Consider the following 72,089-nt stretch of genomic DNA (forward strand, 5'->3'; position numbering starts at 1 on the left):
CTTCAACCCACACGCATATAATGCGGAGGTGTTCGCAGAAACACGCGTTCACACTTAAGCCAACGTCTTGGTCCTATTAAGGAGGTGATAGCGGAGCGAGCGAGGCAACCAGACTATAACGCTTTAACACTTTCACTTAGCCATAAGAGTTTGACAGTGGGGCTACTAGATAGCCCCTAGTGGCTCCGCACTCTCCCGATCCCGGGGTGCGTACATGCCTGGCCAGAAGACGGCCCATCGTTAAGGCGGAGGAATTCTTGTCGGGGAACGTAGCATAAATTCAAAATTTTCCTACGTGTCACCAAGATCAATCTATGGAGTCATCTAGCAACGAGGGAGGAGTGGATCTACATACCCTTGTAGATCGCGCGCGGAAGCGTTCAAGAGAACGGGGTTGATGGAGTCGTACTCGTTGTGATCCAAATCACCGATGATCCTAGCGCCGAACGGACGGCACCTCCGCGTTCAACACACGTACGGAGCAGCGACGTCTCCTCCTTCTTGATCCAGCAAGGGGGAGGAGAGGTTGACGGAGATCCAGCAGCACGACGGCGTGGTGGTGGAAGTAGCGGGATTCCAACAGGGCTTCGCCAAGCGCTGCGGGAGGAGGGAGATGTGCCATGGGAGGGAGAGGGAGGCGCCAGGGCTCAGGTTGGTGCTGCCCTCCCTTCCCCCCACTATATATAGGGCCAAGGGAGAGGGGGGGCGCAGCCTTGGCCCTTCCTCCAAGGAAGGGTGCGGCCAGGGAGGAGTCCCTCCTCCCCAAGGCACCTCGGAGATGCCTTCCCCCTTTAGGACTCTTCCTTTTCCTCTTCTCTTGGCGCATGTGCCTCTTGGGGCTGGTGCCCTTGGCCCATATAGGCCAAGGCGCACCCCCTACAGCCCATGTGGCCCCCCGGGGCAGGTGGCCCCACCCGGTGGACCCCCGGGACCCTTCCGGTGGTCCCGGTACAATACCGGTGACCCCGAAACTTGTCCCGATGGCCGAAATAGCACTTCTTATATATAATTATTTACCTCCGGACCATTCCGGAACTCCTCGTGACGTCCGGGATCTCATCCGGGACTCCGAACAACTTTCGGGTTACCGCATACTAATATCTCTATAACCCTAGCGTCACCGAACCTTAAGTGTGTAGACCCTACGGGTTCGGGAGACATGCAGACATGACCGAGATGACTCTCCGGTCAATAACCAACAGCGGGATCTGGATACCCATGTTGGCTCCCACATGTTCCACGATGATCTCATCGGATGAACCACGATGTCAAGGACTTAATCAATCCCGTATACAATTCCCTTTGTCTATCGGTACGATACTTGCCCGAGATTCGATCGTCGGTATCCCGATACCTTGTTCAATCTCGTTACCGGCAAGTCTCTTTACTTGTTCTGTAACACATCATCCCGTGATCAACTCCTTGATCACATTGTGCACATTATGATGATGTCCTACCGAGTGGGCCCAGAGATACCTCTCCGTTTACACGGAGTGACAAATCCCAGTCTCGATTCGTGCCAACCCAACAGACACTTTCGGAGATACCTGTAGTGTACCTTTATAGCCACCTAGTTACGTTGTGACGTTTGGCACACCCAGAGCACTCCTACGGTATCCGGGAGTTGCACAATCTCATGGTCTAAGGAAATGATACTTGACATTAGAAAAGCTTTAGCATACGAACTACACGATCTTGTGCTATGCTTAGGATTGGGTCTTGTCCATCACATCATTCTCCTAATGATGTGATCCCGTTATCAATGACATCCAATGTCCATGGTCAGGAAACCGTAACCATCTATTGATCAACGAGCTAGTCAACTAGAGGCTTACTAGGGACATGGTGTTGTCTATGTATCCACACATGTATTTGAGTTTCCTATCAATACAATTCTAGCATGGATAATAAACGATTATCATGAACAAGGAAATATAATAATAACTAATTTATTATTGCCTCTAGGGCATATTTCCAACAGTCTCCCACTTGCACTAGAGTCAATAATCTAGTTCATATCGTCATGTGATTAACACTCAAGGTCACATCCCTATGTGACTAACACCCAAAGAGTTTACTAGAGTCAATAATCTAGTTCACATTACCATGTGATTAACACTCGATGAGTTCTGGGTTTGATCATGTTATGCTTGTGAGAGATGTTATAGTCAATGGGTCTGAATCTTTCAGATCCGTATGTACTTCGCAAATCTCTATGCCATCTTGTAGATGCAGCTACTACGCTATATTTGGAGCTATTCCAAATAACTGTTCTACTATACGAATCCAGTCTACTACTCAGAATAATCTGGATTAGTGTCAAAGTTTGCATCGGCATAACCCTTTACGACGAACTCTTTTACCACCTCCATAATCGAGAAAATTCCTTAGTCCACTAGTTACTAAGGATAATTTTGACCGCTGTCCTGTGATCCATTCTTGGATCACTCTTGTACCCCTTGACTGACTCATGGTAAGGCACATTTCAGGTGCGGTACACAGCATAGCATACTGTAGAGCCTATGTCTTAAGCATAGGGGACGACCTTCGTCCTTTCTCTCTATTCTGCCGTGGTCGAGCTTTAAGTCTTAACTTCATACCTTACAACTCAGGCAAAAACTCCTTCTTTGACTGATCCATCTTGAACACCTTCAAGATCATGTCAAGGCATGTGCTCATTTGAAAGTACCATTAAGCGTTTTGATCTATTCTTATAGATCTTGATGCTCAATGTTCAAGTAGCTTAATCCAGGCTTTCCATTGAAAAATACTTTCCAAATAACCCTATATGCTTTCCAGAAATTCTACGTCATTTCTGATCAACAATATGTCAACATATATTTATCAGAAATTCTATAGTGCTCCCACTCACTTCTTTGGAAATACAAGTTTCTCATAAACTTTCTATAAACCCAAAATCTTTGATCATCATCAAAGCATACATTCCAACTCCGAGATGCTTACTCCAGTCCTTAGAAGGATTTGCTGGAGCTTTGCATACTTATTAGCATCTTTCGGGATTGACAAAACCTTCCGGTTGTATCACATACAACCTTTCCTCAAGAAAATTGTCGAGGAAACAATGTTTTTGACATCCTATCTGCAAGATTTCATAAATAATGCAGTAATTGCTAATATAATTCCAACAGACTCTTAGCATCGCTACGAGTGAGAAAGTCTCACCGCAGTCAACTCCTTGAACTTGTCGGGAAACTTCTTAACGACAAGTCGAGCTTTCTTAATGGTGACAATTTACCATCATTGCCCGTATTCCTTTTAAAATCCATATGTACCTAACAGCCTTACGACCATCAAGTAGTTCTCCCAAAGTCTACACTTTGTTTTCATATATGGATCCTCTCTCGGATTATATGGCCTCGAGCCATTTTGGAATCCAGGCCCACCATCGCTTCTCCATAGCTCGTAGGTTCATTGTTGTCTAGCAACATGACTTCCAAGACAGGATTACGTACCACTCTGAAGTAGTACGCATCCTTGTCATCCCACGAGGTTTGGTAGTGACTTGATCTGAAGTTTCATGATCACTATCATAAGCTTCCACTTCAATTGGTGTAGGTGCCACAGGAACAACTTCCTGTGCCCTGCCACACACTAGTTGAAGAGACGGTTCAATAACCTCATCAAGTCTCCACCATCCTCCCACTCAATTCTTTCGAGAGAAACTTTTCCTCGAGAAAGGACCCGATTCTAGAAACAATCCTTATTGCTTTCAGATCTGAGACAGGAGGTATACCCAACTGTTTTGGGTGTCCTATGAAGATGCATTTATCCGCTTTGGGTTCGAGCTTATCAGCCTGAAACCTTTTCACATAAGCGTCTCAGCCCCAAACTTTTAAGAAATGACAGCTTAGGTTTCTCTAAACCATAGTTCATACGTGTCATCTCATCGGAATTATGTGGTGCCCTATTTAAAGTGAATGTGGTTGTCTCTAATGCCTAACCCATAAACTATCGTGGTAATTCGATAAGAGACATCATGGTATGCATCATATCCAATAGGGTGCAGTTATGATGTTCGGACACACCATCACACTATGGTGTTCCAGGCTGTATTAGTTGTGAAACAATTTCCACAATGTCTCAATTCTGTGCCAAACTCGTAATTCAGATATTCATCTCTATGATCATATCATAGATATTTTATCCTCTTGTCATGACGATCTTTCAACTTCACCCTGAAATTACTTGAACCTTTCAATAATTCAGACTCGTGATTCATCAAGTAAATATACTCAACATCTACTCAAATCATCTGTGAAGTAAGAACATAACGATATCCACTACATGCCTCAGCACTCATTGGACTGCACACATCAAAATGTATTACTTCCAACAAGTTGCTTTCTAGTTCCATTTTACTGAAAACGAGGCTTTCAGTCATCTTGCCCATGTGGTATGATTTGCATGTCTCAAGTGATTCAAAATCAAGTGAGTCCAAACGGTTCATTTGCATGGAGTTTCTTCATGCATATACACCAATAGACATGGTTCGCATGCCTCAAACTTTTCAAAAACGAGTGAGCCCAAAGATCCATCAACATGGAGCTTCTTCATGCGTTTTATACCGATATGACTTACGTGGCAGTGCCACAAGTAGGTGGTACTATCATTACTATCTTTTGGCATGAACATGTGTATCACTACGATCGAGATTCAATGAACCATTCATTTCAGGTGCAAGACCATTGAAGGTATTATTCAAATAAACAGAGTAACCGTTATTCTCCTTAAATGAATAACCGTATTGCGATAGACATAATCCAATCATGTCTATGCTCAACGCAAACACCAATCTTGATGGTAGAGGGAGCGTGTGATGCTTGATCATATCAACATTGGAAACACTTCCAACACATATCGTCAGCTCACCTTTAGCTAGTCTCCATTTATTCTGTAGCTTTTATTTCGAGTTACTAACACTTAGCAACCGAACCGGTATCTAATACCCTGGTGCTACTAGGAGTACTAGTAAAGTACACATGAACACAATGTATATCCAATATACTTCTATCGACCTTGCCAGCCTTCTCATCTACCAAGTATCTAGGGTAATTCTGCTCCAGTGGCTGTTCCCCTTATTACAGAAGCACTTAGTCTCGGGTTTGGGTTCAACCTTGGGTCTCTTCACTAGAGCAGCAGCTGAATTGCCGTTTCATGAAGTATCCCTTCTTTCCCTTGCCCTTCTTGAAACTAGTGGTTTCACCAACCATCAACAATTGATGCTCCTTCTTGATCTCTACTTTCGCGGTGTCAAACATCGCGAATATCTCAAGGATCGTCATATATGTCCCTGATATATTATAGTTCATCACGAAGCTCTAGCAGCTTGGTGGTAATGACTTCGGAGAAACATCACTTTCTCATCTGGAAGATCAACTCCCACTTGATTCAAATGATTGTTGTACTCAGACAATCTGAGCATAAGCTCAACAATTGAGCTTTCCTACTTAGTTTGCAGGCTAAGAAAATCGTCGGAGGTCTTATACCTCTTGACGTGGGCACGAGCCTGAAATCCCAATTTCAGCCCTCGAAACATCTCATATGTTTCACGACGTTTCAAAACGTCTTCGGTGCCTCAACTCTAAGCCGTTTAACTGAACTATCACGTAGTTATCAAAATGTGTATGTCAGATGTTCGCAACATCCATAGACAACGTTCGAGGTTCAGCACACTGAGCGGTGCATTAAGGACATAAGCCTTCTATGAAGCAATGAGGACAATCCTCAGTTTACGGACCTAGTCCGCATAATTGCTACTATCAACTTTCAACTAAATTTTCTCTAGGAACATAACTAAACAGTAGAACTGAAGCGCGAGCTACGGCATAATTTGCGAAGACCTTTTGACTATGTTTAGGATAATTAAGTTCATCTTATGAACTCCCACTCAGATAGACATCCCTCTAGTCATCTAAGTGATTACATGATCCGAGTCAACTAGGCCGTGTCCGATCATCACGTGAGACGGACTAGCCAACGTCGGTGAACATCTTCATGTTGATCGTATCTGCCATACGACTCATGCTCGACCTTTCGGTCTTCTGTGTTCCGAGGCCATGTCTGTACACATGCTAGGCTCGTCAAGTCAACCTAAGTGTTTCGCGTGTGTAAATCTGTCTTACACCCGTTGTATGTGAACGTTAGAATCTATCACACCCGATCATCACGTGGTGCTTCGAAACAACGAACTGTCGCAATGGTGCATAGTTAGGGGGAACACTTTCTTGAAATTTTAATGAGGGATCATCTTATTTACTACCGTCGTTCTAAGTAAACAAGATGCAAAAACATGATAAACATCACATGCAATCAAATAGTGACATGATATGGCCAATATCATATAGCTCCTTTGATCTCCATCTTGGGGCTCCATGATCATCTTGTCACCGGCATGACACCATGATCTCCATCATCATGATCTCCATCATCGTGTCTCCATGAAGTTGTCTCGCCAACTTATTACTTCCTACTATGGCTACCGGTTAGCAATAAAGTAAAGTAATTACATGGCGTTGTTCAATGACACGCAGGTCATACAATAAATAAAGACAACTCCTATGGCTCCTGCCGGTTGTCATACTCATCGACATGCAAGTCGTGATTTCTATTACAAGAACATGATCAATCTCATACATCACATATATCATTCATCACATCCTTTGGCCATATCACATCACATAGCATACCCTGCAAAAACAAGTTAGACGTCCTCTAATTGTTGTTTGCATGTTTTACGTGGCTGCTATGGGTTTCTAGCAAGAACGTTTCTTACCTACGCAAAAACCACAACGTGATATGCCAATTGCTATTTACCCTTCATAAGGACCCTTTTCATCAAATCCGATCCGACTAAAGTGGGAGAGACAGACACCCGCTAGCCACCTTTATGCAACTAGTGCATGTCAGTCGGTGGAACCAGTCTCACGTAAGAGTACGTGTAAGGTCGGTCCAGGCCGCTTCATCCCACAATGCCACCGAATCAAGATTGGACTAGTAACGGTAAGCATATTGAACAAAATCAACGCCCACAACTACTTTGTGTTCTACTCGTGCATAGAAACTACGCATAGACCTAGCTCATGATGCCACTGTCGGGGAACGTAGCATAAATTCAAAATTTTCCTACGTGTCACCAAGATCAATCTATGGAGTCATCTAGCAACGAGGGAGGAGTGGATCTACATACCCTTGTAGATCGCGTGCGGAAGCGTTCAAGAGAACGGGGTTGATGGAGTCGTACTCGTCGTGATCCAAATCACCGATGATCCTAGCACCGAACGGATGGCACCTACGCGTTCAACACACGTACGGAGCAGCGACGTCTCCTCCTTCTTGATCTAGCAAGGGGGGAGGAGAGGTTGATGGAGATCCAGCAGCACGACGGCGTGGTGGTAGAAGTAGCGGGATTCCAACAGGGCTTCGCCAAGCGCTGCGGGAGGAGGGAGATGTGCCATGGGAGGGAGAGGGAGGCGCCAGGGCTCAGGTTGGTGCTGCCCTCCCTTCCCCCCACTATATATAGGGCCAAGGGAGAGGGGGGGGCGCAGCCTTGGCCCTTCCTCCAAGGAAGGGTGCGGCCAGGGAGGAGTCCCTCCTCCCCAAGGCACCTCGGAGGTGCCTTCCCCCTTTAGGACTCTTCCTTTTCCTCTTCTCTTGGCGCATGTGCCTCTTGGGGCTGGTGCCCTTGGCCCATATAGGCTAAGGCGCACCCCCTACAGCCCATGTGGCCTCCCGGGGCAGGTGGCCCCACCCGGTGGACCCCCGGGACCCTTCCGGTGGTCCCGGTACAATACCGGTGACCCCGAAACTTGTCCCGATGCCGAAATAGCACTTCTTATATATAAATCTTTACCTGGACCATTCCGAACTCCTCGTGACGTCCGGGATCTCATCCGGGACTCCGAACAACTTTGGGTTACCGCATACTAATATCTCTATAACCCTAGCGTCACCGAACCTTAAGTGTGTAGACCCTACGGGTTCGGAGACATGCAGACATGACCGAGATGACTCTCCAGGTCAATAACCAACAGCGGGATCTGGATACCCATGTTGGCTCCACATGTTCACGATGATCTCATCGATGAACCACGATGTCAGGACTAATCAATCCCGTATACAATTCCCTTTGTCTATCGGTACGATACTTGCCCGAGATTCGATCGGGTATCCCGATACCTTGTTCAATCTCGTTACCGGCAAGTCTCTTTACTTCGTTCTGTAACACATCATCCCGTGATCAACTCCTTGATCACATTGTGCACATTATGATGATGTCCTACCGAGTGGGCCCAGAGATACCCTCTCCGTTTACACGGAGTGACAAATCCCAGTCTCGATTCGTGCCAACCCAACAGACACTTTCGGAGATACCTGTAGTGGTACCTTTATAGCCACCAGTTACGTTGTGACGTTTGGCACACCCAGAGCACTCCTACAGTATCCGGGAGTTGCACAATCTCATGGTCTAAGGAAATGATACTTGACATTAGAAAAGCTTTAGCATACGAACTACACGATCTTGTGCTAGCTTAGGATTGGGTCTTTGTCCATCACATCATTCTCCAATGATGTGATCCCGTTATCAATGACATCCAATGTCCATGGTCAGGAAACCGTAACCATCTATTGATCAACGAGCTAGTCAACTAGAGGCTTACTAGGGACATGGTGTTGTCTATGTATCCACACATGTATTCTGAGTTTCCTATCAATACAATTCTAGCATGGATAATAAACGATATCATGAACAAGGAAATTCTAATAATAACTAATTTACTATTGCCTCTAGGGCATATTTCCAACAATTCTAACATTCCCATAGGTCATCGAGTGGTTGACCAGTCTCACGCTATATCATGACGTCAATTTTCGGCTTTCTCTACTGAGGTCCTCATCCGGATGAACCAGGGCACAATCGCAGTAGTTCTCCTGGTGCTACCTTAGCCGGTAAAGCGGAACGTAAGGCACCAAAACACAGGAGCTGGGCAAACCCAACATTTGACCAAAGACAATGATTCGGAGCTGATGCATATAGGGCCAAACTCGCGACGCCGAACACTCCCTAAGGTATTCAGTCTTTGTGGTATAAACCGGGCCTAAATAATGGCCTTTGTAAGAAGCCCCTTGTGTCTAGGTATGTGCATTGTTCTGGCGTGGCCACATGCCAAGACGTCAGCATCCTTCTCAACGGTGGATATGTATCAACAAGAGACAGTAAAAAAGGTTTACGCAGGGTCTTAATATAAAAAGAATCCTTGGAGCGGGTCCCTACTGCATGTCTGCGCCTGTGTCTTTGTTGTGCCGTATCCTGGACGGGTGTAGCACAATGATCGTCTGTAAAAGAGAGGAATTTAGGTGAAAAAGGTTGTCATGCAAAAAGATAGCTTGTTAAAGAAACCATGCATAATTCAAGATGAGGAGAAATTGCCACATGTCTGCGTGCGTTGAGCCCCTTGTATTGACGAGTAGGGGTGTGACCATTTATTCGGTATAAGTAGCGGCGCCGGACTCGATTATTTGTGTCTGAGGTCTTGACGACCTATTGGATGCTTTCGCTTGTCCGGGCGCTTTTAGTGTGCGACTGCCAAGGCCGCCTCACTCTCTTCGGCATGCAGAGATCGCTTGATATTTCCGTGCACTGTAATGATGCCACGTGGACCGGGCATCTTGAGTGTGAGGGAGGCGTAGTGTCGTATTGCATTAAAGCGAGCAAAAGCTTCGCGTCCGAGCAGTGCTTGATAGCCACTTTGAAACGGAGCGATGTGGAAAGTTAAATTCTCGTGACGGAAGTTATCGGGGGAGCCGAATATAACTTGTAGTAGGAGGGAGCCCGTACAACGAGCCCCTGGGCCTGGCGTTACTCCTTTAAAGGTAGTATTGCTATGGCGAATTTGTGTTGGGTCTAACCCCATCCCGCGGATTGTATCCTGATATATTAGGTTTAGGCTACTGCCGCCGTCCATCAAGACTCGTGTGAAGTGATATCCACCAATTACTGGGTCTAGTACCAGGGCAGCCCACCCTGCGTGTCGGATACTTGCAGAGTAATCGTGATGGTCGAAAGTGATCGGTTGAGACGACCAGTGGCAGGACTTCGCGGTGACAGGCACTTGGGTATGTTTTCCTCGGAGTGCCGCGTTGTTTTTTCCCTTGATTACGTGTAGCACGTTTACTGTTTTGACTTCTGGTGGAAATTTCTTTTGTTCCTCCGTGTCTTGCTTGGGAGGCTCGTCCTCGTCTTCACTTGGCGTATCCTCCCCCTTGTGTACGGCGTTGAGCTTGCCGGACTGCTTGAAGACCCAACATTCTCTGTGGGTATGATTAGCAGGTTTACCAGGGGTACTATGGATCTGACATACTTGGTCCAGAATTTTGTTGAGGTTGGACAGTTCATCCCTGGTGCCTTTAGGGGGCGGCTTTTGACATGGCCGAGAGCTTTTGAATCCGGCATTTACTGTCGTGCCCTTCGTGCTATCTTCTTTATTCCGACGTTTGTTATTGTTGTTGCGCCGTGATTTCCCGTTTCCATCTCTAACTTCAGATGTACTGGGGTCGCTGGTGCTGCATCTGGCGAGCCAGCTGTCCTCACCCGCGCAAAAGCGGGTCATGAGGTTTGTTAGTGCGGCCATCGTTCTCGGCTTATTTTGGCCGAGGTGTCTGGCGAGCCATTCGTCACGGACGCTATGCTTGAAAGCCGCTAAGGCTTCGGCGTCCGGATAGTCGACAATCTGGTTCTTTTTAGTAAGAAACATGTTCCAAAGCTTTCGGGCTGACTCTCCGGCTGTTGAGTTATATGACTCAAATCGTCCGCATCCGGAGGTCGAACATAAGTCCCTTGCAAATTTGCTCGAAGGGCGTCTTCGAGCTCTTCCCAACTTCCAATGGAGCTTTTGGGGAGGCCTTTGAGCCAGTGACGAGCTGGCCCTTTGAGCTTGAGGGGTAAGTATTTTATGGCGTGGAGATCATCTCCTCGAGCCATATGGATGTGAAGGATATAGTCCTCAATCCAAACCCCAGGGTATGTTGTTCCATCGTATGCCTCTATATTTACGGGCTTGAATCCCTCTGGAAATTCATGGTCCAGCACCTCATCGGTGAAACATAGGGGGTGTGCGGCACCCCTGTAGCTGGGTGTACCGCGTTGTTCGGATGTTTGTTTTGTTGCATTGTATGCTGGGGCGCGCTTGCGTGGTCCATAGATGGATCTTGTTGCGCCGTCCTTTGGGTGCGAACCCTCGCCTGGGTCGCGTGTTGTATTGTGAGTAGCGTTGTATGCCGCTTTGTGTTGGTAGAGGGGTCGTCTATCCGACCAGGTGGCTGCTTTGATTGGTTGTGGGGGGGTCTGAGGCTTCCTCATCGAATTCGGGTAGCAGCTTCCACTTTGGGTAGCTCTTGGAGGAGCGATTGTCGCCGTACCTTGCTGCAGTGTTGAGTATTTTGCTCCATCTTAATTGGAGTGTGCCTTGCGCGGCTTTGAGCCTTCGCTTCTGCTTTTTAAGGCTCCTCGCGGTGGCAACAAGCCTTTTGCGGGCGTTCTGCTGCTCCGGGTGCCTGTCCGGCGTTATGTCGTCCGGACCATTATCCTTGATAGGATTTGTTTGTTCGGTTTGATTATTCGGATTGCCGTTGTCCGGCAGCCGTTCGCCCTGCTCCAGCGCTGGGTCTGTGTGATCGCTATTTCTGTCGAGACGGGATTTGGGGCGGCGCTTGTGTCGCCGTTTTGATTGCTTTTCGAGGGAACAAGCCTTCGGTGCGCCCTTCCGCTCCTCGTCGTCATCCTTTGGTGCGCCCACCATGTATACGTCGTATGACGAGGTGGCGTTCCAGGGCTTAGTAGGCGCTGGTTCTTCATCGTCTCCTTCATCGGCGTCCATACCGTCGATGTCGTCGGAGTCGAGGTCGGGCATGTCGGTTAAATCGTCGACAGTGGCTACAAAGTGGGTGGTGGGTGGATTTTGAATTTCTTCATCGTTCGAACCCCAACCTTGCTGACCGTAGTCCGGCCAGGGCTCTCCTGATAAAGAGAGAGATTCCAGTGTCTTCAGAATATCACCGAAAGGCGAGTGCTGAAAGATGTCCGCGGCCGTGAACTCCATAATCGGCGCCCAATCGGATTCGATCGACGGGGGCGCGGAGGGTTCGGAGTCCGGAGAGGAGTCCGGCTCCTTGGAATCATGAGTCTCGCGGAGTGCGAGGCTGGTGTTCGGCTCAATCGCCGTTGGGATCGCAGCCCCCGAGGTGGCGTCCAACCGCCCATCCTCGATCGGCGCAGTTGGCTCCGAATTAAGGGTCGAAGCTGATGGGGTTGCGGCCTCCAGGGCACTGTTCGGCGGCAGAGCTAGATCATGCTCGTCGGGACAGTGTGGCGCGCTCGGTAGTGGCTCGAATCCGTCGAAGATCAAGTCCCCGCGGATGTCAGCCGTGTAGTTTAAACTTCCGAATCTGACCTGACGGCCAGGGGCGTAGCTTTCGATCTGCTCCAGATGGCCAAGTGAATTGGCCCGCAGTGCGAAGCCGCCGAAGACGAAGATCTATCCGGGGAGGAAGGTCTCACCCTGGACTGCATCGCTATCGATGATCGTAGGAGCCATCGAGCCTGACGGCGACGACCCAGAGGAACTCTCAATGAAAGCACCAATGTCGGTGTCAAAACCGGCGGATCTCGGGTAGGGGGTCCCGAACTGTGCGTTTAGGCCGGATGGTAACAGGAGGCAAGGGACACGAAGTTTTACCCGGGTTCGGGCCCTCTCGATGGAGGTAAAACCCTACGTCCTGCTTGATTAATATTGATGATATGGGTAATACAAGAGTAGATCTACCAAGAGATCAGAGAGGCTAAACCCTAGAAGCTAGCCTATGGTATGATTGTTGTTGTCTATGTTGTCCTTCGGACTAAAACCCTCTGGTTTATATAGACACCGGAGAGGGTTAGGGTTACACAAAGTCGGTTACAATGGTAGGAGATCTGAATATCCGTATCGCCAAGCTTGCCTTCCACGCCAAGGAAAGTCCCTTTCGGACACGGGACAATCTTGTATCTTTATAGTCCAGGAGTCCGGCTGAAGGTATAGTCCGGCCATCCGGACACCCCCTAATCCAGGACTTCCTCACCACACAACCAAGATCTAGATGTATTCAACCAGTGTTGGCCGACGGTATCAGAAATTCGTCAGCATGACAATGGCAAGCAAAACCCAAAGCACTGGAAAATGGATGAAGATACGCGATCACATGGAGGTGATGGTGAAGGGTAATGATCCACGGCCGACCGCTTGATCGTCTCGTTGGTTAATCTTATGGCTGACATGAAGAAGAAAGAAAGAACTACGATAGGGAACCTTCAGGATTAATAAAGTGGTGTTGATGGAGAACCTTTTGCAGAGAAATAATCTATTGGTGGGAGGGAAAAAATGATGTCAGCAAATGACACGACATCACCAAAACATAGGGAAAATTTAAATTCTATAGTGGGAGGCACATATTTAGAATTTATAAGATGCAGAAATGTAGTTTGGTGCTCGAGCTCCATGGAGCTCATTTAAAAAAAATCAAAGAAAATGTTCCAATGTTTCACAAAAAAATCACTCTAGAAGATGGCTTTCTCCATGATATGTGATCTAAGGATTACGATGGTTGCTGATTTGTGAAACAAATTGCTACCTGCTTTGTGCGATGCCAGCCAGCTTTCTCGCGCAATTGCAATGCGCGCATGTAAAAATCTGCTAGTGACAGTGATGTATACCAGCAAACAGTGGTCGCACGAACTCAAGAAATATCCGTCAATTAGCCGTTGTATCACCTTTTGAAATCGCTCACTAGGAATTATAAAACAAATGGCTAGGCGGTCACGATCACACCACACCGCGGACAAACAAGACTTTCACGATCAGCATAGCTAGGTTGGTCGCCGAACCCCTGACCTTAGTGCTCGTTCAAATCCTACCGGTTACGTACTCCCGCTGCTTATTTTTCACGAGCACCGCTCGCCTTGCGTATCCATTCAAATTCTCGAGCTCTTCTTCCTTTTGGAAGCGGCCGGCGGGGACGGCTGTTGTGTTGCGCGGCGTCGTCCAAGCGTCAATTTATGCCAACCTTTGAATTAACTTTCACGAACTCCTCTTTCCGTTGGGCAACGACTGGAGTACTCAACGTACGAACAACCATATCTGCCGTATAGTACGTTCGATCGGGTGACATGCACCGTAGATGTATGCATGCAACATGCATGCTTCATTTTTGGAATAGTGTCAGTCAACATGGTTACTGTATTTACCCGCAAATAAAAACATGGTTGGTGTATTGATTAGGATCGCACGTGTCCCGGTTAACCCTAAATTAACATGGATTCGTGTCGAGGCTAGGTTAGCTAAATTAAATGCAGTGCTCCAACAGCCCAAATTAAATGCAGTATCCCAGTTCAAATTCAGCTAGCTAGCGGTAGGAGTAACCTTTTTTGGTGTGTGTGTGTGTGTGTGTGAATAGATGAAACGATTTCACAAGATTCCTGTGCTTCTCGCCACCTTCCACGCACAAAAAAGTTGTTTCTTCAAAACAAAGGCACACGAATCTTCTAGCAAAACGTAGCCGGAGCGTGGCACCATAAACAGAGTCACACGAACTCACCGCTAGCTGCCTCCTACATGCATGCATGGCACGAAGCACGTACGCATTATGACGCCAAGTCATGAACACAACTCACAAGAGGAAAAAGAAAAATAAATGGGAAAAATAATATAGAAGTAGTAGTACGTAAAAGCTTGGCATACTGTCTGAAACACATCGCGATACAGTTTGTGTATGGAATGGGAATGCTATGTCGTTTTGAGCGCAATGTCATCAACATATATGTGCATACTCCCGGCTAACCCTAAAGGAGTATCCTACGGGCAGTTTCTCCTTCGTGGATTTGTATCGTGTTACTGATCCACATTAGGCAGCATCATTCTCTTGATTTAGATGAAATTAGTTAGGTCAGTCATTTCTTCTTTTATCTTCTAGGCAAGATGCATTGGCTATGTCATTTGGATTTAATGTTTCATCAATTGTGTTTGTATTTGTGTAGTCATGAAGATGAAAACAATATATACATCTTTTAAATAATTATATGCACATTTGATCTTATTGGCAAAAAAACCAAATTTAAACTAATATAAAATGCAACCTTTTTGCATTGCTTCATTGATTGTGATATCTATCGAAAGCATTCAATATATCTACTATGTTATCTTTCTTTTTCTGGTCGTCGTCTCTTGCCCCATCACACCCTTAAGTTCAAATTCTGGCTCCGCCCCTGGACCCAAGTTGAAGCCAAACATGAAAACATTACATACACTTTCTAGTTGAAGAGTAGAAACAATGTGTTTTTGGAACAAAAAAAATGAGTTTACATTACATTATTTCTCCTTAATTATTTGTGGGAACTAAAGTGTTTCTTGTGAATGATATTCTTTTTGACATGGCATGCACAATTAAAGCCCCTGACACAATCCCGATAGATATTTGTGTTAGATAAGTAAGAACTCATTCAAACAAAAATTCCAACTTGATTTCCTAAAGGATTCTAAAACCCACACTTTAGAGTTAAAAGCAAAAGCCCAAATTATAGACTTTTATGTCAAAATCCAAAGCCGGATATTTTGGATAAAAGCAAAAAGTCCAAATTATACACTTTATAGACTTTTATGTCTAATTCAACTTGAAGGCAAATCTCATTAGTAGAAGATATTTTGGATAAAAAAGTTTTAAATGCCTAGATCACCACAACCTTTTGGTTTGGAAACATTTTTTCCAAGTGATAAGACACTAAGCTCCACTGCAAGTTTTGTTGGTCATCCAGAAAAAGGCCCTACGAATCGTGTCTAGCTCTTTCAGAACTTTTTTAGGAAGATGGAAAACAGACATGGAGTAGATTGATAGGGAGTCTAAGACAAAAGAAAAAAGAGTTAACCTAGTACCTTTGGTAAGTAAGACAACTACCCATTGCAACGGAAATTTGTAAAGGTTTGCACGACGGGGTGAAAGACCGAGGAGGGGAGATTAGTGTGAGAGGGCGGTAAACTAAGGTAGGTTTGAGGAAAGGAGGAAGTAGGGGAACCGATGGCGTCGACAGCGGAAGGGTCTGTATGAAGAGTTAACCTGAGGGCCAGCTCTTTTGGGGCTTATGGGTTAGTGCCACAATAAGCTACCCCTACCCAGCTTATTCTGGTAGGCCAACATAAAAATTTATTCTAGAAGCCTACTAAGTAGGTTACTTCTTGCTCTGAGTATGTAAGAGGCGACTAAGATTTGAAATAGGTTGGTTCTTGTCACGTTGTTGCAAAGAAGAAGGGCATGTTGGCTTCATGTAGAAGGCAAGGATGTTTTTTACCCGGTGGAGGTGTTATCTCAGGACGGTAGATCCCAACACATTTTTCTCCTTTCTGCCAAGTGCCGGTGGAGGTCTTATCTCGGGATGATAGATCCCAACACGTTTTTCTCCTCTCCGCCACGTGTTTCTCACCCCCTTCGCATTTTCCCTCTTGCATCACGACTTCTTCCCTTTCCTTTTCCCCTCGGCATAGTAAAAAGGAACGGGTGGATCACCCCCTGGCTCGCCCCTTCTCTCATGGTTATTGGGTTTAATTACTGCCTTGTTATCACATTAGTATCTCAATGGCACCTATCATCCTTATCACACCAGCACCGCTTGGTTATCATATTCATCATTTCGATGATACCCTTCTCTCATCGCCATACCGTTCAAAGTTCTTCAACTCTAACGCCCATTGGCACTACTCCATAATTTTGTGCTATTGGTGGCATCATCGGCCGAGCATTGTTAGACACAAGTCGAAGCGGATCAAACCATGACATGACCAAACATTTTATTTGACAACCGTGGTTAAAAGAAAACCAGTGGTCTTCAAATGAATACTTGAGCCTATACCTGGCCAAACCTCGGGCCGGGCCTAGCCAAGCCCGAGCCAAAAAACCTGGGCCCGAGCCCGGCCCGGCCCGGCCATCGGGCCTAGTTTTTGGGCCCAAGCCCGGCCTGAACATGCAAAAACCCGCTGGGCCTCGGGCCGAGCCCCTTCAGAAAACGGCAAAAATGACGGGCCCGGGCCCGACCCGGGCCCGGCCCGGCCAGGCCACCGGGCTTAAAATCTAGGCCCGAACCCGGCCCGGGAGCAGCGTCGGGCCGAGCCGGGTCGGGCTTTTTTGGGCCGGGCTGCCTATGGCCAGGTCTACTTGAGCCTACTCTACCAACAGCAATGCAGTGTGATAATAGTAACCTTGTTCCCACTACTACTGGACGATGAGATCTACTGTATTGGTTCTCTTGTACCCTTTGCAATCTCTGCACGTGGCTTTTGGGACAAAGTTTTTGGCACTCACACGCTGTCACGCAGTAGGGGTGTAGGGGGGTCGTCGTCTCTCTCCCAAACAACACTTCCCTTTCACGCCATGGCCCCCCATCTTTAAAGAAAACCTCCACTCCACTCCACTCCACTCCCGAGAGAGGAAATTCCCTCACCCTCTTCCTACTCTACTCACCCACACCACCGCCCACCCCACTCTTCTTCCGGTCTTCCTCGCTGTCTTCTTCCCCAGCCCTCCAGTTCGAAAATTCCCACCCTCGCGCCCAAACTCCAAACCCTAGCCGGTCCGGTCCGGCCCAGCCCCCCCTCCGCCCCGCCGGCCCCGCGCGCGGAACATGCGGGATCTGGGCCCATGGCGACCGGCCCCGATCTGACCTCCTCCTCCGCCGCCGACGCCGCCGCCTCGTCGGCGGCCAAGAAGGACCGCCACATCGTCAGTTGGAGCGCCCAGGTGCGCAACTGCTGTGCTCTTCTCTCCGTCTCGCGGTTGCGGAATTTCTTTTGCGTTTGTTTGCGCTTCCCCACTGGATTTTGGGATTTCTCTGGCTTGCCTCGGATTTGGGACTTTGCTTCTGTTCCCCTTTTTGATTTGGCGAAAAAAGAGAGAAGCGATTTTGGGCGTGTTTGGGCTATAATCCGCTGTTGTCACAGTTCTATTGTTGATTCTTGGACTTCATAGCCCAATTCCCCCTTTCCCCATGCTAACCGTGACAAATTGTTCCTTCCAACATGCCACTCCTTGGATTGCCTTCGAGTTTATCCTTGGAGTACCTCTGCGGTTCTACTCGATGGTTAAATTGCTCTCTGATGCTTCCAACTTCTTCCCTGTAGGAGGATGACGTGCTTCGCGCTCAGATTGCGCACCATGGAACTGACAAGTATGGACTACTCCTGTTTGTTACCTATCCTCACTTGCAGTAAGGCTTCTCAAATTAATCACGGCGTTTTCTTTTGCAGTTGGACAGTCATAGCCACACAATTCAAGGATAAGACTGCCAGGCAGTGCAGGAGGAGGTGTGTACCTCCCTCTTCCGACGGGGATCTCTTGTTGTAACATTTCTGGTGTTATAACATTTGTTCAGTTCTATTGTTTAAAGCATTTGTTCCGCTTGATTTTTGCTGCAGATGGTACAATTATTTGAATACAGAGTGCAAGAAAGGCGGGTGGTCTCGTGAAGAGGATATGCTTTTATGTGAGGTGAGAACTTGGTGTGTTTCTAGCATTTTAATTACTATAGGCGGCTAGGCGTAGGCAGTGAGTCTGCTTGAAATTAAGCACTGCTGCATCAGATAGTTAATTTTTAAGGGCCAAATTTCATCTCTGGGAGTATGACAGTATGCTTCGTGTCATGGTCCTCAACCTCATATGACATGAAGAAAGGGGTTGGAGATAGAAATCGAGTTCAGGACATTGGCTAGAAAGGAAAAATAGTTATCACCTTGTAGCTTAACTTGTGTGCAGATTGGATCCTATCCTTGATTGCGTTCCTTTGGGAAAATGATGGATTTGTTTTATGAACTGTAGGACGTATGATTGTTATGTTCTTTTGTAGATGAGTAACTGCGTGAAGGGACCATGCATTGCTTAACGTCTCATAATACCATTATCATTCCTTTGATTAGACTGCAATTTGTGTTATGATACATTTGCAATGTTGCAAAAAGAAATTAGAAACCACCTGATGTACATTGTGCTGGTGTCTTCATAACTATCAGTTATTGCCGTACAACTCCTGCAACACCAAATGATAATCTTGGACTTGTCATGCAGGCTCAAAAGCTTCTTGGTAACAAATGGACCGAAATAGCAAAGGTTGTCTCAGGCAGGTGAGTTTCTTGCATTTGGTTGCTGTTTGCTGTAAGGTGAAAAGGATATTAGATACTCCCTCTCTACCGGTTTATAAGGCCTGCGCGTATCACTAGATCATCCATTTTATCAATGAAATATGAGTTATATGCCACAAAGAGTATACCATTGAAGTCATATTCGATAGAAGTTTCTAACAGTATACCTTTTGTAATACGTTTGTCGAATTGGCGATCTAGGGATACACGCAGGCCTTACCGACCGGGAGGGAGTATGTGAAACAAGATATCTGACATGTGAATGTTTGGTTTGCCTACTACAGAACTGATAATGCAGTGAAGAATCGATTTTCTACGTTATGCAAAAGGCGGGCCAAGGATGATGAACTATTCGAGGAAAATGGCACAGTATGCTCCAATGCAAGTGCAAAGAGGGTACTGACACAGTCTGGTGGCGTCACATGTGCTGCACCTGGCTCCTCACCACCTATTAAGAACATGAGGTACACACAGTACCAGCAGAAGCTGTTGGTTAATTATGTGAATGAACTTACACACTTTAACTTGTTCTTTCTGCAACCAGCTCTTGCAAACCTGATTTCAAGGAGAACATAGCACCAAATATGAAGTCATTTGCACAGCAAAAGAGCATACAACAGGATTCTCGGCAACCCCTTGCTAGCATTTGTCCAGACAATCAGAGTGTGAATATTGTAAAAACCCAGAGTCTTGTCACTAAAACCTCAACAAAGCAATTACATGGCGAAGAACAGAGCTGTGAGCCTATTATCCCAGATTCTGAATGTTTAACTTGATTCATGTGTTGTGTCAATGTTTGAACCTGCTCCATGTGCATAATTTCAGGTGTGAAGCATGAGGGTAATTTTTTGAAAAGGAATGATCCAAAACTTGCTACTTTACTTCAGCAAGCTGACTTGCTTTCTTCCCTAGCAACAAAAGTAAATACTGAAAATACAAGCCAAAGCATGGATGAAGCCTGGCAGGTATGGCATCGCCAGTTTGATGGTCTGAAGTAGATTTGTAGTTTTACATTTTAAAATAACTGTTTTATGCTTGACCTTTCAGAAACTACAGCATCATTTGGTTAAGAAAGATGATAATGACATGTCAGAGAGCAGTATGTCTGGAACAGCTTCACTCCTAGACGATCTCGACGATTTAATTGTTGATCCCTATGAGAATGAAGAAGAAGATGAACAGAAGTCCAGGTATATAATGAATAATATCTCATCCTTTTGGTTACTATTCTATGGCCTCAGTTATTGATCCACCACCATTCTGATGAACAGAGAGCAGAACGGAGCAACATCACAAATGGCTCCTGATCAAATAATGGATAATTGCCCAGTAGATCAAATCGCAGAAGAAAGTAGCCTTTGTGGAAACACACTATCTAGTACTATGGAACCTTGCCCAGGTAACCTATGCTCTTAATCTGAATTTAGTTACATGCCTTTCCATCCACATCGAAGAAGATTAATTGAAATTTGAAGCTAAATCAGTTGCAGAAATTCTAGCTCATATAAACTTGGGTGAGGCTGCGGAAGATATGGGGCTTCATTTCATGGAATACAGTTCTCCTACTCGTGCAGCTCAAGCTCAGCAAGCTAAAGCAGATGCAGAAATACCAGCGTCTGTAGACTTGAGTGAGTCTGCCGAAGGTAGCTGGTCTCAGTTTTTGGAATACACATCTCCCGCTCATACAGTTTTGCATGCTAACAGTTCTCCTGCTCATACAGTTCAAGCTGAGCAGGCTAAAGCAGATGCAGAAATACCAGTGTCCGTAGACTTGAGTGAGGCTGCCGAAGGTAGCTGGTCTCAGTTTATGGAATACACGTCTCCTGCTCATACAGTTTTGCATGCTGAAGGAGATGCAGAAACACCAGCATCTGTAAAGTTGAGGGAGGCTGCTGAAGGTAGCCTGCCTCAGTGTATGGAACATATGTCTCCTGCTCATACACTTCTGCGAGCTAAAAGAGATTCTGAAATACCAGCATCCGCAAACTCGAATGAGGCTGCAGAAGGTAGCTGGTCTCAATTTATGGAATACATGTCTCCTGCTCATATAGTTTTACATGCTAAAGCAGATGCAGAAACACCAGCATCCGTAAATTTGGGTGAGGCTGCCGAAGGTAGCCTGCCTCAATGTATGGAACCCATGTCTCCTGCTCATACACTTCTGCGAGCTAAAACAGGTTATGAAATACCAGCATCAGCAAACTTGAGTGAGGCTGCCAAATATGACAGTCTTCAGTGTACAGAATGCACCTCTCCTGCTCGTGCAGATTTGCAAGCTAAAGCAGATGCAGAAATATCGGAGAATTTCAGTGAGGTTGCCCAACATAGCAGGCTTCAATGTGCTAAATTTACTTCCCTTGCTCACACTGCTAGCAAAGGTAAAGCAGTTGCGAAGAAAGGAACTTCAGAGAACTGCAGCGACGTTCCCGAAGATAGCAGCACCCAGCCATGCATGGAATTCACCTCTCCTGCTCACACAGTTCCAACTTTCCATCCATTCACAGATAACGTGCCAACTCCAAAAATTACTGCCAGTGTAAGCTTTTGACTTATGTAGCCCGTCATTGTTAGTCTTATTTCACACACAATAACATACCTGAATCAAACACTTGGTAGTTACACATGTATTGTATTTGTTGAACTTTTCAGGAGAGAAATTTTTTGCTGTCTGTGCTTGAGTTGGCCTCACCTGGATCGAAGCCAGAAACTTCTCAGCAGCCTTCTTGCAAAAGGGCTCTTCTTAATAGCCTTTGAAGGGTATATATATGTTCGATGCAAATACATTTTGCATTTTTCGGTTCTCACCGTATCCAGCTCCAAGCCCGCCATGCTCCTCAGCATGTATACCTTGGCTCCCCTAGATCTAATTTTAACTAGGGTAGTTCTCCCTACTCCTATTTGCATCAAAGTGTGCCTAGCTCGTGTCATAGTTCAGCTGTTTGTATGAGGTCTCAATAGCTTGGTTTGTTGTCGTTGGTTGTACATATCGCATTGGCGGTGTTGTAGTAGCATACAAAATTTGGAAAAAAGGGGGGTGATGTACCCTGAGAGTTACAGCTTGTATTCAAAATATAGAATAAGGTATTCTTTGTGTAATTAACCCTTTGTAACTTCTATCCGGGCGCGGAATATATTGGCTTGGTTTGTGGTGTGACGTGATGACATTCTTGTTGTTGGACATATGTGGTTGAATGAAACAATATATTTCTTCATCAGGTTGGATACTTGATAATACCATCAATGCCCAGTTTTTTGTCCATTTTACGTACTCGTCTTTGCATGAGTTGAAAGACTTGATGCTGTTATGAACTGTTGGCTATCTGTCCTGATTCTAGAAAGAGGAATTGGTCTTTCAGGGCCATTTGCAGTGCCTTGGATTTCACAGAAAACTTATAAGTGAAAATCCTCACTGTTTCGTAGGAGTGTTTAGTTTTTATAAACTGGAACTTGATGCTTTTTGGTATGACTGTGCAAGATTTCAAGAGGTTAATCCTGGTGGGGTGTGTGGTGTCACGTTAAAGTTTTTTTTAAACACCATACGTACGCAAACTCTTGTACACATGCACATATATCCACCCTTACGAAGGCACACTCATCGCCACACACGCTTTCATAGGAACACCTTCTCCTAGCGAACGTACATCATTGCTGAAATAAATTTAGAAAAATGCGACCACGAGTCTATAATTTGAACCCTAGTGGATTGGTTTCACCACAAGGAATCTAACTATATAAACTACACTCAATTCACATGTCATGTTAAAGTCATGAAGGTTAACACGAAGGATAGTGAGATCATGCTCAGGTCTTGTTAGCTAAGTCTTGCGTTTCAGTGCCGGCCTACTCCCTCCGTTCGGAATTACTTGTCGCAGAAATGGATGTATCTAGATGTATTTTAGTTCTAAATACATCCATATCCGAGTCAAGTAATTCCGAACGGAGGGAGTACATGTCCGGTGGAAGATTGTAGTATCTTTGTTGATTAATTAATACTCCCTGTAATCTGAATTAATTGATGCAACCTCTATATAATATAGCATTGAGATTTTTTTTTTTGCGGGTGAATATAGTATTGAGATTGTATAGAGGTTGCTCCAATTAATTTGGACCAAAGGAAGTATACAATTTCTTTTTAGAAGAGAGAAGATGAACGAATCAGTCTATGGTTGGATGGTTAGGAGAATAGTGATATCCGTAATCCATCATAATTCAAGTCTTAGATTTGACACAGGTGTTCGCATTTTCTTGAATTTATTCCAGATCTTCGGGCGATGCGTGTTCAGTACTTTTTTAATCTTAAGATAATGTGCTGGCTTAGTCTCTCGGAGGGGCTCATATGAGTATGGTGTGCATGCTTGCATTCATAGAGGCGAGCATATATGCGTATGTATGAGCTATACATGGTATATTTTTTTAGGGAATATACATGGTACATGTTGGCAAATACACGTATAAGAAGTGATTTTGTTTTTTTGGAAACAGGGTCAAACATAAGGGAAGGTCAAACTCAAACCAGCCCAAGCCCACCCAGAGGCATCAACAATTGTAGTACTTCCTTTGATCCTTTTTACTTTGCATATTAAAATTCTCTGAAGTCAAACTTCATAAAATTTAACCGTATTTATATGAAAAAATATCAACATCTGCCATGCTAAAGTTATACAATATGAAACTTTAAGTCATGACACATCTATTGATATTGATTTCAGATTGTGAATGTTGATACTTTTTTCTATAAAGTTGGTCAAACTTTACGAGGCTTGACTTCAGTCAAATCTTATATGAAAACTAAAAAGGACACATGGAATACTGCCAAGCCCAAACAAATGGAATTCTAGGAGAAGCATCATGGTCGGCCACGTGTACTTGACCTGGCCCGGCGGCCGCCCCCTCTCCTCCTATTCACGGTTCGTCTCCACTTCCCGCCCGCCCGCCCGCCCGAGCACCAATGGGAGGAGCGTGACCTGCCTCGCTTCGCTAGCGAGCGCGACGGGGACGAGGGTCTCTAGAAGGCTCCGCTCCACTCCACGGCCACAAGGTGAACCTGCTGCTCAACTTCTCATCATAGCCCAGCAAGCTTTTGAACTTTGCCGTGCGTTTCGGGGCTGATTTTCAGCCGGGTTTTCGGGATCTTTTTGGGCGCCAGTAACTCACAGCACTCGCCGTCCAATCAAGCTGCTGCTTTTCTTGAGGTTTCTTTTTGGGTTTTTTCTCCCGGGATCGACAGGGGAGATCGGGACAGAGCCCGCATGAGACTCGATCGATTTCTCAAACTTATTTTGCCTTGCCTCCTCTACTAGATCCGCCTGTTCGTCCGGCACGGCTGTAGATTTTGGAGATGGAGATCACTCCTATCCCGCTCAATAAACTACTGCAGATGCCATTCCTTGTCGATTTCTGCCGCATTTTTTTTTGTTTTTTCGAATTTATTCCTTTTTTCTTCTCTTCGCGATTTTGAATTTCATCATCGGATTCCTCCCTCGTGCGCGCACGGCTAATCACGAGCTCGCAACCGCCGCCCGCTTGGCCGCATGCAGGCTTCCCGAGAAATTTAAGGCGATTCTTTTTCTCCCCCCTTTTCCCTGGTCTCGGTGGGAGCCCTAATTTCAGTTTCAGTTTTAAATTTCAGTTTTTGTTTTCCCCGGAACCGTCGCCGCCTCCCCCCCAAATCTCGCCGCGGCTCCCGGCCGGTGCTCTGCGCGAGCGAGCGAGCGGGCGATGGACTTCGACTTCGACTGCGCCGCCGCCTCGCCCGGCGGCCAGTGGATGGGCGAGACGGCGTCGCGGCGCCGGCAGCGCCGCCTCTCGTCCTCGTCGCTCAGGGCGTACCTCACGCCGGCCTTCGACGCCGTCGCCGCCGCCGGCCAGGGGGGCATCTCCCCTTCCTCGTACTCGTCGGGCGGGCTGGAGCTCGGGTTCGACACGTCGCTCCTCCGCCTCCGCCGCACCTGCTTCTCCGCCAACGCCGAGCTGGACAGCCGCCGCCTCCTCTACTCGCCGCAGTCGCCGCCGCCGCCGCAGCAGCAGCAGGCGCGGCCACGGCCGATGTACGCGATGGCGGACCATGAGGCGGCCTACCTCTACGCGCCGAAACGCCAGGTGATTAAGCCGCTCTCCAGATCTAACCCTCAGTGTCGCTATGGTCTTGCATTGCTGTCCGATGAAGTATTGAACTGATGCCTGGAGTAGTGGTCAGTGTCTTTAGCCCTTGGTTCTACTACTAGCTTGGTTAATATTGTGCATATCTCAATGCTCTTGATCTCTATAATGCCATGGTTACATGATTTCAATACTTCATCTGGTTAATCACAGAGAGAAAGACCACGGGTGTGGTGATGCATTGCAATGCAGAACTCTGGATTGTGTTCTTAGGGGGAAATGTTTCCATATATTTACTCAATTAGTTATAGTTTCTTCTTTTAGATAAGGGAAAACTCCCTGGGCCTCTGCATCCCAAGATGCACACAGCCTAATTAGCTATTGTGCAGACTGTCATACCACATACACCCGCAATACGAGCGCATGACTTATTTCTGACTGTGAAGGTTGTCTGAGGATGTACAAAACTTGAAACTAGTTACACCAAGCCATCCATTTTTCATTTGGGATGATGTCATCTATGTTTCCTAATGTCCTAACGCCACATATCAGACTATCTGTGGACTATGGTCATAGTACAGTCCATTAATTTACTAGTATATGGCAGTTTATGTTGTGGTCTTTATTAATTTAATGCCATGTTATTTGATAATGCATATGATCTACTAAGTTACTACCTACCGCAAATCCTATGAACTCACAATACAAGTGCATGACTTAGTTCTGACAGTAAAGGTTGCCTGAGAATGTACAAACTAGGAAACAAATTAAACCGAGCCATCCAATTTTCATTTGGGGATAGTGTCATCTATGTTCCTATGCCCTAACGCAACTTATCAGACTGTATGTAGACTCTGGCCATAATACAGTCATTAGTTTACTGTGGTAGCTCAGTTGTGGTCTTTAGTAATTTGATGTCGTGGTATTTGATAATGCATTTGAGCTACTAGTTACTACCCCCTGCGTCCCACAAAATAAGAGCGTTTTTGACACCACTAGTGTCAAAAATGCTCTTATATTATGATACAGAGGGAGTACTTATTACAAATTCTACTTAGTTCTTTACTTTGCCATACTGCATGATAGTTCAAGTTCTCCTTCAGTAATTCAGTTACTTGTAGCTTCAGTGTACAATTGCTTGTTCCCTAGCTCTCTCTTGTTGCTAGGAAAGGACAATTTCTGATCGGTCAGATAGGCATGACTCGTTAGATCATGGACTTTTTGTTTGCTCTTCTATCTAGAATAGAAAGAAATTGTTACTATATTGATCTGGTACATTGCCAAATAATTTTCTCATTTCCTTAGCTAGTCACTCTTGCTAGCCAGAGAAGAAACAATTTCTCATGTTTCAGATAAACATAAATTGATTAGCCCTTAAATGTTGTTGAAATCAAGTCGGTCCACCAGACTGCAGCATATTGACATTGTTTTAGGCCCTGTTTGGTTCATAAGTCCTAGGACTTTTTTTAGTCCCAACTTATAAGTCTTAAGTCCCTAAAAAGTCCCTACCTGTTTGGTTCCTGGGACTTAACATGGACTAAAAGACCATATTACAACTATAAGTCCCTATAAGTCCCTCCTTGAGAGTCTTATTTCATAAGTCCCAAATGCCCACTTTAAGTCCCTATAAGTCCCTCCTGTTTGGTTTAGATGGGACTTATAGGGACTTTTTTAAGTCCCTAAACCAATAAGTCCCTGAAAACAAACACCCTCTTAGATCCAGTTCCTTTGTCAAGCTTTAGCACAAATTTTATATGCCTTTACCTTGAACACAACATATGTGCCTGATTTTGGATCTTGTTCCATCGTTAAGCTCCAGATAAGTGGATAATTGTCTTCCTGGTACAGTTGCAATTTTTAGATTGGAATATTTCTTTCTAGCTCAACAGCAGGATCTCCAGTGTCAGGATCTAAACGCATTCATATACGCAGAGACAATTTTATCTTTTTGCAGCACGAGGGGTATGCGAGCAATCGATTCTCATTACCTGCTATATATTATCTCCATTTACTCATTACTTGCTATTCTTCTCTTCATCCTATAGCTGAAATTGTTAGCATGTTCATGCAGCCTCCCTCTAAACCAACACAACCATAAGATGATTTACTAGAATCATTCTCTTAAGCTAGTTTGGTGACTAGCCTAATATATTTCCCTTTTTGACAGTCCTTTATCATCAAAATCTACAGTGTGCTATATGCAGTAACATCTGTTCTGTCTTGTTTCATGTTGCATAGGCTGGCGGGCTCACTGGCGCACCAGGTTTTCCCGAACTCAAGCAAACATTTTCCAACTTCCGATCACCAGATGGTGCTGTCATCCTAGGAAACAGGCCGGACCTTCTGTCGACACCGAAACCTGGTTCGACGACACCTTCAGGGCAGGCGGTGTCTGCAGCAGCACAGCCAACCGAGGAGGAAGACGACCTGATAGCCGAGGCCCTCTACGGGCGCAGCGGCCGACACAGGCTGCCCATCTTCAGGGAAATCTGCCCGGAATAGAGCGACGCGGCGATGCCGGTCCTCCGCGACATGGATGAAATGGATTGCATTGCCCTGTATATTCCGTGTACCCCTCCTGTGTCCATACCATAGGCCTGTGAGATCAGATGTTATGTTACTCCTGAAGGAAGAAGACTGTTTACTAGTTTCCCAGCGGAGAATCTCTCTCCACTCTAGTCTCTGAGAAAATCATGCTATGGTCGACTTGAGCCGGCAGCGGACCCATTCGCTTGCCGTTTGTTAAAGAGTATTGCAAGGATTGCAGCAACAAATGCCATTGTGCTGCTCCATTGATGCAACTGCTACTAATTCTGTTACCAACACCTGGGCTCTGACCTCTCATCGACATGGCTGCAGATTGGTGACAATGCAACTTTTCGCAGCCAAAATGCATTTCCTTTTTTTTTTTGCCGAGAAAACTTCCGATCTAGACCGTCTCATATTCACAAGCAGGGTACAGAGAAAAACAGAATCGCAGGATATTCATACGCATACATATCGCCGAGGGGGCCATCTTTTCTTCTCGCACTAGTAGAAAGCTACAGCTTACAGGTAACATAAAGTGGAGGGATGCAGCTCGGAAAATTTTGGCGCTTGCGTCGACCTGCATGCAGATCACAGGTCTCCATCGGCGAGTGGCGCCGACGACGTCGACGGCGACGGGGAGACCTTCCTCCGCACCTTCTCGGTGGTCCTCCCGATGGTCTCCTCGGCGGCCCTCGCCGCCGACACCGCCGTCTGCTCCACGGCCTCCTTGCCCATCGCCAGGCTCTGCTTGGCCGCCTTCTTCATCGACCCCGAGCTCCTCAGATCACACCTTCATCAGCCGCCACGCAAAAACAAGTAACCAACACGCCATGAGATGAGGGCACGCGTGCTTGGACCCGTGCACGGAGAAAGAAAGAAGAGAGCACGATATGTACCTTGGCTCGAGCGGGCGGAGCTTGAGGCACGCCAGCTTGGCCCACGCCCGGAGCGCGTCCAGCCAGCCCTCGTGCCCGGCGACGCCGATGGCGAGCTCCACCGGCTCGGGGGGCTTCTCGTCCGCCGCCGGCGCCGGCGGCGACACGAGGAAGACGACGACCGAGGCCGCGAGGAGCAGCGACGCGAGGGCGACGATGGCGGTCGCCGTGCCGCTTGTCCCCGCCGGCGACGCGAGCCCGTTGTTCCGGCCCTTTCCGCACATTTTTTTTTGCGGCTGGTGGTGGTGGCGGAGAGAAATGATCGGGACGGGAGGGAGGAGGGCTCGGCGGCGCTCCTGGATTGGCTCGGACGGTCGGACCGTACGTGGTGGTGTTGGGTGGGAGTTTTGATCGCTGGGGCGGACACGTGAGGCACCACGTACGTGCGGCGGTTGGAGAGGACAGGTCGCCGAGCGAGGCTGCCGACTTCCGGGACACGTGTCGCGGCACGTACACGCAGCTGCTTTGGTAAAAGTAAAACAAATGAACCGGGCCGTGCCATGTCGTGTCAGATGTCAAAAGGTTAGTGCATCAGCCTATTGTGCCCGCCGGTCTAGCCTCCTGATACGAATCATCTCACGGCCGATACCATTGGAGCATCTACAATCAGACTTAAATCCGACCTCTCAAACATCGCGTGTCGGCAGTCTCAAATATTTGATTCTATAATTAGATATCTTAAATTAGAAATCTTAAATTCATGTTATTACATGAAACGTGAAACCTAATCTCAGCGGAGCTCGCCCAGTTTTGCCATGTCCATGTCCGGCGACCGGCTGCGCTTCTTAGAGTGATGGTCCGGTCACCGGCAAGGTAGAGTAGGGCATGGGACACGAGCCGGCTCACGAGACTCAAGGCGCCGTCTCTCATGTCCTACTCTTTCTCGTCGGAGCCTGAAAATTGAAAGGTGTCTGTGGACGTCAGATAGATGATGAATTCCCGATAAAAGGAGTCTGAGCGCCGCCTCGCACGGGCCTCCTCCCGGGAACGGCAGAGCGCAAGCCGGACAACCATCTCCTCCTTGGGGCCGCATGGGATGAGCTAGGGGTCGACGGGTCTGGAGGTGAAGAACTTGGATCCGCTGCCTGCCATGCCGGAGAAGACCAGACGAGAGCTTGGGTAGTGAAGGGGAGTGGAATGAAGAGGCTAGGGTTTGATTTGGCAAGCAGACGAGGAGGAATATATGTTGGGTCGGGTGGGCCATCATGGGCCGGGTCTATGTTGGTTGGCTATAATTAAAAGAAATTATGGGCACATGCCGATAAAAAAGAATATGCTGATTTGGCTTTGATGAAAATATATGGGCAAATGAGCGCTAAAATAAGTAAAGAGAATACACCCTGGTAAAGCAAGGACTACCTGGTTATGTGCTGTGCTGATTATGCTAATGAAACTTGATTCATTGTAATTAGTAATCCATCCAGTTACACCATCGTACAAGAGAGTGCTCGAAGCAACTATGCCCCGAAGTCGTCGTGAAGCCACAAAGTGAAAAGGCAACCACAACCTCAGAGACGGACTCGAAGAAAAAAAGGCATGAGTTTGGTGGTGGCCGCCATTCGAACCAACCCGATCACTATTCAGATGTCGTCGACCAAACATGACCCGCGAGAACATCGCAGATCCTCGCTCTGTCGCCCCACCGTTGCGGCGACCGTTTTGATGGACACACCAATTATCTCGCCTGATGCTTCTTGCAAAAAGTATCTCTCCTGTTGCAACGCACGGGCATATGTGCTAGTATTAGAAAAATGAAACTTATGATATATCACTGAAATGGTGATCAGATTTTCGAAATTGATACTTGTGACATATATCACTGGAATGGTAACATGATTTGTGAAAATTGTGAAATCTGTGAATGGTACCACAATGTAACTGGAATGGGACTACTGAGTTCGTGAAATTATTGACATTCATGATTGTAAATTAGTTAACTATGGATTTGTGTTTATGGAATATTGAAATTTGTGCTCTCCGTATTCATGAAAATATTTTAAGAAATGTGTTTCGATATTTGCGAGATAAGATTTCATGTTTATGAAATTATCGAAATCCCCGTTTCTGATTTTTTTGTAAAATATTGCTATTTTTTGTATATTGCAGATAGAGTGAAACTATTGAAAAATCTTTACCAAAAAATAAAATAAAATGAAAATCATTTTGAAACTTTTGTAAGCATTACTTTAATATTTCAATTAATAAAGCTAGCTTACTTAGTGTTTGTGGTATACAAATACTGAAAATCGCTTGGGAATTGCTCTGATTCAACCGGTTGAAAAGAGATGTTGCGTTGTGCTTGTGTCGCGTCGGCCGGCTCCTCCACACATCATTTCCCTTTTTCCGTCTGCCTCGCTCGTCATACTGAAGAGAGGGCTCCCATGGCGGGACAGAGATCTGGTGACAGGCACATTTGCATGTTACCGTGTGCCTTGCGGCTGGAATTTAAATTTAAACATTGCGAAAAAATCTGAAAAAAATCATGCATGTTCACATCACATAGTAAGATAACCCCTAAAAAATTCAGATCAAAATTCGAAATATACATCGAGAAGCCAAAAAGAGAAATCTTTTATGAATAGTTCGCGAATGGTTCTCTGTAGACTATTCACATCTGAGTTTCTCTTTTTTGCTACCTCTTGAGCACTGCGTTGGTTTTCTCTTGAAAAGGAAAGGGTGATGCAGCAAAATAGCGTAATTATTTCCTTCAGTTTTTGAGAACCAAGGTATCAATCCAGTAGGAGGCCATGCACGAGTCCCTCGCACCTACACAAACAAATAAAATCCTCGCAACCAACGCAATAAAGGGGTTGTCAATCCCTTTACGGTAACTTACGAAAGTGAGATCTGATAGATATGATAAGATAATATTTTTGGTATTTTTATGATAAAGATGCAAAGTAAATAAAGCGAAATAAAAACGGCACCAGAAATAGCTTGTTGACGGGAGATTAATATGATGGAAAAAAACCCGGGGCCCATAGATTTCACTAGTGGCTTCTCTCGAGAGCATAAGTATTACGGTGGGTAAACAAATTACTGTTGAACAGTTGACAGAATTGAGCATAGTTATGAGAATATCTAGGTATGATCATGTATATAGGCATCACGTCCGAGACAAGTAGACCGACTCCTGCCTGCATCTACTATTATTACTCTACACATCGACCGCTATCCAGCATGCAACTAGAGTATTAAGTTCAAAGGAACAAAGTAACGCTTTAAGTAAGATGAAATGATGTAGAGGGATAAACTCATGCAATATGATATAAACCCTATCTTGTTATCCTCGATGGCAACAATACAATACGTGCCTTGCTGCCCTACTGTCACTGGGAAAGGACACCGCAAGATTGAACCCAAAGCTAAGCACTTCTCCCATTGCAAGAAAGAGCAATCTAGTAGGCCAAACCAAACTGATAATTCGAAGAGACTTGCAAAGACAACCAATCATACATAAAAGAATTTAGAGAAGATTCAAATATTGTTCATAGATAAACTTGATCATAAACCCATAATTTATCGGTCTCAACAAACACACCGCAAAAGAAGATTGCATCGAATAGATCTCCACGAGAATCGTGGAGAACTTTGTATTAAGATCCAAAGAGGGAGAAGAAGCCATCTAGCTAATAACTATGGACCTGAAGGTCTGAGGTAAACTACTCGCACATCATTGGAGAGGCTATGGTGTTGATGTAGAAGCCCTCCGTGATCGATGCCCCCTCCGGCGGAGCTCCGGAAAAGGCCCCAAGATGGGATCTCACGGGTACAGAAGGTTGCGGCGGTGGAATTAGGTTTTTGGCTCCATATCTGATGGTTTGGGGGTACGTAGGTATATATAGGAGGAAGAAGTACGTCGGTGAAGCAACATGGGCCCCATGAGGGTGGAGGGCGCGCCTGGGGGGAGGGTAGGTGCCCCCTACCTTGTGCCTTCCTGGTAGCTTTCTTGACGTAGGGTCCAAGTCCTCTGGATCACGTTCGTTCCAAAAATCACGTTCCCGAAGGTTTCATTCCATTTGGACTCCGTTTGATATTCTTTCTCTACGAAACTCTGAAATAGGCAAAATCAGCAATTCTGGGCTGGGCTTCCTGTTAATAGGTTAGTCCCAAAAATAATATAAAAGTTTATAATAAAGCCCAATAATGTCCAAAACAGAATATAATATAGCATGGAACAATCAAAAATTATAGATACGTTGGAGACGTATCACGCACCGCATTGTCGTGGTGGGCAGGCTGGGTGAAGATGACGAAGAAGTCCAACGAGCCGCCTATCTCACTCCCCCCTTATCCTTTCATCCCGTATCTCTTTCCTGCAGAAAACATTGAGTCACTTGTTCTTCTCCTCTTTTTTCTTTTTCCTGCGGCACATCGCAGCCATGGCAGCACCATCGCCCGTCGCCCTAGACCGACGACGCCACCGCTCACGTTGCTGCAATGCTTGCTCCTACACGCTGATACGTCCATTTTGCATCATGCTTTTATATCGATATTTATTGCATTATGGGTTGTTATTACACATTATGTCACAATACTTATGCCTATTCTCTCTTATTTTATAAGGTTTACATAAAGAGGGAGAATGCCGACAGCTGGGATTCTGAGCTAGAAAAGTAGCAAATATTAGAGACATGTTCTGCACATCTCCAAAAGTCCTGAAACTTCACGGAAGACGTTTTCAAAATATATAAAAAATACCGAGCGCAAGAAGTTCACCAGGGGGCCACACCCTGCCCACGAGGGTGGGGGACGCGCCCCCTACCTCGTGGGCCCCCTGGTGGCCCTCCGATGGCTATCTTCTGCTATATGAAGTCTTTCGATGAGGAAAAAATCATAAGCCATCTCCTCGGACGAAACTCCACCGCCACGAGGCGGAACCTTGGCGGAACCAATCAAGGGCTCTGGCGGAGCTGTTCTGCCGGGGAAACTTCCCTCCGGGGAAACTTCTCTTCGTAAAATGAAAGTCAAAAGGGTGGGGGGCGCCCTCCCTAGGGCGCGCCCCCTGCCTCGTGGGCCCCTCGGTGCTCCACCGACGTACTCCTTCCTCCTATATATACACACGTACCCCCAAACGATCAGAACAGGAGTCAAAAACCTAATTCCACTGCCGCAACTTTCTGTATCCACGAGATCCCATCTTGGGGCCTGTTCCGGAGCTCCGCCGGAAGAGTGGGCCGTCATCACAGAGGGCTTCTACATCATCATAGCCTCTCCGATGAAGTGTGAGTAGTTTACCTCAGACCTTCGGGTCCATAGTTAGTAGCTAGATGGCTTCTTCTCTCTCTTTGAATCTCAATACAAAGTTCTCCCCCTCTCTTGTGGAGATCTATTCGATGTAATCTTCTTTTTGTGGTGTGTTTGTTGAGATCGATGAATTGTGGGTTTATGATCAAGTCTATCTATGAATAATATTTGAATCTTCTCTGAATTCTTTTATGTATGATTGGTTATCTTTGCAAGTCTCTTCGAATTATCCGTTTGGTTTGGCCAACTAGATTGGTAGTTCTTGCCATGGGAGAAGCGCTTAGCTTTGGGTTTGATCTTGCGGTGTCCTTACCCAATGACAGAAGGGGCAACAAGGCACGTATTGTATCATTGCCATCGAGGATAACAAGATGGGGTTTATTTCATATTGCATGAATTCATCTCTCTACATCATGTCATCTTGCTTAAGGCGTTACTCTGTTTTTAACTTAATACTCTAGATGCATGCTGGATAGCGGTCGATGAGTGGAGTAATAGTAGTAGATGCAGAATCGTTTCGATCTACTTGTCACGGACGTGATGCCTATATACATGATCATGCCTAGATATTCTCATAACTATGCTCAATTCTGTCAATTGCTCAACAGTAATTTGTTCACCCACCGTAGAATACTTATGCTCTTGAGAGAACCCACTAGTGAAACCTATGGCCCCCGGGTCTATTCTCATCATATCAATCTCCATCACGTTAATATTGTTTTGCTTTTTTACTTTGTCTTTACTTTTTACTTTGCATCTTTATATCAAAAATATCAAAAAAATTATATCTATCAGATCTCACTCTAGTAAGTGACCGTGAAGGGCTTGACAACTCCTAATCACGTTGGTTGCGAGTAGCTATCGCTTTGTGCAGGTACGAGGGACTTGAGCGTGGGCTCCTACTGGATTGATACCTTGGTTCTCAAAAACTGAGGGAAATACTTACGCTACTCTGCTGCATCATCCCTTCCTCTTCGGGGAAAACCAACGCAAGCTCAAGACGTAGCAAGAAGAATTTCTGGCGCCGTTGCCGGGGAGTCTACGCAAAAAGTCAATATACCAAGTACCCATCACAATCCCTATCTCTCGCATTACATTATTTGCCATTTGCCTCTCGTTTTCCTCTCCCCCGAATTCACCCTTGCCGTTTTATTCGCCCTCTCTCTCTATCCTCCCTCTCTATTTGCCTCTTTTTGCCCATTTGCTTTTGTTTGCTTGTGTGTTAGATTGCTTGTTTGTCGCGATGGCTCAAGATACTACCAAATTGTGTGACTTCACCAATACCAATAATAATGATTTCCTTAGCACTCCGATTGCTCCTCTTACCGATGCTGAATCTTGTGAAATTAATACTGCTTTGTTGAATCTTGTTATGAAAGATCAATTCGCCGGCCTTCCTAGTGAAGATGCCGCTACTCATCTGAATAGCTTCATTGATTTATGTGATATGCAAAAGAAAAAAGATGTCAATAATTATGTCATTAAATTGAAGCTATTTCCTTTTTCGCTTAGAGATCGTGCTAAAGCTTGGTTTTTGTCTTTGCCTAAGAATAATATTGATTCATGGAACAAGTGCAAAGATGCTTTTATCTCTAAGTATTTTCCTCCCGCTAAGATCATCTCTCTTAGAAACGATATAATGAACTTTAAACAACTTGATCATGAACATGTTGCACAAGCTTGGGAGAGAATGAAATTAATGATACGTAATTGCCCTACTCATGGTTTGAATTTGTGGATGATTATACAAAATTTTTATGCCGGATTGAATTTTGCTTCTAGAAATCTTTTAGATTCGGCCGCGGGAGGCACTTTTATGGAAATCACTTTAGGAGATGCTACTAAACTCCTAGATAATATTATGTTTAATTATTCTCTATGGCATACTGAAAGAACTTCTAATAAAAAAGTGCATGCGATAGAAGAAATTAATGTGTTGAGTGGAAAGATGGATGAACTTATGAAATTATTTGCTACTAAGAGTGTTTCTTCTGATCCTAATGATATGCCTTTGTCTACTTTGATTGAGAATAACAATGAATCTATGGATGTGAATTTTGTTGGTAGGAATAATTTTGGTAACAACGCTTATAGAGGGAATTTTAATCCTAGGCCATATCCTAGTAATCCTTATAATAATTATGGGAATTCCTACAACAACTCTTATGGAAATTATAATAAGATGCCCTCTAATTTTGAATCTAATATTAAAGAATTTATTTCTTCACAAAAGAATTTTAATGCTATGATTGAAGAAAAATTGCTTAAGATTGATGATTTGGCTAGGAACGTTGATAGAATTGCTCTTGATGTTGATGCTTTGAAACTTAGATCTATTCCACCTAAGCATGATATTAATGAGTCTCTAAAAGCCATGAGAATTTCAATTGATGAGTGTAAGGAAAGAACCGCTAGGATGTGTGCTTCCAAAGATGCCTTTATTAAAGCATGTTCTTCCAGTTCCTATGAAAATCAAGATGAAGATCTAAAAGTTATTGATGTGTCTCCAATTAAATCTTTATTTTGCAATATGAATCTTGATGAAACTGAATATGATATTCCTTTACCTAGAAGGCGTTCTAAAAATTCAGAGTATTTAGATCTTAATGATGAAATTGATGAAAGTGGGATTGAAAGAAATAAAAATCTAGATGTTGCTAAACCCACTATATTGGATTTCAAGGAATTTAATTATGAAAGTTGCTCTTTGATTGATTGTATTTCCTTGTTGCAATCCATGCTAAATTCTCCACATGCTTATAGTCGAAATAAAGCCTTCACCGAACATATTGTTGATGCCTTGATGCAATCTTATGAAGAAAAACTTGAGTTGAAAGTTTCTATCCCTAGAAAACTCTATGATGAGTGGGAACCAACTATTAAAATTAAAATTAAAGATCATGAGTTTTATGCTTTGTGTGATTTGGGTGCTAGTGTCTCTACTATTCCCAAGACTTTGTGTGATTTACTAGATTTCCGTAATTTTGATGATTTCTCTGTAAACTTGCATCTTGCGGATTCCACTATTAAGAAACCTATGGAAAGAATTAATGATGTTCTTATTGTTGCAAATAGGAATTATGTGCCCGTAGATTTCATTGTTCTTGATATAGATTGCAATCCTTCTTGCCCTATTATTCTTGGTAGACCTTTCCTTAGAACGGTTGGTGCGATTATTGATATGAAGGAGGGGAATATTAGATTTCAATTTCCATTAAAAAAGGGCATGGAACACTTTCCAAGAAATAAAATAAAATTACCATATGAAACTATCATGAGAGCCACTTATGGATTGCCTACCAAAGATGGCAATACCTAGATCTATCCTTGCTTGTTATGCCTAACTAGGGGCGTTAAACGATAGCGCTTGTTGGGAGGCAACCCAATTTTATTTTTATTCCTTCCCTTTTTCTCTTGTTTAGTAATAAATAAATTATTTATCCTCTGTTTTGGTTGTGTTTTTTGTGTTTAATTAGTGTTTGTGCCAAGTAGAACCGTTGGGAAGACTTGGGGAAAGTCTTGTTGAACTTGCTGTAAAAAACAGAAACTTTAGTGCTCACGAGAACTGCTGTCATTTTTATTTGAAGAGTGTTATTTAGTTAATTATTTTTGCAGATGATTAATAGATAAATTACTCACGTCCATAAATTTATTTTAGAATTTTTGGGGTTCCAGATTTTGCGCTAGCTACAGATTACTACAGACTGTTCTGTTTTTTGACAGATTCTGTTTTTCATGTGTTGTTTGCTTATTTTGATGAATCTATGGCTAGTAAAATAGTTTATAATCAATAGAGAAGTTGGAATGCAGTAGGTTTAACACCAATATAAATAAAGAATGAGTTCATTACAGTACCTTGAAGTGGTCTTTTGTTTTCCTTCGCTAACGGAGCTCACGAGTTTTCTATTTTGAGTTTTGTGTTGTGAAGTTTTCAAGTTTTGGGTGAATTCTTTTGATGGATCATGGAACAAGGAGAGGCAAGAGCCTAAGCTTGGGGATGCCCATGGAACTCCCAGGATAATCCAAGGACACCAAAAAGTCAAAGCTTGGGGATGCCCCGGAAGGCATCCCCTCTTTCGTCCACTTCCATCGGTAATTTACTTGGAGCTGTGTTATTTGTGTCTTTGTTTGTTAGTATGCCACAATCATCCTTGCTGTACACACCTTTTGAGAGAGCCATATGTTGGGGAACGTAGTAATTTCAAAATTTTCCTACGCACACGCAAGATCATGGTGATGCACAGCAACGAGAGGGGAGAGTGTTGCCTACGTACCAACGCAGACCGACTGCGGAAACGATCACACAACGTAGAGGAAGTAGTCGTACGTTTTCCCGATCCGACCGATCCAAGCACCGTTACTCCGGTACCTCGGAGTTCTTAGCACACGTACAGCTCGATGACGATCCCCGGGCTCCGATCCAGCAAAGCGTCGGGGAAGAGTTCCGTTAGCACGACGGCGTGGTGACAATCTTGATGTTCTACCGTCGCAGGGCTTCGCCTAAGCACCGCTACAATATGATCGAGGTGGAATATGGTGGCAGGGGGCACCGCACACGGCTATGGAACGATCACGGGGATCAATTGTGTGTCTAGAGGTGCCCCCTGCCCCTGTATATAAAGGAGCAAGGGGGGAGAGGTGCGGCCAGCCTTGGGGCGCGCCAGGAGGAGTCCTACTCCCTCTGGGAGTAGGATCCCCCCCAATCCTAGTTGGAATAGGAATCCTCAAGGGGGGAAAGAGAGAGAGGGGGGCCGGCCACCTCTCCTAGTCCTAATAGGACTAGGGGAAGGGGGAGGCGCACGGCCACCTTGGGCTGCCCCTTTCTCCTTTCCACTAAGGCCCATGAAGGCCCATATGGCTCCCGGGGGGTTCCGGTAACCTCCCGGTAATCCAGTAAAATCCCGATTTCACCCGGAACACTTCCGATATCCAAATTGTTGGAAATATGCCCTAGAGGAAATAATAAAAGTATTATTATTATTATATTTCTTTGATCATGATAATTGTCTTTATTCATGCTATAACTGTATTATCCGGAAATCGTAATACACGTGTGAATACATAGACCATAATATGTCCCTAGTGAGCCTCTAGTTGACTAGCTCATTGATCAACAGATAGTCATGGTTTCCTGGCTATGGACATTGGATGTCATTGATAACGGGATCACATCATTAGGAGAATGATGTGATGGACAAGACCTAATCCTAAGCATAGTACAAGATCGTGTAGTTCGTTTGCTAGAGCTTTTCCAATGTCAAGTATCTTTTCCTTTGACCATGAGATCGTGTAACTCCCGGATACCGTAAGAGTGCTTTGGGTGTATCAAATGTCACAACATAACTGGGTGACTACAAAGGTGCACTACAGGTATCTCCGAAAGTGTCTGTTGGGTTGACACGGATCGAGACTGGGATTTGTCACTCCATATAACGAAGAGGTATCACTGGGCCCACTCGGTAATGCATCATCATTATGAGCTCAAGGTGACCAAGTGGTTGATCACGGGATCATGCATTACGGTATGAGTAAAGTGACTTGCCGGTAACGAGACTGAACAAGGTATTGGGATACCAACGATCGAGTCTCGGGCAAGTAACATACCGATTGACAAAGGGAATTGTATACGGGGTTGATTAAATCCTCGACATCGTGGTTCATCCGATGAGATCATCGTGGAGCATGTGGGATCCAACATGGGTATCCATATCCCGCTGTTGGTTATTGACCGGAGAGTCGTCTCGGTCATGTCTGCTTGTCTCCCGAACCCGTAGGGTCTACACACTTAAGGTTCGGTGACGCTAGGGTTGTGAAGATATGTATATGCAGTAACCCGAATGTTGTTCGGAGTCCCGGATGAGATCCCGGACGTCACGAGGAGTTCCGGAATGGTCCGGAGGTAAAGAATTATATATAGGAAGTGCTGTTTCGGCCATCGGGACAAGTTTCGGGGTTATCGGTATTGTACCGGGACCACCGGAGGGGTCCCGGGGGCCCACAGGGTGGGGCCACCTGCCCGGGGGGTCCACATGGGCTATAGGGGGTGCGCCTTGGCCTATATGGGCCAAGGGCACCAGCCCCTATAGGCCCATGCGCCTAGGGTTTCCATATGGGAGGAGTCCCACTAGTGGAAGGCACCCCTAAGTGCCTTGGGGGGAGGGAAACCTCCCCTGGCCGCCGCACCTAGGAGATTGGATCTCCTAGGCTGGCGCACCACCCCCCTTGGCCCTCCTATATATAGTTGAGGAGAGGGAGGACTTCATACCTCAGCCCCTGGCGCCTCCCTCTCTCCCCGTTACGTCTCTCTCTCGTAGTATAGGCGAAGCCCTGCTACTGTGACGCCCTGCATCCACCACCACGCCGTCGTGTTGCTGGATCTTCATCAACCTCTCCTTCCCCCTTGCTGGATCAAGAAAGGAGGAGACGTCATCCGTTCCGTACGTGTGTTGAACGCGGAGGCATCGTCCGTTCGGTGCTAAGATCTTCGGTGATTTGGATCACGTCGTGTTCGACTACATCATCCCCGTTCTTTGAACGCTTCCGCTCGCGATCTACAAGGTACGTAGATGCATCTAATCACTCGTTGCTAGATGGACTCCTAGATGGATCTTGGTGAAACGAGTAGGAAATTTTTTGTTTTCTGCAACGTTCCCCAACACAAATATAGGTTTCCAATATATCAATCCTTATGTCTCGACCATTTCGAGACTCCTCGTCATGTCCGTGATCACATCCGGGACTCCGAACAACATTCGGTACATCAAAATGCATAAACTCATAATAACTGTCATCGTAACGTTAAGCGTGCAGACCCTACGGTTCGAGAACAATGTAGACATGACCGAGACACGTCTCCGGTCAATAACCAATAGCGGGACCTGGATGCCCATATTGGCTCCTACATATTCTACGAAGATCTTTATCGGTCAGATCGCATAATAACAAACGTTGTTCCCTTTGTCATCGGTATGTTACTTGCCCGAGATTCGATCGTCGGTATCCAATACCTAGTTCAATCTCGTTACTGGCAAGTCTCTTTACTCGTTCTGTAATACATCATCTCGCTACTAACTCATTAGTTGCAATGCTTGCAAGGCTTATGTGATGTGCATTACCGAGAGGGCCCCAGAGATACCTCTCCGACAATAGGAGTGACAAATCCTAATCTCGAAATACGCCAACCCAACATCTACCTTTGGAGACACCTGTAGAGCTCCTTTATAATCACCCATTTACGTTGTGACGTTTGGTAGCACACAAATTGTTCCTCCGGTAAACGGGAGTTGCATAATCTCATAGTCATAGGAACATGTATAAGTCATGAAGAAAAGCAATAGCAACATACTAAACGATCGGGTGCTAAGCTAATGGAATGGGTCATGTCAATCAGATCACTCAACTAATGGTGTGACCTCGTTAATCAAATAACAACTCTTTGTTCATGGTTAGTAAACATAACCATCTTTGATTAACGAGCTAGTCAAGTAGAGGCATACTAGTGACACTCTGTTTGTCTATGTATTCACACATGTATTAAGTTTCCGGTTAATACAATTCTAGCATGAATAATAAACATTTATCATGATATAAGGAAATAAATAATAACATTATTATTGCCTCTAGGGCATATTTCCTTCAGTCTCCCACTTGCACTAGAGTCAATAATCTAGATTACACTGTAATGATTCTAACACCCATGGAGCTTTGGTGCTGATCATGTTTTGCTCGTGGAAGAGGCTTAGTCAACGGGTCTGCAACATTCAGATCCGTATGTATCTTGCAAATCTCTATGTCTCCCACCTGGACTAGATCCCGGATGGAATTGAAGCGTCTCTTGATGTGTTTGGTCCTTTTGTGAAATCTGGATTCCTTTGCCAAGGCAATTGCACTAGTATTGTCACAAAAGATTTTCATTGGACCCGATGCACTAGGTATGACACCTAGATCGGATATGAACTCCTTCATCCAGACTCCTTCGTTCGCTGCTTCCGAAGCAGCTATGTACTCCGCTTCACATGTAGATCCCGCTACAACGCTTTGTTTAGAACTGCACCAACTGACAGCTCCACTGTTTAATGTAAACACGTATCCGGTTTGCGATTTAGAATCGTCCGGATCAGTGTCAAAACTTGCATCAACGTAACCTTTTACGGTGAGCTCTTTGTCACCTCCATATACGAGAAACATATCCTTAGTCCTTTTCAGGTATTTCAGGATGTTCTTGACCGCTGTCCAGTGATCCACTCCTTGATTACTTTGGTACCTCCCTGCTAAACTTATAGCAAGACACACATCAGGTCTGGTACACAGCATTGCATACATGATAGAGGCTATGGCTGAAGCATAGGGAACATCTTTCATTTTCTCTCTATCTTCTGCAGTGGTCGGGCATTGAGTCTGACTCAACTTCACACCTTGTAACACAGGCAAGAACCCTTTCTTTGCTTGATCCATTTTGAACTTCTTCAAAATCTTGTGAAGGTATGTGCTTTGTGAAAGTCCAATTAAGCGTCTTGATCTATCTCTATAGATCTTTATGCCTAATATGTAAGCAGCTTCACCGAGGTCTTTCATTGAAAAACTCTTATTCAAGTATCCCTTTATGCTTTCCAGAAATTCTATATCATTTCCAATCAGCAATATGTCATCCACATATAATATCAGAAATGCTACAGAGCTCCCACTCACTTTCTTGTAAATACAGGCTTCTCCGAAAGTTTGTATAAAACCAAATGCTTTGATCACACTATCAAAACGTTTATTCCAACTCCGAGAGGCTTGCACCAGTCCATAAATGGATCGCTGGAGCTTGCACACTTTGTTAGCTCCCTTTGGATCGACAAAACCTTCCGGTTGCATCATATATAACTCTTCTTCCAGAAATCCATTCAGGAATGCAGTTTTGACATCCATCTGCCAAATTTCATAATCATAAAATGCGGCAATTGCTAACATGATTCGGACAGACTTAAGCATCGCTACGGGTGAGAAGGTCTCATCGTAGTCAACCCCTTGAACTTGTCGAAAACCTTTTGCGACAAGTCGAGCTTTGTAGACAGTAACATTACCATCAACGTCAGTCTTCTTCTTGAAGATCCATTTATTCTCAATTGCTTGCCGATCATCGGGCAAGTCAACCAAAGTCCATACTTTGTTCTCATACATGGATCCCATCTCAGATTTCATGGCTTCAAGCCACTTTGCGGAATCTGGGCTCACCATCGCTTCTTCATAGTTCGTAGGTTCATCATGATCTAGTAGCATGATTTCCAGAACAGGATTACCGTACCACTCTGGCGCGGATCTTACTCTGGTTGATCTACGAGGTTCAGTAGTATCTTGATCTGAAGTTTCATGATCATCATCATTAGCTTCCTCACTTATTGGTGTAGGTGTCGCAGAAACAGTTTTCTGTGATGTACTACTTTCCAATAAAGGAGCAGGTACAGTTACCTCGTCAAGTTCTACTTTCCTCCCACTCACTTCTTTCGAGAGAAACTCCTTCTCTAGAAAGGATCCATTCTTAGCAACGAATGTCTTGCCTTCGGATCTGTGATAGAAGGTGTACCCAACAGTCTCCTTTGGGTATCCTATCAAGACACATTTCTTCGATTTGGGTTCGAGCTTATCAGGTTGAAGCTTTTTCACATAAGCATCGCAGCCCCAAACTTTAAGAAACGACAACTTTGGTTTCTTGCCAAACCACAGTTCATAAGGCGTCGTCTCAACGGATTTTGATGGTGCCCTATTTAACGTGAATGCGGCCGTCTCTAAAGCATAACCCCAAAACGATAGCGGTAAATCAGTAAGAGACATCAAAGATCGCACCATATCTAGTAAAGTACGATTACGACGTTCGGACACACCATTACGCTGTGGTGTTCCGGGTGGCGTGAGTTGCGAAACTATTCCACAATTTTTCAAATGTACACCAAACTCGTAACTCAAATATTCTCCTCCACGATCAGATCGTAGAAACTTTATTTTCTTGTTACGATGATTTTCAACTTCACTCTGAAATTCTTTGAACTTTTCAAATGTTTCAGATTTATGTTTCATTAAGTAGATATACCCATATCTGCTTAAGTCATCTGTGAAGGTGAGAAAATAACGATATCCGCCACGAGCCTCAATATTCATCGGACCACATACATCGGTATGTATGATTTCTAACAAATCTGTTGCTCTCTCCATAGTACCGAAGAACGGTGTTTTAGTCATCTTGCCCATGAGGCACGGTTCGCAAGTACCAAGTGATTCATAATCAAGTGGTTCCAAAAGTCCATCAGTATGGAGTTTCTTCATGCGCTTTACACCGATATGACCTAAACGACAGTGCCACAAATAAGTTGCACTTTCATTATCAACTCTGTATCTTTTGGCTTCAACATTATGAATATGTGTATCACTACTATCGAGATTCATCAAAAATAGACCACTCTTCAAAGGTGCATGACCATAAAAGATATTACTCATATAAATAGAACAACCATTATTCTCTGATTTAAATGAATAACCGTCTCGCATCAAACAAGATCCAGATATAATGTTCATGCTCAACGCTGGCACCAAATAACAATTATTTAGGTCTAATATTAATCCCTGAAGGTAGATGTAGAGGTGGCGTGCCGACCACGATCACATCGACTTTGGAACCGTTTCCCACGCGCATCGTCACCTCGTCCTTTGCCAGTGCCCGCTTATTCCATAGTCCCTGTTTTGAGTTGCAAATATTAGCAACAGAACCAGTATCAAATACCCAGGTGCTACTGCGAGCTCTAGTAAGGTACACATCAATAACATGTATATCACATATACCTTTGTTCACCTTGCCATCCTTCTTATCCGCCAAATACTTGGGGCAGTTCCGCTTCCAGTGACCAGTCTGCTTGCAGTAGAAGCACTCAGTTTCAGGCTTAGGTCCAGACTTGGGTTTCTTCTCCTGAGCAGCAACTTGCTTGCTGTTCTTCTTGAAGTTCCCCTTCTTCTTCCCTTTGCCCTTTTTCTTGAAACTAGTGGTCTTGTTAACCATCAACACTTGATGCTCCTTCTTGATTTCTACCTCCGCAGCTTTCAGCATTGCGAAGAGCTCGGGAATAGTCTTGTTCATCCCTTGCATATTATAGTTCATCACGAAGCTCTTGTAGCTTGGTGGTAGTGATTGGAGAATTCTGTCAATGACGCAATCATTCGGAAGATTAACTCCCAATTGAATCAAGTGATTATTATACCCAGACATTTTGAGTATATGCTCACTGACAGAACTGTTCTCCTCCATCTTGCAGCTATAGGACTTATTGGAGATTTCATAACTCTCAATCCAGGCATTTGCTTGAAATATTAACTTCAACTCCTGGAACATCTCATATGCTCCATGACGTTCAAAACGTCGTTGAAGTCCCGATTCTAAGCCATAAAGCATGGCACACTGAACTATCGAGTAGTCATCATCTTTGCTCTGCCAGACGTTCATAACATCTGGTGTTGCTCCAGCAGCAGGCTTGGCACCCAGCGGTGCTTCCAGGATGTAATTCTTCTGAGCAGCAATGAGGATAATCCTCAAGTTACGGACCCAGTCTGTATAATTGCTACCATCATCTTTCAACTTTGCTTTCTCAAGGAACGTATTAAAATTCAACGGAACAACAGCACGAGCCATCTATCTACAATCAACATAAACAAGCAAGATACTATCAGGTACTAAGTTCATGATAAGTTAAGTTCAATTAATCAAATTACTTAAGAACTCCCACTTAGATAGACATCCCTCTAATCTTCTAAGTGATTACGTGATCCAAATCAACTAAACCATAACCGATCATCACGTGAGATGGAGTAGTTTTCAATGGTGAACATCGTTATGTTGATCATATCTACTATATGATTCACGCTCGACCTTTCGGTCTCCGTGTTCCGAGGCCATATCTGCATATGCTAGGCTCGTCAAGTTTAACCTGAGTATTCTGCGTGTGCAAAACTGGCTTGCACCCGTTGTAGATGGACGTAGAGCTTATCACACCCGATCATCACATGGTGTCTGGGCACGACGAACTTTGGCAACGGTGCATACTCAGGGAGAACACTTCTTGATAATTTAGTGAGAGATCATCTTATAATGCTACCGTCAATCAAAGCAAGATAAGATGCATAAAAGGATAAACATCTCATGCAATCAATATAAGTGATATGATATGGCCATCATCATCTTGTGCTTGTGATCTCCATCTCCGAAGCACCGTTATGATCACCATCGTCACCGGCGCGACACCTTGATCTCCATCGTAACATCGTTGTCGTCTCGCCAATCTTATGCTTCCACAACTATCACTACCGTTTAGTAATAAAGTAAAGCATTACATCGCGATTGCATTGCATACAATAAAGCAACAACCATATGGCTCCTGCCAGTTGCCGATAACTCGGTTACAAAACATGATCATCTCATACAATAAAACTTCAGCATCATGCCTTGACCATATCACATCACAACATGCCCTGCAAAAACAAGTTAGACGTCCTCTACTTTGTTGTTGCAAGTTTTACGTGGCTGCTACGGGCTTAAGCAAGAACCAATCTCACCTACGCATCAAAACCACAATGATAGTTTGTCAAATAGACTCCGTTTTAACCTTCGCAAGGACCGGGCGTAGCCACACTTGGTTCAACTAAAGTTGGAGAGACAGTCGCCCGCAAGCCACCTGTGTGCAAAGCACGTCGGGGGAACCGGTCTCGCGTAAGCGTACGCGTAATGTTGGTCCGGGTCGTCTCGTCCAACAATACCGCCGAAACAAAGTATGACATGCTGGTAGGCAGTATGACTTATATCGCCCACAACTCACTTGTGTTCTACTCGTGCAAATAACATCAAACCATAAAACCTAGGCTCGGATGCCACTGCTGGGGAACGTAGTAATTTCAAAATTTTCCTACGCACACGCAAGATCATGGTGATGCACAGCAACGAGAGGGGAGAGTGTTGTCTACGTACCAACGCAGACCGACTGCGGAAGCGATCACACAACGTAGAGGAAGGAGTCGTACGTTTTCCCGATCCGACCGATCCAAGCACCGTTACTCCGGTACCTCCGAGTTCTTAGCACACGTACAGCTCGATGACGATCCCCGGGCTCTGATCCAGCAAAGCGTCGGGGAAGAGTTCCGTCAGCATGACGCCGTGGTGACGATCTTGATGTTCTACCGTCGCAGGGCTTCGCCTAAGCACCGCTACAATATGATCGAGGTGGAATATGGTGGCAGGGGGCACCGCACACGGCTATGGAACGATCACGGGGATCAATTGTGTGTCTAGAGGTGCCCCCTCCCCCTGTATATAAAGGAGCAAGGGGGAGAGGTGCGGCCAGCTTTGGGGCGCGCCAGGAGGAGTCCTACTCCCTTTGGGAGTAGGATCCCCCCCAATCCTAGTTGGAATAGGAATCCTCAAGGGGGGAAAGAGAGAGAGGGGGGCCGGCCACCTCTCCTAGTCCTAATAGGACTAGGGGAAGGGGGAGGCGCGCGGCCACCTTGGGATGCCCCTTTCTCCTTTCCACTAAGGCCCATGAAGGCCCATATGGCTCCCGGGGGGTTCCGGTAACCTCCCGGTAATCCGGTAAAATCCCGATTTCACCCGGAACACTTCCGATATCCAAATATAGGTTTCCAATATATCAATCTTTATGTCTCGACCATTTCGAGACTCCTCGTCATGTCCGTGATCACATCCGGGACTCCGAACAACCTTCGGTACATCAAAATGCATAAACTCATAATAACTGTCATCGTAACGTTAAGCGTGCGGACCCTACGGTTCGAGAACAATGTAGACATGACCGAGACACGTCTCCAGTCAATAACCAATAGCGGGACCTGGATGCCCATATTGGCTCCTACATATTCTACGAAGATATTTATCGGTCAGATCGCATAACAACATACGTTGTTCCCTTTGTCATCGGTATGTTACTTGCCCGAGATTCGATCGTCGGTATCCAATACCTAGTTCAATCTCGTTACTGGCAAGTCTCTTTACTCGTTCTGTAATACATCATCTCGCTACTAACTCATTAGTTGCAATGCTTGCATGGCTTATGTGATGTGCATTACCGAGAGGGCCCCAGAGATACCTCTCCGACAATAGGAGTGACAAATCCTAATCTCGAAATACGCCAACCCAACATCTACCTTTGGAGACACCTGTAGAGCTCCTTTATAATCACCCATTTACGTTGTGACGTTTGGTAGCACACAAATTGTTCCTCCGGTAAACGGGAGTTGCATAATCTCATAGTCATAGGAACATGTATAAGTCATGAAGAAAAGCAATAGCAACATACTAAACGATCGGGTGCTAAGCTAATGGAATGGGTCATGTCAATCAGATCACTCAACTAATGGTGTGACCTCGTTAATCAAATAACAACTCTTTGTTCATGGTTAGGAAACATAACCATCTTTGATTAACGAGCTAGTCAAGTAGAGGCATACTAGTGACACTCTGTTTGTCTATGTATTCACACATGTATTAAGTTTCCGGTTAATACAATTCTAGCATGAATAATAAACATTTATCATGATATAAGGAAATAAATAATAACATTATTATTGCCTCTAGGGCATATTTCCTTCACCATACATGAATTAAAATTTGATACAATACTCTATGTGCTTCACTTATATCTTTTGAGCTAGATAATTTTGCTCTATGTGCTTCACTTATATCTTTTGAGCGAGATAGTTTTGCTCTATGTGCTTCACTTATATCCTTGGAGCTAGATAATTTTGCTCTATGTGCTTCACTTAGATCTTTTAGAGCACCGTGGTGGATTCGTTTTAAAGAAACTATTGATCTCTCATGCTTCACTTAAATTAATTTGAGAGTCTCTTAATAGCATGGCAATTCACCTAATAATAATATGCTTGGTATTCAAGATTTGTGAAACTTTCTTTTGAGTGTGTTGAATACTAAGAAAAGATTGAAGCATGATAATTGTTTTGAGATATGGAGGTGATAATATTAAAGTCATGCTAGTTGAGTAGTTGTGAATTTAAAGAATACTTGCGTTGAAGTTTGTGATTCCCGTAGCATGCACGTATGGTGAACCGTTATGTGATGAAGTCGGAGCATGATTTATTTATTGATTGTCTTCCTTATGAGTGGCGGTCGGGGACGAGCGATGGTCTTTTCCTACCAATCTATCCCCCTAGGAGCATGCGCATAATACTTTGCTTTGATAACTTCTAGATTTTTGCAATAAGTATTTGAGTTCTTTATGACTAATGTTGAGTCCATGGATTATACGCACTCTCACCCTTCCACCTTTGCTAGCCTCTCTAATACCTTGCAATTTTCACCGGTATCATACACCTACCATACACCTTCCTCAAAACAGCCACCATACCTACCTATTATGGCATTTCCATAGCCATTCCGAGATATATTGCCATGCAACTTTCCACCATCTAGTTCATCATGACACATCCATCATTGTCATATTGCTTAGCATGATCATGTAGTTGACATAGTATTTGTGGCAAAGCCACCGTTCATAATTCTTTCATACTTGTCACTCTTGATTCATTGCATATCTCGGTACACCGCCGGAGGCATTCATATAGAGTCATACTTTGTTTTAGTATCGAGTTGTAATCATTGAGTTATAAATAAATAGAAGTGTGATGATCATCATTCAATAGAGCATTGTCCCCCAGAAAAAGAAAGGCCAAAGAAAAAAATAAAGGCCCAAAAAAATAAATAAATAAAAAAGGGGCAATGCTACTATCCTTTTTTCCACACTTGTGCTTCAAAGTAGCACCATGATATAGCGAGTCTCATATATTGTGCTTCAAAGTAGCACCATGTTCTTCATATAGAGAGTCTGATATGTTGTCACTTCCATATACTAGTGGGAATTTTACGTTATAGAACTTGGCTTGTATATTCCAATGATGGGCTTCTTCAAATTGTGCTAGGTCTTCGTGAGCAAGCAAGTTGGATGCACACCCACTAGTTTCTTTTGTTGAGCTTTCATACATTTATAGCTCTAGTGCATCCGTTGCATGGCAATCCCTACTCACTCACATTGATATCTATTGATGGGCATCTCCATAGCCCGTTGATACGCCTAGTTGATGTGAGACTATCTTCTCCTTTTTGTCTTCTCCACAACCACCATTCTATTCCACCTATAGTGCTATATCCATGGCTCACGCTCATGTATTGCGTGAAGATTGAAAAAGTTTTGAAAAAGTTAGAGTATGAAACAATTGCTTGGCTTGTCATCGGGGTTGTGCATGATTTAAATACTTTGTGTGGGGAAGATGGAGCATAGCCAGACTATATGATTTTGTAGGGATAACTTTCTTTGGCCATGTTATTTTGAGAAGACATAATTGCTTTGTTAGTATGCTTGAAGTATTATTATTTTTTATGTCAATATAAACTTTTGTCTTGAATCTTTCTAATCTGAATATTCATACCACAATTAAGAAGATTTGCATTGAAATTATGCCAAGTAGCACTCCGTATCAAAAATTCTCTTTTTATCATTTACCTACTCGAGGACGAGCAGGAATTAAGCTTGGGGATGCGTGATACGTCTCCAACGTATCTATAATTTTTGATTGCTCCATGCTATATTATCTACTGTTTTGGACTATATTGGGCTTTACTTTCCACTTTTATATTATTTTTGGGACTAACCTATTAACCGGAGGCCCGACCCAGAACTTTGCCTATTTCAGTGTTTCGGATAAACGGAATATCAAACGGAGTCCAAACAGAATAAAATCTTCGGGAACGTGATTTTCTCACCGAACGTGATCTAGGAGACTTGGACCCTACTGCAAGGGATCAAAGAGGAGGTCACGAGGGTGGGGGGCGCGCCCCCCTGCCTCGTGGGCCCCTCGGTGCTCCACCGACGTACTCCTTCCTCCTATATATACACATGTACCCCCAAACGATCAGAACAGGAGCCAAAAACCTAATTCCACCGCCGCAACTTTCTGTATCCATGAGATCCCATCTTGGGGCCTGTTCCAGAGCTCCGCCGGAAGAGGGTCGTCATCACGGAGGGCTTCTACATCATCATAGCCTCTCCGATGAAGTGTGAGTAGTTTACCTCAGACCTTCGGGTCCATAGTTAGTAGCTAGATGGCTTCTTCTCTCTCTTTGAATCTCAATACAAAGTTCTCCCCCTCTCTTGTGGAGATCTATTCGATGTAATCTTCTTTTTGCGGTGTGTTTGTTGAGACTGATGAATTGTGGGTTTATGATCAAGTCTATCTATGAATAATATTTGAATCTTCTCTGAATTCTTTTATGTATGATTGGTTATCTTTGCAAGTCGCTTCGAATTATCCGTTTGGTTTGGCCAACTAGATTGGTAGTTCTTGCCATGGGAGAAGCGCTTAGCTTTGGGTTCGATCTTGCGGTGTCCTTACCCAGTGACAGAAGGGGCAGCAAGACACGTATTGTATCGTTGCCATCGAGGATAACAAGATGGGGTTTATTTCATATTGCATGAATTTATCTCTCTACATCATGTCATCTTGCTTAAGGCGTTACTCTATTTTTAACTTAATACTCTAGATGCATGCTGGATAGCGGTCGATGAGTGGAGTAATAGTAGTAGATGCAGAATCGTTTCGATCTACTTGTCACGGACGTGATGCCTATATACATGATCATGCCTAGATATTCTCATAACTATGCTCAATTCTGTCAATTGATCAACAATAATTTGTTCACCCACCGTAGAATACTTATGCTCTTGAGAGAAGCCACTAGTGAAACCTATGGCCCCCGGGTCTATTCTCATCATATCAATCTCCATCACTTTAATATTGTTTCGCTTTTTTACTTTGTCTTTACCTTTTACTTTGCATCTTTATATCAAAAATACCAAAAATATTATATCTATCAGATCTCACTCTCGTAAGTGATCGTGAAGGGCTTGACAACCCCTAATCGCGTTGGTTGCGAGTAGCTATCGCTTTGTGTAGGTACGAGGTGTTGGAAATATGCCCTAGAGGCAATAATAAAAGTATTATTATTATTTTCTTTGATCATGATAATTGTCTTTATTCATGCTATAACTGTATTATCCGGAAATCGTAATACACGTGTGAATACATAGACCATAATATGTCCCTAGTGAGCCTCTAGTTGACTAGCTCATTGATCAACAGATAGTCATGGTTTCCTGGCTATGGACATTGGATGTCATTGATAACGGGATCACATCATTAGGAGAATGATGTGATGGACAAGACCTAATCCTAAGCATAGCACAAGATCGTGTAGTTCGTTTGCTAGAGCTTTTCCAATGTCAAGTATCTTTTCCTTTGACCATGAGATCGTGTAACTCCCGTGATACCGTAAGAGTGCTTTGGGTGTATCAAACGTCACAACGTAACTGGGTGACTATAAAGGTGCACTACAGGTATCTCCGAAAGTGTCTGTTGGGTTGACACGGATCGAGACTGGGATTTGTCACTCCATATAACGGAGAGGTATCACTGGGCCCACTCGGTAATGCATCATCATTATGAGCTCAAGGTGACCAAGTGGTTGATCACGGGATCATGCATTACGGTACGAGTAAAGTGACTTGCCGATAACGAGACTGAACAAGGTATTGGGATACCAACGATCGAGTCTCGGGCAAGTAACATACCGATTGACAAAGGGAATTGTATACGGGGTTGATTAAATCCTCGACATCGTGGTTCATCCGATGAGATCATCGTGGAGCATGTGGGAGCCAACATGGGTATCCAGATCCCGCTGTTGGTTATTGACCGGAGAGTCGTCTCGGTCATGTCTGCTTGTCTCCCGAACCCGTAGGGTCTACACACTTAAGGTTCGGTGACGCTAGGGTTGTGAAGATATGTATATGCAGTAACCCAAATGTTGTTCGGAGTCCCGGATGAGATCCCGGACGTCACGAGGAGTTCCGGAATGGTCCGGAGGTAAAGAATTATATATAGGAAGTGCTGTTTCGGCCATCGGGACAAGTTTCGGGGTTATCGGTATTGTACCGGGACCACCGGAGGGGTCCCGGGGGCCCACAGGGTGGGGCCACCTGCCCGGGGGGTCCACATGGGCTATAGGGGGTGCGCCTTGGCCTATATGGGCCAAGGGCACCAGCCCCTATAGGCCCATGCGCCTAGGGTTTCCATATGGGAGGAGTCCCACTAGTGGAAGGCACCCCTAAGTGCCTTGGGGGGGAGGGAAACCTCCCCTGGCCGCCGCACCTAGGAGATTGGATCTCCTAGGCTGGCGCACCACCCCCCCTTGGCCCTCCTATATATAGTTGAGGAGAGGGAGGACTTCATACCTCAGCCCCTGGCGCCTCCCTCTCTCCCCGTTACGTCTCTCTCTCGTAGTATAGGCGAAGCCCTGCTACTGTGACGCCCTGCATCCACCACCACGCCGTCGTGTTGCTGGATCTTCATCAACCTCTCCTTCCCCCTTGCTGGATCAAGAAAGGAGGAGACGTCATCCGTTCCGTACGTGTGTTGAACGCGGAGGCATCGTCCGCTCGATGCTAAGATCTTCGGTGATTTGGATCACGTCGTGTTCGACTACATCATCCCCGTTCTTTGAACGCTTCCGCTCGCGATCTACAAGGTACGTAGATGCATCTAATCACTCGTTGCTAGATGAACTCCTAGATGGATCTTGGTGAAACAAGTAGGAAATTTTTTGTTTTCTGCAACGTTCCCCAACAGTGGCATCATGAGCTAGGTCTATGCGTAGTTCTCTTGCACGAGTAGAACACAATTTGTTGTGGGCGTTGATGTTGTCAACTTTCTTGCCGCTACTAGTCTTATCTTGCTTCAACGGAATTGTGGGATGAAGCGGCCCGGACCAACCTTACACGTATGCTTACGTGAGACCAGTTCCACCGACAAACATGCACAAGTTGCATAAGGTGGCTGGCGGGTGTCTGTCTCTCCTACTTTAGTTGGAGCAGATTCGATGAACAGGGTCCTTATGAAGGGTAAATAGAAGTTGACAAATCACGTTGTGGCTTTCACGTAGGTAAGAAAACGTTCTTGATTAGAACCCTACTTTAGCCACGTAAAACCTGCAGCAACAATTAGAGGACATCTAACTTGTTTTTGCAGCAAGTGCTTTGTGATATGATATGGCCAAAGTTGTGATGAATGATGAATGATCGATATGTGATGTATGAGATGTTCATGCTATTATACAAGGAATCACAACTTACATGTCGATGAGTATGACGGTGACAGGATGATCATGGAGCCCCAAGATGGAGATCAAAGGAGCTATGTGATATTGGCCATATCATGTCACTATTATTATTTGATTGCATGTGATGTTTATCATGTTTTGCATCTTGTTTACTTAGAACGACGGTAGTGAATAAGATGATCCCTTACAACAATTTCAAGAAGTGTTCTCCCCTAACTGTGCACCATTGCTACAGTTCGTCGTTTCGAAGCATCACGTGTTAATCGGGTGTGATAGATCCTTTCGTTCACATACAACGGGTGTAAGACAGTTTTACACATGCAAAAACACTTAGGGTTAACTTGACGAGCCTAGCATGTACAGACATGGCCTCGGAACACAGAGACCGAAAGGTCGAACACGAGTCGTATGGAAGATACGATCAACATGAAGATGTTCACCGACGATGACTAGTCCGTCTCACGTGTTAATCGGACACGGCTTAGTCGACTCGGATCGTGTAACACTTAGATGACTAGAGGGATGTCTAATCTGAGTGGGAGTTCATTAATAATTTGATTAGATGAACTTAATTATCATGAACTTAGTCTAAAATCATTACAATATGTCCTGTAGATCAAATGGCCAACATTGTATTCAATTTCAACGCGTTCCTAGAGAAAACCAAGCTGAAAGACGATGGCAGCAACTATACGGACTGGGTCCGGAACCTGAGGATCATCCTCATAGCTGCCAAGAAAGATTATGTCCTACAAGCACCGCTAGGTGATCCACCCGTCCCACAGAACCAAGACGCTATGAACGCTTGGCAGACACGTACTGATGGCTACTCCCTCGTTCAGTGCGGCATGCTTTACAGCTTAGAGCCGGGGCTCCAAAAGCGTTTTAAGAGACATGGAGCATATGAGATGTTCGAAGAGCTAAAAATGGTTTTCCAAGCTCATGCCCGGATCGAGAGATATGAAGTCTCCGATAAGTTCTTCAGCTGTAAGATGGAGGAAAATAGTTCTGTCAGTGAGCACATACTCACTATGTCTGGGTTACATAACCGCTTGACTCAGCTGGGAGTTAATCTCCCGGATGACGCGGTCATTGACAGAATCCTCCAGTCGCTTCCACCAAGCTACAAGAGCTTTGTGATGAACTTCAATATGCAGGGGATGGTAAAGACCATTCCTGAAGTATTTGCTATGCTGAAATCAGCAGAGGTAGAAGTCAAGAAGGAACATCAAGTGTTGATGATGAATAAAACCACTAAGTTCAAGAAGGGCAAGGGTAAAAAGAACTTCAAGAAGGACGGCAAGGAAGTTGCTGCGCCCGGCAAGCAAGCTGTCGGGAAGAAGTCAAAGAATGGACCCAAGCCTGAGACAGAGTGCTTTTATTGCAAAGGGAAGGGTCACTGGAAGCGGAACTGCCCCAAATACTTAGCGGAGAAGAAGGCCAAAGGTATATTTGATATACATGTAATTGATGTGTACCTTACCAGTACTCGTAGTAACTCCTGGGTATTTGATACCGGTGCCGTTGCTCATATTTGTAACTCACCACAGGAGCTGCGGAATAAACGGAAACTGGAGAAGGACGAGGTGACGATGCACGTCGGGAATGGTTCCAAGGTCGATGTGATCGGCGTCGGCATGCTACCTCTACATTTACCTACGGGATTAGTTATAAACCTCAATAATTGTTATTTAGTGCCATGTTTGAGCATGAACATTGTATCAGGATCTTGTTTAATACGAGATGGCTACTCATTTAAATCCAAGAATAATGGTTGTTCTATTTATATGAGAGATATGTTTTATGGTCATGCTCCGATTGTCAATGGTTTATTCTTAATGAATCTCGAGCGTATTACTACACATGTTCATAGTGTAAGTACCAAAAGATGTAAGGTTGATAATGGTAGTCCCACATACTTGTGGCACTGCCGCCTTGGTCACATAGGTGTCAAACGCATGAAGAAGCTCCATGCAGATGGACTTTTAGAGTCTCTTGATTATGAATCATTTGACACGTGCGAACCATGCCTCATGGGAAAAATGACCAAGACTCCGTTCTCAGGAACAATGGAGCGAGCAACCAACTTATTGGAAATCATACATACTGATGTGTGCGGTCCAATGAGTGTTGAGGCTCGCGGTGGCTATCGTTATGTTCTCACCCTCACTGATGACTTGAGTAGATATGGGTATGTCTACTTAATGAAACACAAGTCTGAAACCTTTGAAAAGTTCAAGGAATTTCAGAGTGAGGTTGAAAATCAACGTGACAGGAAAATCAAGTTTCTACGATCAGATCGTGGAGGAGAATACTTGAGTCACGAATTTGGCACACACTTAAGAAAATGTGGAATAATTTCACAACTCACGCCGCCTGGAACACCTCAGCGTAACGGTGTGTCCGAACGTCGTAATCGCACTCTATTAGATATGGTGCGATCTATGATGTCTCTTACCGATTTACCGCTATCTTTTTGGGGCTATGCTTTAGAGACTGCCGGATTCACTTTAAATAGGGCTCCGTCAAAATCCGTTGAGACGACACCGTATGAATTATGGTTTGGGAAGAAACCTAAGCTGTCGTTTCTAAAATTTGGGGATGCGATGCTTATGTCAAGAAACTTCAACCTGAAAAGCTCGAACCCAAGTCGGAAAAATGCGTCTTCATAGGGTACCCTAAAGAAACTGCTGGGTATACCTTCTACCTCAGATCCGAAGGCAAGATCTTTGTTGCCAGGAATGGATCCTTTCTAGAGAAAGAGTTTCTCTCGAAAGAAGTAAGTGGGAGGAAAGTAGAACTTGATGAAGTATTACCTCTTGAATCGGAAAATGGCGCAACTCAAGAAAATGTTCCTGAGGCGCCTGCACCGACTAGAGAGGAAGTTATTGATGATGATCAAGATACTTCTGATCAAGCTCCTACTGAAATTCGAAGGTCCACAAGGACACGTTCCGCACCAGAGTGGTACGGCAACCCTGTCTTGGAAATCATGTTGTTTGACAATGGTGAACCTTCGAACTATGAAGAAGCGATGGCAGGCCCAGATTCCGACAAATGGCTAGAAGCCATGAAATCCGAGATAGGATCCATGTATGAAAACGAAGTATGGACTTTGACTGACTTTCCCGTTGAACGGCGAGCCATAGAAAATAAATGGATCTTTAAGAAGAAGACAGACGCGGATGGTAATGTGACCATCTATAAAGCTAGGCTTGTCGCTAAGGGTTATCGACAAGTTCAAGGGGTTGACTACGATGAGACTTTCTCACCGGTGGCGAAGCTGAAGTCCGTCCGAATCATGTTAGCAATTGCCGCATTCTATGATTATGAAATATGGCAAATGGACGTCAAAATGGCATTCCTTAATGGTTTCCTTAAGGAAGAATTGTATATGATGCAGCCGGAAGGTTTTGTCGATCCTAAGAATGCTAACAAGGTGTGCAAGCTCCAACGCTCGATTTATGGGCTGGTGCAAGCATCTCGGAGTTGGAACATTCGCTTTGATGAGATGATCAAAGCGTTTGGGTTTACACAGACTTATGGAGAAGCCTGCGTTTACAAGAGAGTGAGTGGGAGCTCTGTAGCATTTCTCATACTATATGTAGATGACATACTTTTGATGGGGAATGATATAGAACTCTTGGACAGCATCAAGGCCTACTTGAATAAAAGTTTTTCAATGAAGGACCTTGGAGAAGCTGCTTATATATTAGGCATCAAGATCTATAGAGATAGATCAAGACGCCTCATAGGTCTTTCACAAAGCACATACCTTGATAAGATTTTGAAGAAGTTCAAAATGGATCAGTCCAAGAAAGGGTTCTTGCCTGTTTTGCAAGGTATGAAATTGAGCTTGGCTCAATGCCCGACCACGGCAGAAGATATAGAAGAGATGAGTGTCATCCCCTATGCATCAGCCATAGGTTCTATTATGTATGCCATGCTGTGTACCAGACCTGATGTAAACCTTGCCGTAAGTTTGGTAGGAAGGTACCAAAGTAATCCCGGCAAGGAACACTGGACAACGGTCAAGAATATCCTGAAGTACCTAAAAAGGACTAAGGAAATGTTTCTCGTTTATGGAGGTGACGAAGAGCTCGTCGTAAAGGGTTACGTCGACGCTAGCTTCGACACAGATCTGGATGACTCTAAGTCACAAACCGGATACGTGTATATGTTGAATGGTGGAGCAGTGAGCTGGTGCAGCTGCAAACAGAGCGTCGTGGCGGGATCTACATGTGAAGCGGAGTACATGGCAGCCTCGGAGGCAGCACATGAAGCAATATGGGTGACGGAGTTCATCACCGACCTAGGAGTCATACCCAATGCGTCGGGACCAATCAAACTCTTTTGTGACAACACTGGAGCTATTGCACTTGCCAAGGAGCCCAGGTTTCACAAGAAGACAAGGCACATCAAGCGTCGCTTCAACTCCATTCGTGAAAATGTTCAAGATGGAGACATAGAGATTTGCAAAGTACATACGGACCTGAATATGGCAGATCCGTTGACTAAACCTCTCCCTAGGGCAAAACATGATCAACACCAGAATTCCATGGGTGTTCGATTCATTACAATGTAACTAGATTATTGACTCTAGTGCAAGTGGGAGACTGTTGGAAATATGCCCTAGAGGCAATAATAAATGTATTATTATTATATTTCTTTGATCATGATAATTGTCTTTATTCATGCTATAACTGTATTATCCGGAAATCGTAATACACGTGTGAATACATAGACCATAATATGTCCCTAGTGAGCCTCTAGTTGACTAGCTCGTTGATCAACAGATAGTCATGGTTTCCTGGCTATGGACATTGGATGTCATTGATAACGGGATCACATCATTAGGAGAATGATGTGATGGACAAGACCTAATCCTAAGCATAGCACAAGATCGTGTAGTTCGTTTGCTAGAGCTTTTCCAATGTCAAGTATCTTTTCCTTTGACCATGAGATCGTGTAACTCCCGGATACCGTAAGAGTGCTTTGGGTGTATCAAACGTCACAACGTAACTAGGTGACTATAATGGTGCACTACAGGTATTTCCGAAAGTGTCTATTGGGTTGACACGGATCGAGACTGGGATTTGTCACTCCATATAACGGAGAGGTATCACTAGGCCCACTCGGTAATGCATCATCATTATGAGCTCAAGGTGACCAAGTGGTTGATCACGGGATCATGCATTACGGTACGAGTAAAGTGACTTGCCGGTAACGATACTGAACAAGGTATTGGGATACCAACGATCGAGTCTCCGGCAAGTAACATACCGATTGACAAAGGGAATTGTATACGGGGTTGATTAAATCCTCGACATCGTGGTTCATCCGATGAGATCATCGTGGAGCATGTGGGAGCCAACATGGGTATCCAGATCCCGCTGTTGGTTTATTGACCGGAGAGTCGTCTCGGTCATGTCTGCTTGTCTCCCGAACCCGTAGGGTCTACACACTTAAGGTTCGGTGACGCTAGGGTTGTGAAGATATGTATATGCAGTAACCCGAATGTTGTTCGGAGTCCCGGATGAGATCCCGGATGTCACGAGGAGTTCCGGAATGGTCCGGAGGTAAAGAATTATATATAGGAAGTGCTGTTTCGGCCATCGGGACAAGTTTCGGGGTTATCGGTATTGTACCGGGACCACCGGAGGGGTCCCGGGGGCCCACAGGGTGGGGCCACCTGCCCGGGGGGTCCACATGGGCTATAGGGGGTGCGCCTTGGCCTATATGGGCCAAGGGCACCAGCCCCTATAGGCCCATGCGCCTAGGGTTTCCATATGGGAGGAGTCCCACTAGTGGAAGGCACCCCTAAGTGCCTTGGGGGGAGGGAAACCTCCCCTGGCCGCCGCACCTAGGAGATTGGATCTCCTAGGCTGGCGCACCACCCCCCTTGGCCCTCCTATATATAGTTGAGGAGAGGGAGGACTTCATACCTCAGCCCCTGGCGCCTCCCTCTCTCCCCGTTACGTCTCTCTCTCGTAGTATAGGCGAAGCCCTGCTACTGTGACGCCCTGCATCCACCACCACGCCGTCGTGTTGCTGGATCTTCATCAACCTCTCCTTCCCCCTTGCTGGATCAAGAAAGGAGGAGACATCATCCGTTCCGTACGTGTGTTGAACGCGGAGGCATCGTCCGTTCGGTGCTAAGATCTTCGGTGATTTGGATCACGTCGTGTTCGACTACATCATCCCCGTTCTTTGAACGCTTCCGCTCGCGATCTACAAGGTACGTAGATGCATCTAATCACTCGTTGCTAGATGAACTCCTAGATGGATCTTGGTGAAACGAGTAGGAAATTTTTTGTTTTCTGCAACGTTCCCCAACACGAGGGACTTGAGCGTGGGCTCCTCCTGGATTGATACCTTGGTTCTCAAAAACTGAGGGAAATACTTACGCTACTCTGCTGCATCATCCCTTCCTCTTTGGGGAAAACCAGCGCAAGCTCAAGACGTAGCATGCTCCTCGTTGGGTTCGACACTCTTACTTATCAAAAGGACTACGATAGATCCCCTATACTTGTGGGTCATCAAGACTCTTTTCTGGCGCCGTTGCCGTGTTGGGGTTCGTTGCCGAAATTAAAATTTTTCTACGCATCACCAAGATCAATCTATGAAGTAACTAGCAACGAGAGAGAATGGAGTGCATCTTCATACCCTTGAAGATCGCGAGTCGGAAGCGTTGCAAGAACGCGGTTGGAGGAGTCGTACACGTAGCGATTCAGATCACGGCCGAATCCGATCTAAGCACCGAACAATGGCGCCTCCGCGTTCAACACACGTGCAGCCCGGTGACGTCTCCCGCGCCTTGATCCAGCAAGAAGGAGGGAGAGGTTGAGGAAGAAGGCTCCAACAGCAACACGGTGGTGTGGTGGTGATGGAGTGGCAGTTCTCCGGCAGGGCTTCGCCAAGCTCACGCGGAGGAGGAGAGGTGTTGGGGAGGGGAGGGGCTGCGCCTTGGATGTGGTACTGCAGCCCTCCCCTCGCCCCTCTATTTATAGGGACAAGGCGAAGGGGGCCGGCCCCTCTAGATGAGATCTAGAGGGGGGCGGCGGCCAAGGGGGAGGGGGCTTGCCCCCCAAGCAAGGGTGGCGCCCCCCTTTAGGGTTCCCCCCAAACCCTAGGCGCATGGGCCCTAGAGTGGGATGGCGCCCAGCCCACTAGGGGCTGGTTCCCTTCCACCTACAACCCATAAGGCCCTCTGGGGCAGGTGGACCCTCTCGGTGGACCCCCGGAACCCCTCCGGTGGTCCCGGTACAATACCGGCATACCCCCGAATATTTCCGGTGACCGTATGATGACTTCCCATATATAAATCTTCACCTCCGGACTATTCTGGAACTCCTCGTGACGTCCAGGATCTCATCTGGGACTCCGAACAACATTCGGTAATCACATACAAATCTTTCTAATAACCCTAGCGTCATCGAACCTTAAGTGTGTAGACCCTACGGGTTCGGGAACCATGCAGACATGACCGAGACAACTCTCCGGCCAATAACCAACAGCGGGATCTGGATACCCATGTTGGCTCCCACATGTTCCATGATGATCTCATCGGATGAACCACGATGTCGAGGATTCAAGCAATCCCGTATACAATTCCCTTTGTCAATCGGTACGTTACTTGCCCGAGATTCGATCGTCGGTATCCCAATACCTCGTTCAATCTTGTTAACGGCAAGTCACTTTACCCGTTCCATAACACATCATCCCGCGACCAAATCTTTAGTCACATCGAGCTCATTACGATGATGTCTTACCGAGTGGGCCCAGAGATACCTCTCCGTCATACGGAGTGACAAATCCCAGTCTTGATTCGTGCCAACCCAACAGACACTTTCGGAGATACCCGTACTGCACCTTTATAGCCACCCAGTTACGTTGTGACGTTTGGAACACCCAAAGTATTCCTACAGTATCCAGGAGTTGCACAATCTCATGGTCTAAGGAAAAGATACTTGACATTAGAAAAGCTCTAGCAGACGAACTACACGATCTTGTGCTATGCTTAGGATTGGGTCTTGTCCATCACATCTTTCCCTTAATGATGTGATCTCGTTATCAATGACATCCAATGTCCATAGTCAGGAAACCATGACCATCTGTTGATCAACGAGCTAGTCAACTAGAGGCTTACTAGGGACATGTTGTCGTCTATGTATTCACACATGTATCATGATTTCCGGATAATACAATTATAACATGAACAATAGACAATTATCATGAACAAGGAAATATAATAATAACCATTTTATTATTGCCTCTAGGGCATATTTCCAACATGTCGGGGAGTGAAGCGCCTTTGGTAGGTGGAATTTGGTAAGGAAAATTTATATAGTGTGCTGAAATTTACTATCACTTGTTACTATGGAAAGTAATCCTCTGAGGGGCTTGTTCGGGGTATCTTCACCCCGACCAGTAGAGCAAAGAGTTGCTCCTCAACCTACTGAACCTACTGAAAATGAAAATGAAAATGAAAATGTCTGCTTTGAAATTCCTTCGGGTATGACAGAAAAACTTCTAGCTAATCCTTTTGCAGGAGATGGAACAAAGCATCCTGATGAGCACCTAATATATGTTGATGAAGTTTGTGGATTATTTAAGGTTGCAGGTGTACCCGGAGATGTTGTTAAGAAGAATGTCTTCCCTTTATCTTTGAAGGAAGATGCATTGACATGGTATAGGCTATGAGATGATACGGGGTCATGGAACTACAAACGATTGAAATTGGAATTTCATCAGAAGTTTTATCCTATGTATCTTGTTCATCGTGATCGCAATTATATATATAATTTTTGGCCTCGCGAAGGAGAAAGCATCGCTCAAGCTTGGGGGAAGCTTAAATCAATGTTATATTCATGCCCCAATCATGAGATCTCAAGAGAAATGATTATTCAAAATTTATATGCTCGGCTTTCTGATAACAATCGCACCATGCTCGATACTTCTTGTGCTGGCTCTTTTATGAAAAAGACTATTGAATTCAAATGGGATTTATTGGAAAGAATTAAACGCAACTCTGAAGATTGGGACCTCGACGAAGGTAAGAAGTCAGGTATGACACCTAAGTTTGATTGTGTTAAATCTTTTATGGATACCGATGTTTTCTGTAAATTTAGCACTAAATATGGACTTGACTCTGAAATAGTAGCTTCTTTCTGTGAATCTTTTGCTACTTATGTTGATCTCCCCAAGGAGAAGTGGTTTAAATATCATCCTCCCATAGAAGTAAAAGTAGTTGCACATATTAAAGTTGAAGAAAAGACTAGCACTTATAATGATCCTATTGTTCCTACTTCTTATGTTGAGAAACCACCTTTCCCTGTTAGGATAAAGGATCATGCTAAAGCTTCAACTGTGGTTCATAAAAGCAATATTAAAACATATACACCTCTTGTGCAAGTTAAAGTTGAACCTAATATTGCTATTGTTAAAGATCTTTTGGCTGATAATATTGATGGGCATGTTATTCATTTCCTTGATGAGACTGCTAGAATTGCTAAACCTTGTGCTAAAGATAAAAACAAACCCGTGGTAGGCATGCCTGTTATTTCTGTTAAAATAGGAGATCATTGTTATCATGGCTTATGTGATATGGGTGCTAGTGCTAGTGCAATACCTTATGACTTATACAAAGAAATTATGCATGATATTGCACCTGCTGAGATAGAAGATATTGATGTCACAATTAAACTTGCCAATAGAGATACTGTTTCACCAATGGGAATTGTTAGAGATGTTGAAGTCTTGTGTGGGAAAACTAAATATCCTACTGACTTTCTTGTTCTTGGTTCCCCACAAGATAGCTTTTGTCCCATTATATTTGGTAGACCCTTCTTAAACACTGTTAATGCTAAGATAGATTGCAAAAAGGATGTTGTTACTATCGGTTTAGATGATATGTCTCATGAATTTAATTTCTCTAAATTTAGTAGACAACACCGTGAAGAAGAATTGCCTAGTAAGGATGAAATTATTGGTCTTGCTTCTATTGCCGTACCTCCTAGTGATCCTTTAGAACAGTATTAGCTAGACCATGAAAATGATATGTTTATGAATGGAAGAAGGGAAATAGATGAAGTATTCTTTAAACAGGAACCTATTCTAAAACACAATTTGCCTGTTGAAATCCTAGGGGATCCTCCTCCACCCAAGGGTGATCCCGTGTTTGAGCTTAAACCATTGCCTGATACTCTTAAATATGCTTATCTTGATGAGAAAAAGATATATCCTGTTATTATTAGTGCTAACCTTTCAGAGCATGAAGAAGAGAGATTATTGAAAACTCTGAAGAAGCACCATGCTGCTATTGGGTATACTCTTGATGATCTTAAGGGCATTAGTCCCACTCTATGTCAACATAAAATAAATTTGGAAGAAGATGCTAAACCAGTCCGTGATCATCAACGACGGCTGAATCCTAAAATGAAAGGAGTGGTAAGAAAGGAAGTACTAAAGCTCCTTGAGGCAGGTATAATCTATCCCGTTGCAGATAGTCAATGGATAAGTCCTGTCCATTGTGTCTCTAAGAAGGGAGGTATTACTGTCGTTCCTAATGATAAAGATGAATTAATTCCTCAAAGAATTATTACAGGTTATAGGATGGTAATTGATTTCCGCAAATTAAATAAGGCCACTAAAAAGGATCATTACCCCTTACCTTTTATCAATCAAATGCTAGAAAGATTATCCAAACATACACATTTTTTATTTCTAGATGGTTATTCTGGTTTCTCTCAAATACCTGTGTCAGGCAAGGATCAATCAAAGACTACTTTTACTTGCCCTTTTGGTACTTTTTCTTATAGACGTATGCCTTTTGGTTTATGTAATGCACCTGCTACCTTTCAAAGATGCATGATGGCTATATTCTCAGACTTTTGTGAAAAGATTTGTGAGGTTTTCATGGACGATTTTTCCGTCTATGGATCTTCTTTTGATGATTGCTTGAGCAACCTTGATCGAGTTTTGCAGAGATGTGAAGAAACTAATCTTGTCTTGAATTGGGAAAAGTGCCACTTTATGGTTAATGAAGGTATTGTCTTGGGGCATAAAGTTTCTGAAAGAGGTATTGAAGTTGATAAAGCCAAGGTTGATGCTATTGAAAAGATGCCATGCCCCAAGGACATCAAAGGTATAAGAAGTTTCCTTCGTCACGCCGGATTTTATAGGAGGTTCATTAAGGACTTCTCAAAAATCTCTCGGCCTCTTACTAATTTATTACAAAAAATACACCATTTGTCTTTGATGATGATTGTGTAGAAGCATTTGAAATACTTAAGAAAGCATTGATCTCTGCACCTATTGTTCATCCACCTGATTGGAATTTACCCTTTGAAATTATGTGTGATGCTAGTGATTATGCTGTAGGTGCTGTTCTAGGGCAAAGAGTTGATAAGAAATTAAACGTTATTCAATATTCTAGTAAAACCCTAGACAATGCTCATAGAAATTATGCTACTACTGAAAAAGAATTCCTAGCAGTTGTATTTGCTTGTGATAAGTTCAGACCTTATATTGTTGATTCTAAAGTAACTATTCACACTGATCATGCTGCTATGAAATATCTTATGGAAAAGAAAGATGCTAAACCTAGACTTATTAGATGGGTTCTCTTGTGTAACGCCCCATATGTAACTTGCCATATTTGTATTCCAACTCTTGCCATTTTCAGCACTAAGTTATGATATTCCTCGTTGTTGGGTTTTGCCTCCGTGTTGCTTTTGTCCTTGTCATGCATCTCATATCATGTCATCATGTGCATCGCATTTGCATACGTGTTCGTCTCATGCATCCGAGCATTTTCCCCGTTGTCCGTTTTGCATTCCGGCACTCCTATGACCTCCGGCGTCCCCTTTTGCCTCTTTTCATGTGCGGGTGTTAAATATTCTCAGATTGGACCGAGACTTGTCAAGCGTCCTTGGTATACTACCGGTAGACCGCCTGTCAAGTTTCGTGCCATTTGGACTTCGTTTGATACTCCAACGGTTAACCGAGGAACCGTAAAGGCCTCGTGTGTGTTGCAGCCCAACACCTCTCCAAAGTGGCCCAAAACCCACCAAAACCCCCTCCATCATCTCGGTCGTTCGATCACGATCGTGTGGCCAAAAACCATGCTCCATTTGGAGCCTCCTAGCTCCTTCTATGTATAAATAGGTGCCTTCCCCAAAAAATCCCGGATCAAACCCTAGCCTTCCCCTTCCTCCGCGCGTCGGACACGTCCGCTCCCCGCCCGGACCAACCGCGCGCCGCCACGTGGCGAGCCGCACCCCACATCGCCGCCGGCCCGCCCAAGCCCGTGCGCCCCGCCGCCGAATCGCCACCACCTCGCCGCCTCCGCGCCCGCTCGTCGTCTTCATTGGCGCCGGCAACCGCGCCACCAGCCGCCGCCGCGGGTCACCGCCCCCGCCCGTGCCTCCTTGGATCTGCAGCTCCGTCCGTGCCTCGGCGTCCGCGCCCGATGCTGCCGTGTCCGAGGACCTCGTCGCCCCTCTCCGCCACCTCAAGATCCGGCCACCACAGCCATCGACTCCGGCGAGTTTCCCCGGCGAACCTCAGTTCGCATGCCTCAGATCCAGATCCAGAGAGGGTTGACCTCGTTTTCCCCCTAAGTCCCCAGTATTTTTAGCATTGTTCATCGCATCATAACTTTGCATCTGTAGCTCCGTTTTGGGCATGTAGCATATCAAATTGTTCGTCTGGATGTGCACTTCATTTCATTCCATTGCACCATGTTCATTTGAGTTCATCTTGATGCCCTAAATGCTGTTGCAAGAGTGCTATGTATTGTTAGTTTCAGATTCTTATCAGATTATGGACATTTGTCATTTTTGCCATGATTAATGTGTGCCTCCTATGAACTTGAGCCCTACATGTGTTTAGGGCTATGCCATGCCATCTTTACAGGGGTGTATGCCATGTATTTTTGTGATCATTGTGGTGACTAGCACAAGCATGCAAAGTAGCTCTCGTGATGTTGCTAATTTCAGGGACTTAGAATTCTTCTAAGTCATTTCCCTGATGTTATTTTTATGCCATGTATTCATGTTGCTACAGAGTGATCCATGCCTATTTTGAGCATGTTCAGTAAGGATGATTTTGAGATATTGTTATGTTCTATCCATCCATGTCTTTGTTTGCAATTATGGAGTACCCTAGCATGACTCAATCTTGCTCTACTTTTGCTATAAAATGTTGTACTAAGAAAGATCATTACCCCTTACCTTTTATTGATCAAATGCTAGAAAGATTATGCAAACATACACATTACTGCTTTCTAGATGGTTATTCTGGTTTCTCTCAAATACCTGTGTCGGCTAGAGATCAATTAAAGACTACTTTTACATGCCCTTTTGGTACTTTTGCTTATAGACGTATGCCTTTTGGTTTATGTAATGCACCTGCTACCTTTCAAAGATGCATGATGGCTATATTCTCTAACTTTTGTGAAAAGATTTGTGAGGTTTTCATGGATGACTTTTCCGTCTATGGTTCCTCTTTTGATGATTGCTTAAGCAATCTTGATCGAGTTTTGCATAGATGTGAAGAAACTAATCTTGTCTTGAATTGGGAAAAGTGCCACTTTATGGTTAATGAAGGTATTGTCTTGGGGCACAAAGTTTCTGAAAGAGGTATTGAAGTTGATAAAGCCAAGGTTGATGCTATTGAAAAGATGCCATGTCCCAAGGATATCAAAGGTATAAGAAGTTTCCTTGGTCACGCTGGATTTTATAGGAGGTTCATTAAGGACTTCTCAAAAATTTCTCAGCCTCTGACTAATTTATTACAAAAAGATATACCGTTTGTCTTTGATGATGATTGTGTAGAAGCATTTGAAATACTTAAGAAAGCATTAGTCTCTGCACCTGTTGTTCATCCACCTGATTGGAACCTACTGTCGGTGTCAAAATGGCGGATCTCGGGTAGGGGGTTTTGAACTGTGCGTCTAGGCCGGATGGTAACAGGTGGCAGGGGACACGATGTTTTACCCAGGTTCGGGCCCTCTTGATGGAGGTAAAACCCTACGTCCTGCTTGATTAATATTGATGATATGGGTAGTACAAGAGTATATCTACCACGAGATCAGAGAGGCTAAACCCTAGAAGCTAGCCTATGGTATGATTGTATGTTATGGTTGTTGTCCTACGGACTAAAACACTTTGGTTTATATAGACACCGGAGAGGGTTAGGGTTACACAAGGTCGGTTACAAAGGAGGAGATATCCATATCCGTATTGCCTAGCTTGCCTTCCACGCCAAGTAGAGTCCCATCCGGACACAAGACGAAGTCTTCAATCTTGTATCTTCATAGTCTAATAGTCCGGCCAATGGAGATAGTCCGGCTGTCCGGAGACCCCCTAATCCAGGACTCCCTCAGTAGCCCCTGAACCAGGCTTCCATGACGGTGAGTCCGGCGCGCAGTATTGTCTTCGGCATTGCAAGGCGGGTTCCTTCTCCGAATACATCACAGAAGAACTTGAATACGAGGATAGTGTCCGACCCTGCAAAATAAGTTCCACATTCCACCGTAGAGAGAATAATATTTCCACAGATCTAATTTGCTGACTTGTTTTGGCAGCATGACGTTATGTCATGGCCCGGTGATTATTCAAACCGTTTCTTTTAACTAGCCCTGCACATAACGCGAGGCAGTTCTTTGACATGTCTTGTCAAAGCAGAGATCGTGCCCCCCTATTACGGGATTCTTATCAATACGGGCGTGGGTAACCCAACCGCGCCATCAATTGCGACGCTTGGGGGATAAGCGAGTTTTACCAGGCAAGTGGGGACGCTTAGTTTCATCCGCCCATATAAAGGGATAAGGATTCACCTTTCTATCCATGCCTTCTTCCTCTTTTTCTCATCCGTTTCCGATCACTCGATCTCTAGCGCCCAAGTCCTCACTTCCACCTCAACCTTCTCCAACCATGTTCGGAGCGGGAGGCAAGTGGACTGTCTCCTCCGTCACGGAGGGAGACATCAAGAAACTGAGGAGAGCCGGATACCTGCCCGATGACATCGCGCACCGGCTCCATGAGAGGGTAGTATTCCTCACCCATTTCCTCCGTGGACTGGGATTCCCTCTCCATCCCTTCGTCCGGGGGCTCATGTTTTATTACAGCCTGGATTTCCACAATCTGGCCCCGAACTTCATCCTCAACATCTCGGCGTTTATCATCATGTGCGAGGCCTTCCTCCACATCAGGCCCCACTTCGGCTTATGGCTGAAGACCTTCAATGTCAAGCCGAAGGTGGTGGGCGGCCGCCAGGCGGAGTGCGGAGGCGCCATGGTGGGAAAGATGCCCAACGTAACATGGCTCGAGGGCTCCTTTGTGGAAACCATAAAGGGGTGGCAATCGGGGTGGTTCTATATCACCGAGTCGCGCGACCCTGCATGGGCAGCGGCCCCCGAGTTCCGATCTGGCATCCCCACGCGGCTCACCTCCTGGAAAGAGAAGGGCCTGTCCTGGGGTAATTCGAAAGAGCTGACCGGACTCCAAACATGTATTCAAAACATGCTGGACAAGAAGCTCAAGCTTGTCAACATAGTCCAAGTTATGCTCATCCACCGGATACTCCCGTGCCAACAACGGGAGTTCAACTTGTGAGAGTTCAATCCGGCGTAGCACCAAACTCTGAACAGGCTCTTTGACACGACTCATGAAGACGCCTGGAGGGTGCTATTCAAAAGCGCCGAGGTCCCCCCTATTACCGAGGATCGCGGATTCAGCGCGAAGCGCCAAGCCAGTGCGGTAAGCTGCTTTACCTTTCACAGGATACTTATTTTTTATATAGGTTGATTCTATGCGGGATCTAAACTCCCATACTTTTGACAGGACTGGAAGAAGATGGCCGGACAGATCAACTGTCCGGCTCCTTTGCCCGAAGGCCCCGCAGATGCTCTTCTGGCGAAGATGCTGACTCTGGCCCCTTATAAGGTGCCCGGAGAAGACCAAGAAGGCCAAGGGAACCCGAAAGAGTTCCTGACGCCAGGCGTCGTCGGACTCGCCGTCCGATGACTCTGCGGCACACTCATCCCCCGAAGACGAGGAGGAAGAAGAAGAAGATGCTCCCCCACCGACTGGGGGAGACAAGAAAAGGAAGGCCGCCCCTACTGGGGAGGCCGGAGGGTCCAAGAAGGGAAGGACTCTCCTTCCGGACAGTTCCACTGCCGCCGATGAAGGCAAAGATGAGTGGTTGCCCAGGGTCAAGCCCCCGGGGAGATCGTAAGTATTCGGATACCAGAGTAACTCATAGGATTCCTTTGTCGCACTGCTTTCCCTAATCGCCGAACATAATTATGCAGGCCGCCCCGAGCCAAAATCGAGGTATCATCGGACAGCTCCCTGGGCTCGTCGGACATGGATAGCGATCCAGTACCGACAGCCACCTCCCATCATCCTGCCGACGACGCCGAGGTGTTGTCTCAAGAGGCACCGGATTGAGGGGAGACAGTCCCGGAGGCGCCTCAAGGTGACCTCCCGGACTCCGGGAGCCGAGGGGACGGGGCCCCCGAGAGCTCCGAGTTCGGCCCTCAGCCGAACACCGCGCCGGACCCTCCAGCAGTTCCGGGCTCGGGCAGGCGGCCTCCTTCTAAGAGGGGCAAGACGCCTGTGCTGGTGACCTCCGTCCATCCAGAGGCGCCAGACAATCTGCTGGAAGCGCTTCACAGCGCTTCCATCGACGAGGAGCACCGCACTATCATGAGTGCGGTGATCCAGAAGGTTCAGTCTGCCAAGAGCGGATTGACTGAAGCCTGTGCCAGCCTTCTAACAGGCTTCGAGGTAAGTGTTTTAAAATGTAGTAGAAATATTACCGCATAGACAGTAGCCCCTGATGCTTTGTTCGGTGTTCACAAAGAAAATCCGAATAGAGGATCAAATAATATCGCAGGAGTCTAATATAAGTATGTCAATATGCATATGCAGGCTTCGCTGCTGGCGTCCGCCGTACTGACTGCGGAGGTCGCCATACTGAAGCAGGACCTCGAGGGGTCCAGGAAAGAGCTCGGCCTTGCTAAGAGGCAGCTCGAGGAGAACAAGGGTAAGTAATACCCCGTCTATAGATATGTATATATAAAAAATGACGCGATTGCAAAATGACAGGATCATCATATGTTTGTCAGGGGCCACGACCGAGGTGGCGACCCTGAAGCGAGCGCTAACCAAGGCCAAAGATACAGCGGCCAAGGAGCGCACCGAGCAAGAGAAGCACGAGGCTCGGGTGGGCGAGGTGCAGCAAGAGCTCCAGGCTCTCGTGACAAAGCACGAGGTGTTGGAGCTTGACTCGAAGACGCGAGAGTCTGAGCTTGCCGCGGCCCTTGAGAGCGCAAAGAGTGCCAAGGACCTCCAGGAGATCGACGCAATGAAGAAGATAGCGGCGGGTAAGGCTTTCTATATGCAAATCAAGCATGTAAAAGTAAATTACCGATTACTTACCCGGATCCGGAGCTCTTCAGGAGCATTCGCAGATTTGCCCCGTAGTGTGTCCGATGCCGCACAATTTTACCATGCCGAGGACGGAAGCTCGACGGAGAAGCTGTTCTGGTCTCAGTATGCTGAGGCCGAACATCCGGTGCCGATGAGCGACCAGCTGAAGCAGATGGTCGAGCTACATAAGGCGGCCGATCAGGCCATGAAGGGCTTTATAGTCCGGCTGTGGCCTGGCGACGCCCTTCCGAACAGCTTCTTCGGCCTGGTGAGGCGGCTTGTGGATGCCTTCCCACATCTGGAGGTCGTCAAGCGATCCGTCTGCATTGAAGGTGCATGCCGGGCTTTCGCCCGTGTGAAATTGCAGTGGGTCAAACTAGACGCCATGAAGCTGATC

At 45.3% G+C, this 72,089-nt stretch overlaps 3 protein-coding genes across 6 annotated transcripts; 2 read left to right on the plus strand and 1 right to left on the minus strand.

The window, feature by feature from the left end:
* The first annotated feature begins 17,489 nt into the window (after positions 1-17,489).
* Positions 17,490-22,377, plus strand: LOC125536146 (transcription factor MYB124-like). Of its 3 annotated transcripts, XM_048699291.1 has the most exons (13): positions 17,493-17,829; positions 18,210-18,256; positions 18,336-18,392; positions 18,504-18,576; positions 19,150-19,205; positions 19,508-19,687; positions 19,768-19,961; positions 20,049-20,188; positions 20,271-20,413; positions 20,495-20,622; positions 20,708-20,866; positions 20,945-21,759; positions 21,873-22,377. In XM_048699291.1, exons 1-13 carry the CDS (start codon positions 17,731-17,733, stop codon positions 21,975-21,977), a joined length of 2,196 nt encoding a protein of 731 aa, XP_048555248.1. In that variant the 5' UTR covers positions 17,493-17,730; the 3' UTR covers positions 21,978-22,377. The 3 variants fall into 3 exon arrangements, with proteins under 3 accessions (XP_048555247.1, XP_048555246.1, XP_048555248.1); XM_048699290.1 differs by having other exon boundaries at positions 17,490-17,829; positions 20,714-21,759; XM_048699289.1 differs by having other exon boundaries at positions 17,491-17,829; positions 20,708-21,759.
* Positions 22,378-24,110: 1,733 nt separating this feature from the next.
* LOC125536147 lies at positions 24,111-28,149 on the plus strand. Of its 2 annotated transcripts, none has more exons than XM_048699292.1 (3): positions 24,111-24,261; positions 24,840-25,322; positions 27,561-28,149. In XM_048699292.1, the coding sequence occupies exons 2-3, from the start codon at positions 24,942-24,944 to the stop codon at positions 27,822-27,824; spliced, it is 645 nt and encodes a 214-aa protein (XP_048555249.1). In that variant the 5' UTR covers positions 24,111-24,261; positions 24,840-24,941; the 3' UTR covers positions 27,825-28,149. The 2 variants fall into 2 exon arrangements, with proteins under 2 accessions (XP_048555249.1, XP_048555250.1); XM_048699293.1 differs by having other exon boundaries at positions 24,120-24,261; positions 24,853-25,322.
* Positions 28,150-28,287: 138 nt separating this feature from the next.
* LOC125536149 lies at positions 28,288-29,128 on the minus strand. Its single transcript, XM_048699294.1, has 2 exons — positions 28,748-29,128; positions 28,288-28,641 (listed from the first exon to the last, which is right to left on the minus strand). Exons 1-2 carry the CDS (start codon positions 29,008-29,010, stop codon positions 28,440-28,442), a joined length of 465 nt encoding a protein of 154 aa, XP_048555251.1. The 5' UTR covers positions 29,011-29,128; the 3' UTR covers positions 28,288-28,439.
* Between the last annotated feature and the right edge of the window lie 42,961 nt (positions 29,129-72,089).

This window comes from Triticum urartu, chromosome 2 (genome assembly GCF_003073215.2).
Source record: "Triticum urartu cultivar G1812 chromosome 2, Tu2.1, whole genome shotgun sequence".
Taxonomy (NCBI): domain Eukaryota; kingdom Viridiplantae; phylum Streptophyta; class Magnoliopsida; order Poales; family Poaceae; genus Triticum; species Triticum urartu.

Coding starts and splice junctions, on each gene's coding strand:
- LOC125536146 (XM_048699289.1), top strand. CDS start 17,731: ATGGCGACCGGCCCCGATCTGACCTCCTCCTCCGCCGCCGACGCCGCC. Junction 18,257..18,335: donor GCGCACCATGGAACTGACAA/GTATGGACTACT, acceptor TTTCTTTTGCAG/TTGGACAGTCATAGCCACAC. Junction 19,688..19,767: donor CCACCTATTAAGAACATGAG/GTACACACAGTA, acceptor TTCTGCAACCAG/CTCTTGCAAACCTGATTTCA.
- LOC125536149 (XM_048699294.1), bottom strand. CDS start 29,010: ATGTGCGGAAAGGGCCGGAACAACGGGCTCGCGTCGCCGGCGGGGACA. Junction 28,642..28,747: donor CTCCGCCCGCTCGAGCCAAG/GTACATATCGTG, acceptor CGGCTGATGAAG/GTGTGATCTGAGGAGCTCGG.
- LOC125536147 (XM_048699292.1), top strand. CDS start 24,942: ATGGACTTCGACTTCGACTGCGCCGCCGCCTCGCCCGGCGGCCAGTGG. Junction 25,323..27,560: donor TCTACGCGCCGAAACGCCAG/GTGATTAAGCCG, acceptor CATGTTGCATAG/GCTGGCGGGCTCACTGGCGC.